This window comes from Papaver somniferum, unplaced genomic scaffold (genome assembly GCF_003573695.1).
Source record: "Papaver somniferum cultivar HN1 unplaced genomic scaffold, ASM357369v1 unplaced-scaffold_128, whole genome shotgun sequence".
In the NCBI taxonomy this organism is placed as follows: Eukaryota; Viridiplantae; Streptophyta; class Magnoliopsida; order Ranunculales; family Papaveraceae; genus Papaver; species Papaver somniferum.
Window position 1 is genome coordinate 476,476 of NW_020621936.1, and position 72,089 is coordinate 548,564.

At 36.4% G+C, this 72,089-nt stretch overlaps 4 protein-coding genes across 5 annotated transcripts; 1 reads left to right on the forward strand and 3 right to left on the reverse strand.

Moving 5' to 3' along the window:
* The first annotated feature begins 30,226 nt into the window (after window positions 1-30,226).
* On the forward strand, window positions 30,227-35,740 carry LOC113332133 (LRR receptor kinase BAK1). Its single transcript, XM_026578809.1, has 11 exons — window positions 30,227-30,688; window positions 31,222-31,354; window positions 31,483-31,554; window positions 32,291-32,434; window positions 32,832-32,903; window positions 33,005-33,076; window positions 33,169-33,278; window positions 33,417-33,551; window positions 33,634-33,975; window positions 34,449-34,843; window positions 35,207-35,740. The coding sequence occupies exons 1-11, from the start codon at window positions 30,592-30,594 to the stop codon at window positions 35,519-35,521; spliced, it is 1,887 nt and encodes a 628-aa protein (XP_026434594.1). The 5' UTR covers window positions 30,227-30,591; the 3' UTR covers window positions 35,522-35,740.
* Window positions 35,741-37,916: 2,176 nt separating this feature from the next.
* On the reverse strand, window positions 37,917-41,080 carry LOC113331975. The gene is made up of 7 exons (XM_026578623.1): window positions 40,990-41,080; window positions 40,727-40,835; window positions 40,362-40,494; window positions 39,993-40,096; window positions 39,492-39,663; window positions 39,276-39,416; window positions 37,917-39,193 (listed from the first exon to the last, which is right to left on the reverse strand). Exons 2-7 carry the CDS (start codon window positions 40,774-40,776, stop codon window positions 38,180-38,182), a joined length of 1,614 nt encoding a protein of 537 aa, XP_026434408.1. The 5' UTR covers window positions 40,777-40,835; window positions 40,990-41,080; the 3' UTR covers window positions 37,917-38,179.
* A 7,009-nt stretch (window positions 41,081-48,089) lies between these two features.
* Window positions 48,090-50,154, reverse strand: LOC113331800 (transcription termination factor MTERF4, chloroplastic-like). Of its 2 annotated transcripts, XM_026578441.1 has the most exons (2): window positions 48,359-50,154; window positions 48,090-48,257 (listed from the first exon to the last, which is right to left on the reverse strand). In XM_026578441.1, coding segments are annotated over exons 1-2 (1,698 nt in total). In that variant the 5' UTR covers window positions 50,056-50,154; the 3' UTR covers window positions 48,090-48,256. The 2 variants fall into 2 exon arrangements, with proteins under 2 accessions (XP_026434226.1, XP_026434225.1); XM_026578440.1 differs by lacking the exon at window positions 48,090-48,257 and having other exon boundaries at window positions 48,268-50,154.
* A 17,242-nt stretch (window positions 50,155-67,396) lies between these two features.
* LOC113332091 lies at window positions 67,397-68,089 on the reverse strand. Its single transcript, XM_026578763.1, has 2 exons — window positions 67,708-68,089; window positions 67,397-67,611 (listed from the first exon to the last, which is right to left on the reverse strand). Exons 1-2 carry the CDS (start codon window positions 68,087-68,089, stop codon window positions 67,397-67,399), a joined length of 597 nt encoding a protein of 198 aa, XP_026434548.1.
* Window positions 68,090-72,089: the final 4,000 nt, after the last annotated feature.

Genomic DNA, 72,089 nt, shown 5'->3' on the forward strand with positions numbered 1-72,089 from the left:
CTCAATAACTGGTAGAATTTGTCGGAAATCACCCCCTAACACCAGTGTTTTTTTCCCGAATAATAACTTCTTATCGTTATTCGCTTCCATCATTAAATCAGCAAGAGCTCTTTGAACTGCTTCAAGTGCATTCATGTGCATCATTGGTGCTTCATCCCATATAATCAAATCTAATTTTCACAATAACTCAGCTAGATCTGTTTTTTTTAAATAGATTGCAGCAAGATGTTTCATTCAGCTTCAATGGAATCTTGAACCTTGAATGAGCTGTACGACCACCTGGTAATAGCAGTGATGTTATTCCAGAAGAAGCAACTGCTAGAACAATTTTACCATGTGACCGAAGGGAAGAAATAAGGGTTCTCCAGAGGTATGTCTTACCTGTTCCACCACTTCCATAGAAAAAAACAGACGACCATCATTCTGTTCTACTGACCTTGAAATCTCGTTAAATGCCAATGCCTGTTTTGTGTTTAATCCGTTATTCAAATCCTCTGCCTCTGTCAGTAGAATATCTCTGTCATAGTTTAGTTCTTCATGAATAAGGGTGTTTTTAGGAATATCTAATTCAGACATGTCTGGGTATGGTATACCCGAAAATTCATCCTCCCTTAAAGTTCGATTATGTTTCCAGAAAATCTTCTCAATTTCCTATAGTGTATAGTTTTGCAAGACTTCATTGGCTAGTGTTCGTGCTGAATCTCCGTAAAACTTTATTTGTTCGTACTTGATGTCTTCTGCTAAAAGATCCCAATTATCATGCCATAGTTTTTTGGGTTCTGTTACTTTGCAATTCAGTAAGATTATAACAAACAATTCATGTAACCTCTTGCCTGTATGTGTTTCTGTTGCTTCCTGAATGGCTCTGTGCCATTCACCATCATCTTCCAACAATCCTAGTGCCAAACAGGAGGCTTTGAATGTAAGATGAATCGTTCCACCCACTGTTTTAATATCATTATAGTTTTTGCAACCTTTTTGCACATTCAATAAAATACGCAGGTAGTATTTCTCACCCGCTGTTGGATGCACATAGTAGATACGCCCAATCTTGAAGCCTCTTTGCCTTACTTTCCATGTTTCTTTCGCTTGGTCCCATCTCCAATGCTTAGGAAACTCTATGTATGTCCATTGTCTTGCATCTTCATGATCTCTATTAGCTTGCATCCATTGAATAAATTTTGATGCATCCGGATCTGCCTTGTCTAGAACATCTCTCAAATCATCGGTATCATTGTGGTACACTAACTGTTCCCCTTCGAGATGTAATGGCAACCTCTCCACACTTGGATTTCGGTAATGAATTTCAAAACCAAGTGTCCTCCATATACATTCACATCCTGATAGGTATAGGCCCTCGAGATATGTATTTACCTCGTCCTTACTTGTCTTTTGTGTTTCTTCCACAACACCATTGTTGTTTGGATTTTTGTCATTTGCATCCTGGTTGTCTGAATTTTTGTTACCAGGTGGAAATACTGCAACAATTGCAGTTATCATGTCCTTTCCTTTGTGGATGTACTTGAACAAATATTTAATAGTCATACCCCTACAGTTGCAGATTTCCACATTGATGTGTGCATCATATCTTATTATCAAGTCTAGATTGTATGGCACAACCCATCCTGCATCTAACTTGATTCCGTCCTTTTCCGGTCCCCAATCTGCCTGTCATCTCTTATAAATTACGAATCTCGTATCATCAACATATGTTTTGCTGCTATATTTCTTTGGGAATTTTTTTGTGCATTTTTTCCGCGCATACATGTAGAGTCAGGTTTTGCATGACCGCATGGACCGTGGAGCATATACTGGCATACTGCATCAAATGCACCCTTGTTTTCATTTTGGTTTGGAATTTCTGCAGATATAATTGAATCAATATGTGCTGCGGATCTTGGCTTATCCTCAGGTTTAAGCCACACCAATATATGAGCATGAGGTAACCTCGTTTTTTGAAATTCAACGGATAGAGAGATGTAATTTAAAACAAAATGTTATATGTCTCCAAATATATGTAGCTAACGTCATGTTATATATTATTTGGGAATTAAATTTCAGTTTAAATATACCTCCTGCATTCTCCGAAATGCCTGCTTCCAACCAAGTCTGACATCAACTGTTTCAGTTTGATGTGAAATACGCGACTGATCATGTCTGATCTCTCACTTGGATTTTGCCCATGGAACATTTTGATAGCTTCTGCAATTTCCGGCCAATTCGGATTACATGTGAATTTAATAAATAAGTCAGGGGGTCCCAACTCCCTGCATAAGGCTATTGCATCCTGGTAATGCTTAATCATATATCTTTGCCCACCTGTGAAAGATGATGGTAAGATTACTCGACCTGCGCTACCAGGTTTAGTGTCTCCAGCCCTTACGGCTTCTTTTATACCGTTGTATAAGTCACAACGTATTTCTTTTTGATGACCTTTAACCCACTGCAATCTGTTTTGCTCAATTGTAGCATAAGCACCAACCACATACTGCTGAAATAGTCGTCCTCCCCGGAGAAGTGTTTGACCTTCACCAGCTCTTTGTTGTAATCTGAATGCATAGTATTCCCTCATAGTTATGTTTTTTCTCTTCTTTTCATTACCTATTTCATCGTCTATTTCGTCGTCGTGAACAATTTTAATTTGCTTATCATATGGAATATCAATATGAAAACCATCTTCACCATAAGGAAATAATAGTGGATACTGCATGCCATATAACTTGGGTGCAACTGGATATATCTATCAGTAAACCATTTTTAGCTGTATGACTATGTCCTTTTTTCCATCTGAATCGGGATCATCAACTATAATTCCACTATTTCAGATGTAGTTGGAAGATTGTATTGCCTCGCATCCCTTTTTCGTGTACCAATAAGACGGAATTCAACATCGCTTAGTTCATCTGGTCTGTACCTATCCCTCCACATTCTGAATTTTTGGCTTAGTCAGTTGTGTGTGTCCAGCATTGTAACTAAGCCAGCAACAGTGTTTTCATTCAATTCCCTTGTGCTTTCTTTCCATATTCGTCTAGGCCATCATTGAAGATTTAACGCCTGACTTTCATCCTGTTATTCATTTTTTTTTTCTTATGGTAATAGCATTCATCCTATTTTGACTTCATTTTCAGTGTCTATAATGTACAGTTGTAAGAATGCAGGTGGCTTACCATCCATGGCAACAAAGACCCCATGAAGTGGATGATTAAGCCCATACATTGTAAACACCCATGGGGCTGAACCATTGTTCTGTTCTTTGGACACTTTGGCACCCTGTGAGGTAAATGCAAACATTGAATTATAGCCCTGATGTTCAGTCTGAAAGTTGATGCTTGCTGCCCACCATATACATATTGCATTAGTTTTTTCAGAAATTCAGGTGCCTCCTTAAGCAGTGGTAATTTGACAGCTCCTTTCCCACAACAATGGCAATTCTGGTGGTTGTTTCTTGTTGGCTTTTGTTGACTCTTTCCTCATCACATCATTGCTTGAAATGGGTATGTTTGCCGTTGGCCCTCCAATATAATGTTCTGGGATGGCATCACTGGTTAACATAGAGATAAGAAAGGATGGTAAGTATATACTGTTTTATTTGAGGTCAACGTATAGTTTGGATCCAATTGCATACACTTACATGATATGGGAATTCTTCCTCTGATTCATAATCGAGAGGTTGTTCCTCATTATTGTGCCTTCTTTTCCACCTAATCAATGTCAGAAATATCATCAATTGAAATTAATGAATTATACAGAACTGACAACATCAATTTATGTTAATATAGTATGAGACATGTCACATTCATGTAATTGCCGGCGAATGTTTTTGCTTGTTTCCTAGCTCTTTGACATATGTCCTGGAATGAGACTGTCATAAAACTGCATATGTTAGTAAACCACATGGGATATTAAATAATAAAACTGCAGATGAGCCTAAATCATGTAAGGTTTATACCTGTCCTCTTCTTTTAGAACCTTTTCTGCTTGCCTTGACTCCTTTTTTTCTCAGCCCTTATCCTGTTTGCCATGCATCTCTGGTCCATTGGTTTATGTGCAGTTTGTTTTTTTGCAGGTATTCTAGGTTTTAAAGCATGCTTGAGCTGATGTTTGCGAGAACTAATTATCCTCCTAAATCGTCTAGCAGTTGTGGGTTTTCTGGTCATGATTGTGTGTATGGTTTGTTGATTGCCTGATAGTCCTCAAATGGAGATAAAATGGCTTGTCTAGGAAAAGTGAAACGGAGCAATTATGTGAGAGGGTGACGGTCACCATTCAACGTGGAGCCTAAGAAGCTTAGGATTTTAAAGGAATAAGATATATGCAGAAAATCCCTAATTTCACCTAATTTACTAACTCGTTATAAAATTGAATTTGTTGTCTAATCCATTACGGGAGGGTTTGGTACATTGGTGGTAGAATTCACAACTCCATGGGATATATAATTTTACAAGATTATAAATATCGGGAATCATGGAAATTCCACGTGTGCTTGGCAGCTAAATGAAATTCCTAAAATTGGCAGATGTCACTGTACTACAGTGGTAAAGTCAGTAAGTGATAATACCAGTGACCTGAGTTCGAAACTCGTCAGCATCAAGTTCTTTACTGGTCAAAAATAAAAATCATAGAATTCTTAACATTTTCTTGTTTTAAATATCATGTACATGGGAGAAAGTATGAAATTTGCTGGAATTATGAATCCCCAGAAAAACGTGAATTCAAGGAATTTGAGCATCCAAACGTACTAAGGGAATCGTAATTCCACCAATTTAAGGAATTTGGGCATCCAAACGTACTAAGGGAATCGTAATTTCACCAAATTCCTTGGACCCATGAATTCTACATTTAGAATTCTGCAAACTCAATTAATTAATCCGCAACAAATTAAATTTTTTGCAAAATCAATAATTATTTCTATCCCAGCTTGTCAGCTAATTGAATTACAGTCTTGCTAAATATATACGGAAAGATATAAATTTAAATGTTCAATAAGAACTAACTAATATATGAATCGATAATCACCCCAACTTTTCACAATATCACGATGCTTCCTTAAGTTCCACATTTGTTGTCGTTTACTTTAGTTTATACTTTGTAAACAATTGGTTTCATATCCGACTTTTTGCTCAAAATTGAACTATTTAGAAAAATGTTATATATTTTATTATTATTTTAAAGATCTATAAGTATTTTTTTTTTCTAAAAAACAAAAATTTATATTAAAACGAAAAGGCTAAAGTCAAAAGAACAAATGTACAGACTCAAAAATTTAGAGCACTAGTATGATGTTACAGTCAACCACCAGACTGTCCCAGTTACATCCTACAACTGGAAAACTGTACCAAAATTACAACGATTTACAGATCCTGATTGAGATTGCAAACCCATTTTGAAAGACTGCCACAACTGCAAAGATAAATTAGGTATTTGGTCCTAAGAAAACTGAAAATTACATGTGTAAAACCAGCTCACAGTTGTGTAGAATTTGGTTGCAGTCAATAAACTTGAAAGTTTTTTTATCACAGATCCATAAGACCATCTTTTGCTTAGCTTGAAAAACCAGTTCATGCACAGATTTGGACCTCCCCAAAAAAGTCCACTGTTCCTCTCCTTCCATACTACCCAAATTAGAGCATAAGGAAAAATCCACCATAGTTTCATGCATGCAACTTCCAGTTAATATGTTCATGTTCCATGCTTCAAAAAAATCTAGGATCGTAGTTGGTAATGTCCATAAGAGATGAAACTCTTTAAGAAAATAATCCCATAACTGAAAAGTATAGCAACAATGTAGGAGAAGATGATCTGTAGTTTCAGTTTCCTCATTGCACATTACATGTCTAACACTTTCTAAGTTAACCCCTCGATGTGATAACATTTCTCTAGTAGGTAGGGAATTACGGAAAACAGCCATAAGATAAAACTAACCTTGATAGGAATGTCTTTTCTCCATAAATATTTTTCAAACATACAATCTGGCAAAGCACCAACCAATGCATCGTAGCATGCCTTTGTGCTGAATTTTTCTAACATCTCCACTTCATTTTCGCCCTCTATTAGAGATGGTACATTTCCAAGGTCCCTTCTAAGCCAATGCCACTCCATTTACTTGTTAATATTAAGTTGTTTCTTAAAATCCGCAAACCGACATCCTTGTCTAATCATGTCTGCAATCGGAGCATATTTATCTTTACTAGCTTTATAAGTAACATGAAACAAATCTTTCAAACAACCATTTGACAACCACTTGTCATGCCAGATGCTAATACCTTTTCCATTCCTTATTTTGAACCTGATAAACTATTGCAACTCTGGGATCATCCTAGTAGCATTCCTCCACAAACTTCGACATTGTGGAGTGTTATCCTCCGCAAGCATAACATTAACCTCCTTGGCCTTGAGTTTTTTTTTTCGCACGATTCTTCTCCATAATGGTTTATACGTATTTCTAAACCAAATACTTCACTAAATTAATAAAATATATTGGGTCTAAAGGCTATTTGTTTATAAAGTTTTTATTGGAGTTTCACTTTCTATTGACTAAGATTTAGATCAAACCTACTTTTCTAAATGATTGTGTTGTATGTAATAATATTTTTCATTTAATCGGTTTGTGTGAGTTTAAAACTTATTTTCTCTCTTCCCTGATCTGGCCAGTTTGATCTGAATTTTTCAGATCTGCAAGTCAGATCAAGGTATTTTTATTTAGGTTAGTTATGTTGTTAGTATTATTCTTTACCATTATGGTGATTTTCCTTCACCTCTATGTTGATTCTTTTCTTCACCTTTTCGTGATTATTTCTTCATCCTAGTGATGATTGAAAAGACGAGGGTACCCAAATATACCACAATCTTTTAAATATCAACTTATAAGTCATATACCGTGTGTGATTGTTTATGGATGAGGTCGAGACAATACGACAACAAGATATTTACTTGACAATAGTTATGGTAATAAAACCGATTGACTATTAGGACCAATGTCAAGTAATTCGGATTAACGCACAATAGTATTATTCACTTAATTATAATAAAACAGTTATAATGCAGAAGAACACACACAAGATTTTGTTAACGAGGAAACCACAAATGCATAAAAACCCCGGGACCCAGTCCAGTTTTGAATACTATCAGAATTAAGGCGCTATACAAAATCTAATACCATCTTTGTATAATTGAGACCAAGTAGACTACCCCCTAGATACTTAGTTTCCTCAGTATCCCTACGTCTTCGACCTTTTGGTCACGCACGTGAATCTCAAAATAGAAGTCACTATCTCAAGTTGATTTACCCAGTAAAGTCTTCATGTACTCAACATCCTTTAGATCGTATTCCAAACAGTAAGGAACAAATCTGTTTTGTAACCTCTTCAATTATCTTTACTATAAAAGATATGTTGAGTAGTAGACAAAGGCTCTTCGGTAAGATCAATCTGAATTAGTAACTTAGATCCAGATTCGAATATTGAAAATACCACCGAAAGATAATTGTCGATCAATACGACTTTATAATTTGAAAAATCTGATCTAAGTCGGAATCCAACCGATCAAGATGTGTGCACAAATTCACAAGATACGAAAACTAATAAGAAAATCTTCTTTGTCGTCAAATCTTCAATTGCCTTCTCAATAACCTGCACAATACAAACTTGAATCCTCTTGTGATTATCACAAGATGTCTTTAGATCTACGAATAGTTCTAAAGATCTCGTCGATACTTTGATCTAGTTTGAGTGGCCCTAATGTCAAGATAAGGCTCTCAAGAATAATCAAACTAGGTATAATCAAAGTTTCAACAACCGTTAGTCAATCAAATCAGTAATCGAAAACTACAATAATAATGCAATTATCTAGTTTTCCACCAACGGTATTCGTAGAGCTTCTTGATCCCACATAAATCTTTAAACGAGCGGTCGTAAGAGATTTCGCCTAATTAGGGTACTTTCCTCTCCAGATAGATGGATCCACCACAAACAACAAGAATGAAGTTTGCTTGGCTCTTAGGATGGTTTGCAAGAAATGCAAACTCAAGTATTTATACACCAAGGATGTTTGGGCAACAAGTAAATTCCAAAACTGAAAATATTGTCAAGATATTCTCATTAAAGTAACTAATTTCGGTTTTCCAAAATCCAACTAAATGTCAAACAATACCTGTTTTCGGTTTTTCTATTTCCAAATAGTAACGGAACAAATCTGTTTGGCAGACACAAAAATTGCACCGAATTTCGTTTACGCAAAAATAATTGATACCAAACGATAAAGTAGATACCAAATCAATTAGTCAATAGAATTGACACAATTTTTCTTAACCGGAAACAATTGAATCACAATACTCAATCCATACATCATAATGGAAAATATCAATTGTACCGACTTTTCTTAAGCAAAAGCAAAATATATACAATAAAATCAAGCTTTTCTTAAATAGGAAAAACGATTACCTAACAATAAGAATCGTTACCCTGATTTCTGCAACCACTTCTCCCCATAAAGATATATCATTTAAGCAAAAGTTCAATAAGAACTCTCCCCTGTTTTTTTCATCCTCTCTCAAGAACAAAAGAACAACAACAAGAGCAACTTTTACCAGAGAAGGTTGAATCGATTTTAACTAAGGCGTGCCAATGACAAAAGTTTAAACCTAAAACTCATATGTTATGCTAATCACAACTTATGTAAACATAAATTGATATCAACATCATTGTGACTTTTCACACATGAGTTTAATCGTATCGCCTTATGATCCTTTGATAAAGCATACCTAAAAATCCTAGAACTTAATCCCGCCAAATCAAAAAGCCACACAAACCATAAGGAATAACACAATATGAGATCGAATAATTGGGTTAATAAAAACCAAAACTAACATCTCATAAACCGAAAGCAATAACATAAAATATAACCATTCAAAGCAAGCTTATGCAATCAGAACTATCAAATAATGAAACAAAGATTATAAAATAAAATTTATCCATTCATAACAATTGATAGTTTATTCGAATAGACCTTACAGAAAAATATTGAAATATATCAACTGTTTGAATAGTTCCCAAATAAGAAATTAACCTAATTTCTTCCATGAGCAACTTATTAATCCTTCATATCAGTACTTGAAGAATATTGAAATAAATCAACTGTTTGAATAGTCTATTCCCAAATAAGAAATTAACCTAATTTCTCCGATGAACAACTTAATCCTTCATATCAGTACTTGAAGAATGTGGATTATTATTCTCAATCTTGAGTTTGTAGATTTCCTCAAGAAGATAACCTTGTTGCTTGACAAGAATCTCTTGCAGTTGAGAAGTTTTGGTGAAGGATGACTAGAGAATGAGGAGAATCCTTTACAAATTCCGAAAGATATTTCCAAAATATCATAATACCGAAAATATATTATTCCTACAAATATATATATTTTCAATTACTAGATTTTATTCCCATAATCAATACACATAAGTACCTTAATTTTGTTTCCTTACTCACAAATGGCACTCAAGGTGAAGAAGCAATCTAATACCGATCAGGTGGCATTAGTATGAGATTTTCTCTCATTATGGGATTTAGAATATACAAAATATTCTTGATCTAGTGAAGTATGATTTTTACATCTTCTCTTGTTACCTTGAGTCATCAAAGTTTTTGGAGATTGGTTAAGACAGTATTGATCTCTTTGTACGTTTTAACATTCCTAGACTTTCTAGTCTAACCTAAACGAAGTTGACTCTAGTAAATAAACAAGCGACTCTAGATGAGTTTTGATACTAAAATATGACAACCAAACTTGACATACCAATGCTTGGTGGGTTTAACCGAGCTATGCTCTAACATACTCACACGTGCTTTCCTTTTCTGATTTTTGTTGTGGAAAGTATTGAATTAAGATTGATTACAGGTACAACATTGTGGTTGATTTGGTGAAAGAAAGAACCATGCATGTATACTAACTTTAAAATATACTGGTTCTCGGTGGAACTTATCAACATTAGGATGTATGCGGTTTTCATTCTAATTAACCCTCTAAGAAAAGCAAGGAAATCACTTTATTTTATTACAACAGTTGAATTTGAAAGCGCAAGAGGTGATCGTTATCTTGTTCTTAAAGATTTGTTAGGATCCATAAATGGTGATTCATTAAGCATCAAGGGAGATCGTGGTCTTGATTCTTTAACCGAAGAATTCCTTAATTTATCGGTCATCAAAGTATGATTTCGACGACAATCGGAGCTTCACAATCATCAATCTGACCGATGTTGTGGTTTTACCAAATTCATCATCATCTACTCAAACGACGTCTTTTACTCGTAGTTATGGTTTACTCTGATTCTCAAGGAAGAACGTCAGGCAGTTATTCTTCCAATATCTTTAATATGATATCCTATAATGGCTTGTTTGAGCGGAATCGTGACAAGTCCTACTTTTTCTTCCACACTACCAAAACCTAAATTCAGAACTGTAAGCCCACAACTGCAGAAGCCCAATTTTAGAATTGTTGGCTCAAGTTATCGTACGGGAAAAGCTAAAGCTATAGCTTTTACTTTCGCAAAAATTGTTGTTCAACATACAATGTTCATTATTTATGGACATCTTCTCCAACCCCCTTCCGCAATACTCTTCTAATTGTTGAAGGTTTTACCTCTTATGGTCTTTGCTTTATGTTGTCATGTAGTTTGTTTTATTTTGGTTCGTCTGTTGTATTGTAATCTTGCAAAATTATGATAATATATGATTATTTTTATCAAAAATAAAAATAAAATTCGATCAAACCGATATTATCGATTTTTATCGTGTATCGGAAAAAACTTTTATGATTTCTAAAATATCGACGATACAAGGATTGAACGACAAAAATGCTCATATCGGCTGGTACAAACCAATATATCGGGTTCTCCGATATACTAATAATATCGGTAAGAATAATTTGGAAGAATAACTTGTTTAGATCTGAAATTTTTTAAACAAAACCCTTCCTCAAATAATCTTTCTTATGTACCCTTGAAAACTCATCCGAAATTTCCAACTATTTCATATTTTTAATGAGTTTTTTATCCTTGAAACAACTATGGTACTTTATTGCTTCTCTTTCTTCTGAAGATTTATCAAATGAGAATTCATTACTGTCGACGCTTTTATCTTCAACATCATCAATTCAGTTTAGTAGCAACGACATGGTCATCTGAAATAAGAGTAGTAAATATGGGATAAATAATAGAATGGGATTGAATTTATACTGTGAAGCTTTTAATCATGATAATTAATGCATCATATGTCACCAATTTTTTTTGATTGAAACATTTATAAAGATTTAATATTCTAGTCTTAATGATGCATCACCGATAAAAACGATATAATCTTTTGTACAGGTGTATCGGATACGGCTGATATGATAAACTCAAGTTTCATATTCTCTCAAACCATTAATTTACTGATAAATTTAACTATATTTGACTAAGATGGAAAATCCACTTATACTCCTATTAACACACTATCTCACATTTTGGACACCATTTTTTTTTATATAAAATCTAAACTGTAACGGATTTGAAGATTGTTGATGTTGTTTTTTCATGATCAACTTCATCGGTTGATTGGTTTTTTTTACCCCTAGTTTTTGTAATGACAAAGTTGATCATGAGCAACAACAACACTTACAACGTCAACAAGATATCTGAATACACTAGTGCAGATGGTATCTTTTTCGACCAAGCGTAAGATGGTCATTTTACAACCAAGGGAAAATAGTCATTTAGCAACTAAGGGGGAAAATTGTCATTTTTCCATGGTCAAAGTCATCTATCACGCCATGTTACGTAGTATCTGAATTTAAGGCAAAGCCCAAAATTCTAGCCACAAAGAGGTTCAAGACGAGGTTCGACTTCCGAACAAGAGAAGCTTGCTCAAAGCTGAAGAAGTCAGTCATCCAAGCGGATAGGCTCGGTCATCCTAAATATCTCTTATCACTCCAAGACGAGGATCATCAGATCAGAGAACCTCCATCGTTCCGCTCTGAGGGAAAAAGCCTCATTACTCTGGGGCTTGATTTCCTCCTTATGCCCGACCCTGGTCAGCTCTTCTACTTAACCTAAAGACTCTGAAACTTCACCCAAAATCTCTCTTCAAACTAAGACTTTCTAACTGAAAAGGAGAGGGTACCAAGTACACCTCCAACTTTTTCGTTCGGCAACCTGTATGGGCAAACCCCAATACAATTGCAAGTAGACCAACTTAATGATCCTTGAACAATATGTATACAGAATTTATATCTTTACCTCTTCATAATCATAAAGTAAAGACAACAAAGCCCGTGAATCTAATTGTATAGAAGAGTACTTGGACGATGTCAAAAATTAATATCCAAGATCAATCTAATCATATCCAAATAATAAGATCCGAATTCTGCCAAACATGAAACTTATTATCTATCTTTCAAGATTCGAATTCTACAAGAACGAGTCTCGTAATTAATCACAATTAAGATGGACTTATCTACTAGAATTTATTACGTACTACTTGTGTTATTCCTATTATAAATATTAAACAACATAATAACACAAGATACCAGAAGTTTTATTAACGAGAAAACTACAACTGCAGAAAAACCCCGGGACCTTGTCCGGATTTGAACACCGAACTGTATTAAGCCGCTGCAAACACTAGCCTACTACCAAACTTCATATTGGAATGTACTTGAGACCGAATTCACCTTCTAAGAAATTGAGCTTCAGTCGTGCTTCTTACGTCTTTAGAACCTCGCAAGGCTCTATGCAATTAATTCCCTTAGTTGCCTTCGCTTACGGCCTAAGAGTTGCTTCATCCTAAGTGAAGACTTTTGATACCAAACTCCCTATAATATATAAGCATATTTAATTTCCTTTAGATCAATATATCAAGGCTCGGAAATCTATTTACAATAGACAAAAGCTAGCAAACCTCACAAATCCGAAACACTTACACTCAGTTAACTGAGAATGCTGGATTATTAACCACATCTAAAGAACGATCTTAAACCGATCAATTAACAAGAGTTATATATATATATATATATATATATATATATATATATATATATATATATATATATATATATTGAGGAATCATAAATTCTAAGACGAAGAGAACTTTACGATTTCTATCTATCTCGTTCCTGAAAGAGATTACTAAAACCTGGATAATAGAAAGAACAAAATCAGGATACACGAACTATCAAGGTAAAGATAGTCAGGCTTGGGTTCACGAATCCCTAACTGAAGACTTTAAGTCCTAAACTTAATTATGTTTCTCACGGGAAACCTAGGTTCATAGAGGATGATTCTAGAAAAAAAACTAGTACACAAAAGTGTCAGGTATTGAATTTCCTGGCTGTTTGAATCTCTCTATTCATAGATTTTCAAGACTAGGGTTTCTTATAATTCAATCTAAGATAACTTGAGATTCAAGCAATTACTTTCTCTGTTTAGATGAAACTGCTGTTAGGAGTTCGTGCAAGCATGTGAGGAGTTTGTCTTGAAATCACATAAAAGAATATACAATATGGTTCAGAGTACTGGAACCGTGTACAATGATAGTTCATGGAAAATATGCCTCGAGAACTAATAAGCAATATCGTGTTCATTCACTTGGACTTGAATTATGATACACATACACAAGGTGTTTTAGTGATCAGAAATGTCTTAGAGGTATCTTTGAGAGTCATAGTGATTTCAAACGTATTTTAGAAAATAGTTTTAATGCACCTGCTTTAGTTCGTACTAGGTAGGTATGCCAAAGGGTACGCGTACCTATGAACCAGTTCGAATTCAGATGACAATGGAAAGCGTACTGGGTATGCGTACCCTAAGGCAATTCACGAACTTAGACCCTTGAGGTATGTGTACTAGGTACATGTACCTCACCCCTTTATAGGAACTCAGAACTAAGGGGTATGCCTACTGGGTACGCGTACCTACCCTTATTCCTAAACTCAGAAGACAGTGATATACTGGGTACGTGTACTTTCTTGTGTCCAGAATTTCAGCAGTTGTGAAAACTCTCTTTAATCGATTTGAAACTTTCTCAATCGCCATTGATGATGAACACCATTGCTTGGACAATTTCAAATGATTAACTTGAATCAAAAATAGTTCATGAGCAATAAATTGTTCTTTACTACGTTTTTCAAGTATATGAACAACTATTGCTTGAATTATGTTTCGATATATTTTACAAGACAAGCTTGACTCTAAATGTCTTCTTTGCAATATCTACTAGAAGTCATATGATATAGTCTCATATAGATGGAATGGTACTTGTGAGTAAATAGAATGGTTCAGTCTTCACATGCCTCTTTGTTGATGAATTTCTTCAAATGTCTTCGTGTAGTCTTTAATCCTCAATCCTCGAGGGTTATTCAGTGTTGTCTGCTACTCAACTACCAAACTCTAATCTTAGTCTGAGACTTGACTTTAGTAGGATATAAATCACGTTATAGTAACAATGAAAACAAATTTGAGATAGCAAAACTTGCGAGTTCGACCGAGCAGTGCTCTAACAATCTCACCCTTTGTTAATTTTAGTGACAAAAACTATCAATACATATGGATTCAAAATAAATTGATGTTTCATCTCAAAATCCATCATGCTTGATTTCCTTGGTTCTTCAACATCGTCTTGAATTCTTCGTTCTTCAAGCTCGTATATGGTTATGCACATGATCGTTTTAGGTTCGTTGTTGTAGAAGATTCGTAGCGATAAAAACTTATGAGAATACTCTAATCGAGGTTTTCTTGAATGAAAAATCACTCAACTCAATGGTTGTTATACCAAAAACATAGTATTGTTTCCTTCCTCAAAGTTCAATTGCACCACAACTTTGAAACAATACTACGGTGATATGTTATCCCCCTTAGTCAATGCATACTACTTTTGCACAATAGGTAAAACCTACAGACTATAATCCACCACCCTTTACATAATGCTTTGAAAAGCTGTATGTTGAATACTACTAAATAATTCTCCCCCCTTTTTGTCAACAAAATTGGCAAAGGCGAAAAACATGGATCATAATGAATTAAAACAATTAAGTTATCAAGACTAGAGAACACATACCATCTTTTATTTAGATGATTTTACAAAGTAAACTTAGCGTCTTCATCAAGGAGATATATAGGTACAAGCATCTCCTACAATTCCACAGCCGCACTCCCCACAAAGATACAAAAACTAAGCACAAGTTCAAATTGAACTCTCCCACATTTGATGTCATTCCCAGATGAACAACATGAGAGACCTTTCTTCTAATCACAAAAGAAGGATTTTATTTGGACATTAATAAATTTACTCGCCAGTTATGAACAAAGTAGATTTATATCCAATATTTTTCTCACTTCTCGCCAATTACAAACAAAGAAGTTAAAAATAGCAATCTTAATGTTAGAGGCGCCAAGATATATTATTTTTCATTGATAGAAACTATTCTTTAGGCCAGTTACGAACAAAGAGGACAATCTATGCGATATGACTCAACATAAGAACTATATCTTCCTTATCCATGTACGGACGTAGAGATTAAAGTTCTCGAACTTATTCCCTAGCAGTTATGCATTCAAGGTGGAAAGTCGATTACTAGAGAACATCTTTCGGAGTCCATGCAACATATTCACAAAGGTGTGATCGTGGAAAGATCAATATTACAATTCTTAAAATAGTTTACTCCTGTTTTAGCCAGTGACAAACACAATGAGTTAAGAGCTTAACCTATAAGAACATAAGAGATATCTGTTCCAATCACCAGAAATATGATAAAAAATAACAAATCTCACAAAATAAGTTGTACATATATATAATCACTAAAGATTAGGTATTGCGAGTCATCTTCAGGATAAAATTTAACTAAATAAACTTTAATCAATGCAAGATGATAGTATTTGGAAGGCTAGTGTAACCACATACAAACACTACTCCATAAACTAGTGTTCCTCCTTAAAGCAATAAGAATAAATTCCTACAAGGAGTTACCTAATAAAAATATCCCGAAGAATTACTTATACTAGAGTTATATGGGTATAGTCTTCAACATCCCCGTATGCTTCGATTTTCTCTTAAATGAGAATCAACTTGGATTCAAAGTTCTCGAACTTGTCTTCAATCCTTTTCAAGGAAGCTTACATATTTCCACTTAGTGTTTAAATTTGATTAAGCACTAAATTCATATCAAAAGAGAACTTATTAAGTTGAGAGATTGAAAAATCATTACAAGGTATAGAGACACACTTTTCTTGACTTGAATCATTATCATAAGATTCAAGACGAATTTGTTAGTACGAAATTGTACAATCCAGAAATTGTATTCTTTTCTAAAGTTCAAGCTTGAAGAAGAAGACGTGATTTAAGATACCTTCTATGCAAGTATTTTTGTGAAGGAAGAAGATGTGACTTCTCCTTTTATAAATAATTTTTAGATTGATGTTGTAAGGTATAATAAGTATCTATATAACCTTTTGAAGAAAGTAAGCTATCCAAATTGTTGAGGTCTGCTTGATATCTATTTTTCTCTTGAAGATTCCTAAAAGTACACATATTTCCATTAGCTTGATTAACGGGGAAACCGCAGCTGCATAAAAACCTTGGGACCTCGTTCATATTTTAACATCAAACTGTATTAAGCATCTACATACAGTAGCCTACTATTAGGCTTCAGACTGGAATGTAGTTGAAACTAAATCCACCCTCCAACCAATTCGGTTATATTCACGCTCCTTACATCTCATGTACCTCGCAAGGCTCGGATTCCCTTAGCTGACGTCCTTTACAGCCTAAGAGTTTCTTCAACTTCAGTGAATACTTTTGATTCCAATCTGCCTCTAACTGGTAAGCCTATTTGATTTCCCTTTAAAGCAAAGATCAAGGTCTTGGAAATCTGTTTGCAATAGACAAAGCTAGCAAACCTCACAATATGGAACACTTACACTCACATAGATGAGAAGCCTGGATCTTTTACCACCTCCCAAGAACAATCTTCAAAATGTCACTTACAATCAGTTTCCAGATATCTATCTTGAGGAATCACAGAGTCTGGGACGAAGCGAACTTTGTGATTTCTATCCATCTCGCCTGAAAGAGATTATAAAAATCTCGATAATATAAAGCAAGATTAGGATACACGAACTATCAAGGTACGGATAGTCGGATCTGGCTTCACGAATCCACAAAGCAAAGTCTTTTAGTTATAAACCTAATTATGTTTCTCAGAGGAAACCTAGGTTCATAAAGGACGCTGGCTATCAACTAAGACACAAAATGTCAGGGATTAAATTTCCCGGTTGAAATAGCATCTCTATTTATAGTTTTCAAGACTAAAGGTTACTTATAATTCAAGATAAGATAACTCGGGAATCAAGCAAACACTTTTGGTCTTGAAAATACATAGAAGAATACACATTATGGTCCAGCTACGAAATCGTGTATAATAATTGTTCGGTTTGGCAAATATGCCTTGTGAATAATAAACAATATGATGTTCATTAAGACACTTGAGAATTTAATCATGATTTAGAAACATAAGTGTTTAACTGATCAAAAAAGTATTAGAAGTGTTTAAGAGAGTCATGGAAATGTTAAACATATTTAAAAAATAAGTCTTTGAGAATCTGCTAAATACTACTGGGAAAGTTGGCGAAACGGTTCGTCAACTGTAAGGCTAATTCACGAGTCACGGTGCTACGGTTCGTGAACCGGGTTTGTCAACCCCACTCGGCTCGAGAACTCAGATGTACACTATTTACGAACTCGCTTCCCCAACCGTACTTGGTTTGTGAACTCAGATGCACACGGTTCGTGAATTGGGTTCGTCAACCTTAAGCCTTTTATACCAACACTAAAAATTCAGATCATCGCGGTTCGTGAACTGCTCCAAACTGAACTTGTGATTCTTCCTTGTATTTCTGAAATTAAATATATATGGTTTGCAACTGGTTTGCTAACCCATCCTGAGAAGAAATATCTGAAGTTCATGAATTTCTCTTTTATGATGTTTGAAACATTCTCAAATGACAAACATTCACTTATCTGGCGACTTTTCAATTGAACCACAAATTAATTCTCAACAATAAATTGTTTCGAACTAATATTGTTAAGGACCTTTGAACATCTATGTTAGAATTATATTTTGAGACTTTTGATGAGACAAGCTTGACTCGATTTTTTTTTTTTTGTAAATCTAGTAGAAGTCATACGACATAGTTTCAACAGATAGAATAATAAGATAGTGAGTAAAATAGAATGGTTTAGTCTTGACATACCTGATACATAAGTTCTTCAAATGTCTTCGTCGATCTTCAGTCTTCGAGGGTGATGTCTGATACTCAACTACCAAGTTCTAACCAAGTCCGAAACTTGACTTAGTATACTAGAAACCAATAAACAATTTTGATCATCTAACATTAACAACAAGCTTGAGATAACAAAACTTGTGGGTTCGACCGAGCATTGATCTAACAATTTCTACTTGTGTATATGTTGTTCGACTATTTCACTTATCTCATAGCTTTCTATAAGCAACAGTTCAATCAATAAATCAATCAAAATCAATCAATCATAAATATTAATAATAAAAGCGGGGGTCTAACAACCACACCCAATATTTCGTTTGGCAATCTGTATGGACTAAACCTCAATAATATTCCGAGAGTAAGAACTCAATCAAAGAATAATAATAAAGAGTTTATCTCTTTTTCTCAAATCAATCATCAAATCAAACAGATAGAAATCTATGAGCCTGATTGATGTGAGAAATACTTGGACGGTATCAAATACCAATATCCAAGATCAATCAAAATTCTATCCAACAAACAAGGTCGAATTTATCAATAATGATTGATTAACGCACAACCTGTGATATTTCAATTATAAAGATAAACAATATAATGCGGAAAATAAATAACACAGACACCAGAAATTTTGTTAACGAGGAAACCACAAATGCAGAAAAACCCCGGGACCTAGTCCAGAATAGACACACACTGATTATAAGATGTTACACCAATTTCCTACTACCTATTCGGACTAGATGTAATACCTGCTTCAGCTGTATTCAAGCACTTATAAAACTCCTAGAAGAACACCGATTCTCTTTAGGAATTCTTCTCGTATAACTTCTAGTAGAACACAAATTCTCTTTAGAATTTATTCCCGAAAATCTTCTGGCAGAACAAAGTTATCTTCAGAAGATACAACAACACGGTTGATACTTTTCGATCTTTTGTTTTCACAAAATACTGAATCGGTTTCCCTTTAGATGTAAATCAAGGTTTTAGAAATCTTGTGTTTGTTTCGAGAAAAACAATTACTAGGTATAAGTAATATCAAAACAAACTTGTAGATTAGGGATTATCATACTCCTCAAAAATGGAAGAGAAACCTAATTATTCTACAACACGAACAAATAGAATAAATCTAGATATATCTTGTTTAAAACTTCTTAAGGATTTTTACGAGATACCTTAATCAAAGTTTTCTTTTTAGTCTCCGATTTAGACTAACAAGTATTGGTATACGATCGGAAACTGAAATCTACCAAAACCTAGGGTTTATGATTAACAACTCTTGAATAGTTTTATATTGGAAGAGAAAACCTTAGAATAGACAAGAGGTGAAAAACCTAAATTACAAGTTGTATAATCAATCACGAAGATTAAATCCAACTCGGATTTGTGATCCCCAATACAAAGACTTTTATCTCACTCTTGTTCACGAACAACAGAAGACATGGAAAACAACCTTGTGAAGCTTACACCAATTTTCCAAAGGGGATAAAAAACGTGTAGCACTCACGAACCCTTTATTTACAGTGAACAATAGCTTAGAAGCTAAGCAAAGCTATTTTCCTTTTTCAAGACTCTCCTAATTTTGGGAGTCTTTCCTAAGTTACAACTCTTGCCAAAATAATTAAATAAATAATTAATTTAGCAAATATTGTATTTATGTGAGTAAATCATAATTTATCTTAGGAAGGAATCACAAACACTTTAATATGGTAATCAAATATGTTTGGAGTAATAGCTATCTTTCCTAGATAAGGAAACATCAAAAATTTGACCAAAATGGCTTCTAGTCGCGTAATTGGGCTCAAGTCCGTGAACCGTTACAAACCGTTCATGGATTGTTTCCTACTAACGAACTGTAACAATTACATCAACACTTATAATTGTTACTTTAATAAATCACTCATAACTTCATCGTTATAACTCGGAATTGAGTGATTCTTGGCTCGTTGAATTCATAAGCTTATTCACTGTAACATGAGATCCTTTCTAGGGATAAATGTTATTGTCGCCAAAGTCGTGAATCAAATAACCTCAAGTATATATACATAAATGTACATTTACCGTCATATAATTTTTTCCATAGAGTGAGCATTTATTTCGATAGATTAGAAAGGTAGAATTGAACAAGAATACAAACGAAATCAATTACCACATACCTTTGTTGATGAAGTCCTCGTTGATGTCTTCTTGTAGTCTTCAAACTTCATCCTTCAAGGATAGCTTCGATTCTAGTTCTTAGACTTAATCTATTCTGAAACTATCTTTAGTATACTAAATCAGGAATGCATTTTGGCAACTAAAATTGACAACTAACTTGACATACCAACGCTAGTGGGTTCAACCGATTAATGCTCTAACAATAATGATAAAGACAAATGATGACACGTGAAGAACTCAAAATAAAATTATATACTCATTTAACATGATGTTTAAAATATTGAGTTTATCCTGAATCACATAGGAGTTTAAATACTTTCACTCCTTTCTTATCTTTTCCTCTTAAAAACCCCGATAAAACGTCTCTTAGGAATACCCGTAAAAATCATAATTTGGCCCACTTCAAAACAAAGTTTTCTCCTTATAAAAAGTATTTTCGCAACTTTTTATACGTGGGATCGGTCCTGAAATGGGAACGATCCTTTGATAACTTTTTTGCATATAATTTTCTCATGCAATATCGGAATGACGTCATTCTTTTTCCGATGCCCGTTGTCTCTTCATTCTCAATAACATGGAGCTGAATACTCTTGAATTTGGTCGGATCCAGCTTGGGCGTTAGTCCATGTTCACTTCTACATCCACTTTAACATTCTTTTCGTAACTTTTGAATGATTCTACCTAAACAAGATAAACAAAAGAAAACAAGAATACAAGGTAATATGCATGAAATATAGCAAATACAAGCATGGAACTGATAACAAGAGTATAGTAAATTATGCACTTATCAATGGAAAATAGTTTATTATTACCTGGCAAAGTAAGGCTATTTCGACTAAAAGTGTATTAGAGTTTAAATAACAATAGGAAAACCTTTTAATTACCCAACATTTAAGTGCATGTGAGTCTAATCTAATCAACCCCTGCTTTTGTTTTTCACACGGAAAATTAAAACCCTCTATCTGCAATAGATATCTGGCAATTCCTATGCAAATCTAATGATTTCTCTGTTCTTGGTCCCTGAAACACCTTTAAGACAATTAATAACAATTAAAAAGGATTTAAGTAAGGCATTAGGAAGGTGTCTTGACTAAATTTGACCAAAGAAAAATATTACAAAACATTGCATAATCCTATCAGAGCTATATTATCTTTCTTTTTAGGTCTTCTTAGTGCAAGTTGTACGTGCTGGTGATGCGTCCTTTGGTAATGCACTCTTCGTGGTCTTTTTTTAATCTTTCTGCTAAGCTTCTCTTCATCCTAGTCGATCCTAGTAATGTCCATTTCATGTCTGTTATTGCTTTGTTGTTTCTGATCCTAGGTAGTTACATTTCCCAAAATCTAATATAGTCAAAACTTCTCTAATATGTACCATTCTTAGTACATGATATCTTTGTTTATTTTTGAATTTTATTAGGTTGTCGAGAATGGATTAGCTATACAATTAGATACATTTCTTTTAGTTTTTGGCAACATTCACGGGCCTATTTTAGCTCTGCTTCTCTTTTCCTTTATATCTCTAAACTTCCTTCATTTTATTGTTTGTATCTTTTCTATCTCCGGTATCCCTTCTTCTTCTTTTGCTGCTTACAATGGGAGATCATTTTAACCTTTATACCTTAGTGGTTTATCATTAGCTCAGCGCTATGCCAACCATAGTAACTCAGGCTTACTACTAACACCTCATGAGTTTATTAGAGATTATGGTATTAAACAACACAATATCCTTGCTAGAATCTTCTCTACTGAATCTTAAAGACATGGGTATTTAGGGGAGCCCTTAGTAATTTCTTGGGAGTAAGTTTAGGCTTTCAGATAAGGAAAGCTGATCCAAATCTCTAAATCATTACTTTTCGTTCTAAAGAGGATTTTTGTTGGATCTCTCTAAATGGACCATGGTATCCATTTGGTAATGTACTGGAAGCTACAACTGCATATCAAGGAATGTGCATATCTACTTACAAAGTCAAAGAAATCCCATTATGGCCTCAGTATCAAATGCAAAATGTGAGCATAAAAGTAGAGAGATGTTTGGTTTGATAACAAGTAAATTAGGTCAGGTTTCAAGAGTTTGTTCTGGTTCAGAAATCTCAGCTCCTGATTGTTTACCTGGGTTTTAGTTTGGATTAATATAGAAAAAACACTCTTGATATGCTTTTAGTTAAAGTAGGAAACTATCCAACAACAAAAATTTACTTCAACTACCTCAACCTACCGTCCAAAGTTTGCTCTCACTGCCTGAGATTTGGTCATAAGGTCAATAGTTGTGATATTATGCAAGATAGGCCTTTGGAGGATATATATGACATATCAGTTGATTCCCCAGGTCCAAGTGATGATATTTTCTGGTTAAATGATGTGAGAATGCAAATTTGGAACCCAAAAGATGATTTTGACTGCCATGGAAAGTCGGTTCGAGTATAATCTTTCCTTCGCCAACCAGGAGTTCGTCAAACTTTTAACGATATTTTTAGAACCTATGTCTATGAAGAAAACTCATTTCACATTAACTTTCAATCCTACTAAGTCATGGGACCAGTGATTATTGATGAAGACATGCCTCTAGCATCATCTTCTGTTTTAGGGAAGAGAAGAGAACTTTCGCTTTTAACTAACCTGAAAACTACATCCCCTTAGCTGAGTCTGACTCAGAATTGCTCTGATCCATTAACTCAGAAACTTTTAGAATCATTGATTCGACAAGAGTTTCAGAATCAGATCTAAGAAGTAGTTCTGGACTTCTTCAAGATATTCCAAACCCGGTTCTGCCGGTTCCAATTGTTCCTTCTCCTTTATCTGGTGGGAGACTTTCAATCTCATCCTATGAGAATGTTAGGGATTCCTTTGAGTCCCCTGCATCAAACTTTTATGCTTCATCTATTCACACTCCTTTATCTCCGTCAATTTCTGCAAATCATAACTGCATTGGATCATATTTTAAAACCCCAATTACACAGCCAAAATCAACTTTCAAAATCTCAATTTCAGATTTTCTTTCATCATCATCTTCGGATAATCTTTGCTCCATTCCTTATGCGGATGGGAATTTGAATTTACTAAAAATTGATCAATATGGGTCTAATTTGCAAGAACAATCATTTCGTGATAATGCCTATCTTCCCATCCCGTTTCCACTTCTCACCCCTTCAAAGCAACAGGAGGAGACACAAGTACCTATCTCAATTTACTCTTTTTTAATTTATATTTCTCAATTACTTGTTAAGCAATTTTATTTAATGATCTCATTCTCTCCTTTATTTTCTCTGACAAGACTCTCTGAACTTAATTGAGTTTATATCTAGCTCTTCTTCCTTTGATTGATTTAGAAACTAGGGTAACCCTAACATAAACATTTTTAGAATTAGAAAATTATAAGAACCCTATTTCACTTTTTTAATAAGCTTAGTGACTAATTTGCATCAAATTTAATCTTGCCGAACCTGTTTTGCTTTGTTTTGATTTATTTTGTTATATGTGAATTTCTTATTTAGGTTAATCTCTTTTCCTGTTGTTTTAGATCTTTTTAGCAGACTATAATAGGTAATATGAAAATCTTAGCTTGGAATGTCCAGGGTTGTAGAAACCCTCTAACCCAGAACCATCTAAAAAACCTTATATGCCAGGAAAAGCCTGAGATTTTATTCCTTTCAAAAACTAAAAACCAAAGGCACTTTGTAAAAGCTCTAGTATTTTCATTCCCCAATTATCACATGGTTGACCCCACATGGACAACATGGGGGCTTGTTATTGCCTGGATTAATGTATTTCATTTTGATATAGTTCAATGGAACTCTAACATGATTAATATAATTGTAAACTCTGATTTTGATACAAAACAATGGGCTCTAACTTGCTTCTATGGTAGTCCTTATCCTTCTAATAGATACATAGCCTGGGATTTCCTAGTGGAGATAAGTGTGCAAATCATCTTGAGAAATATCCTATGGATAGTTTTAAGAGATTTTAATATGATTTTTAATCAATCTGAAAAGTTAGGAGGCCTGCCTTTCAACAAGTCTAATTATGATTATTACTACAAAATTCTTGAGAGAGCTGGATTATATGATCTAGGTTTTTCTGGCTATGACTATACTTGGGATAATCACAGAGAAGGTAGTCAAAATATTCAGAAAAAGGTTGGATAAAGCAGTCATAAATGTAGATTGAAACTCTCAATTTCCTAATGCTTCTTTGAGCCATCTTGTAGCTATAGGTTATGACCATTGTCCAATTCTTCTTTCTATGAAAAATAAATTTTCTAAACTAGAACGGGTTTTCAGATTCTACGACACTTGGTTAAAAGAGAGTTCTTGTACTCCAGTAATAAAAGAAACCTTGAAAGATCCAAATGAAGAAGACATCTCTCAAAGTCTAGTAACAAACTTGAAATCTCTAGGAACTAACTTATTGGATTGGAAAAGGAACATCTTTGGATAACCATCTAAGAAAATTAACAAGCTTCTAAAAGAAATTGAAAGATTAAAAGCAAGTATATATACATAGTATCAACAAAAGAGATTAAAGGAAAAGTTATTAGAATTACAACATCTCTATGATACTCAAGAAGCTATAATAAAGCATTAATCTATGGATAACATGATAGAACTAGGGGAAAGAAATACAAAATACTTTCATACAATTATCTTGAGAAGGCGAAAACGGAACAACATAGAAAGCATGCTAAATGAACACAATGTAGCTACTAGAGACAAAACTGAGATTAGTAAAATTCTAATCGATTACTTTCAATCTTTATTTACTGAAACCTCGAGAGAACAACCTACAGATGATCAGCTTTTTAAAAACATCCTCCCAGTTTTATCTCCTCGAGATAATTCTAATAATCTGGCTCCTCCCTCTAGGGAGAAAATTTTCTTAGTTTTAAAAAATATGAAACCTAATAAATCTTCCGGTCCAGATGGCTTCCCAACTAATTTCTTTTTGCATAATTGGGAAATAGTTGACTCTCAAGTTACTTCTACTGTCCGGAATTTCTTTTTACACAAGAAAATGCATCGTGAAATAAATAGGACTCACATTTTCTTAATTCCAAAAATAAAACAACCTAAGAACCCCAATCAATTTACGCCAATATGTCTCTGTAATACTGTATATAAAGCAATAACCAAGATTATAGCAAATATAATTAAACCACTTTTAGAAAAAATAATCTATCTCTTTCAATCCGCCTTTCTTTCATCCAGACAGATTCCTGATAACATTATAGTAGCCCATGAAATTATTCATTCATTCAAAAAGAAAAAAGCAATATCTGGTGGTTTATGAATAAAAATTGACATGTCTAACTTTCGATAGGGTAAACTAGAATTTTCTTCTTTCGGCCTTGAATTCTTTTGGTTTTAATTAGGATGTATGTGTGCTAATAGAACAATGTATTTCTACAACTACCATCTCTGTCCTTTTAAATGGCTCACTGGTGAATATTTTAATCCTTCAAGGGGTTACGTCAAGGAGATCCCTTTTCCCCATAGTTATTCATAATATGTATGGAAGTTTATTCTAGACTTCTTCTTCATCAGGAAAGCAAATATTTTTTTACATGGAGTCAAGATAACCCCTAGGAGTGAACCAATCTCACAGTTTTTCTGCAAATGACTGTCTCCTTTTCGTGAAAGATGATCTAGTAGAATGTAGAAACTTACTAGATACAATTGCTATTTTTATTAAGGCCTCAGGCCAACTTACCAATTTTGAGAAGTCAAGGCTCTTTTTTAGTAGAAAAGTAAAACCAAAAAATCAGAGAATGATGTCTAAGCTCCTGAAAATAAAACACATAATTTTTAGGAGCTCTTCTATTTATGGATAAAACCAAAATTAAAACCTTTGCCCCCATTCTTGAAAGGATGGAATCTAAATCCAAAGGATGGAAAGGTTTGTTTTTTCCACAACCCAATAGATTTGTCTTAAATAGAGTTGTCTTGTCTAGTATTCCCTCTTACCATATGGGATGCTTTATTTTGCCTAAAAAAATAACTAATAAAATTAATGCAATACAAAGAGATTTTTAAAGGGGAAAAGAAACTGGAAGAAAAGGCTTTTATCCTAAAGCCTGGACAAATCTTTGTAAGCCTATCCAGAAGGGAGGTTTAGGCTTTAAGGATGCTCGTAAATTTAATCTTGCAATGCATGCCAAATTGGCTTGGAGGATAGTTAAAGAACCAAATTATCTTTGAATAAAAACTATGGGTTCTAAATATTTTAGAACTACATCGCCAATTAAGACAAAAGCTAAAACTAATGGCTCTTGGACTTGGAACTGTATTAGTCAAGGACTAGAACTTATCCATAAATATAATATATGAGAAGTAGGAAATGGACAAGATATCAATATTTGGAATGATAAATGGATATCTGGACCGGGTGAAACTCTAGAGAACTTAAGAGACACACACAATAACCATTTAACTTTAGACTCAGACTTAATAGACTCTGAAACTAGTTCTTGGAATCTCTCTATTCTTAACTCCATATTCCATGTTAATGTTGCTTCCAAAATTAGTAAAATTTATCTTTTCAAAGATAAGAATCACTCTCTTAAGAAAGATCAATTTAGACGGGCCTTAACTAGTTCAGGAGAATACACAGTTAAATCCACTTATAATAAATTGCATGAAACTGGTATTGAAATTGTTAGTTCTCTGCCTGATTCCTTTTTGGATAGCTTTGTGGAAACTAGATATCTCTCAAATAATTTTTTTCTTCTTCTGGAAATGCTTGCAAAATGCCTTGTCTACTAACTCCAAAATCTGTGGAAAAGTGAAAGATGTTGAGCCTCATTGCACTATGTGTGGAATTGAAATAGAAACTACTGAACATCTCTTATTCCAGTGCCCTTATGCCAAGGAAGTATGGAATTTAGCTCCTAATCCTATCTCTCTGAATATAGATAGTTCAAGTAAGATTTTAGACCTTTGTAAGGATTGGATGAAAATCCCTAGAAATGAAATTTCTTTGGAATTAATGCTTACTAAGATGTGGTTTATCTGGAAGGAGAGATGCAACATGGTTTTTGAAGATAAATCTAAAACAACTAGGAATTTGGCTCTAGAAATACAAGGACATATTGCTTTCTAGTCCAAAAGAGTTAGTAAACCTGACAAAACTAAGAAAAGGCAGAAGAAAACACCACAACCTGTATGGAGGGCACCCTAGAAGGACACTTTCAAAATTTACATTGATGCTGCCTGGATCTCTGACATATTACCTTCAAGTTATGCTATAATTTTAAGAAATAATGCAGGAAATGCAGGAGGAGGAAGAGCAGGACAATCAACAAGCTCAAACCTAAAGAAGCAGAGGCTATAGGAGTGCTGCAAGCAGCTGTTTGGGCACATGAGAAAGGAGAGAAATTCAGTATAGAGGGAGAATGTGAAAGCCTTTTCAACTATCTTCATGGAAATAACCCAGATATTTTTTGCGTGCCAAAACTTGTCTAGATGAGGCAGAAAGACACTTTAACAAAGTTTGTAAGAAATTAAAAATCAACTCTATCTTGGGAAACTATCCCTCCTTCATGTATTCAACATCATCTATCAGTAGATAAATCTAATATCCAGGGATCTCCCCAAGGATCGGTATTAGATGGCTCTACTTCATTTGTAATGCAAGCTCCATGCGAGTCTTAATTTGTTTTATGGTGGGTTTGGATGTAGAATTTTAAAGATGGGATTTATGGGTCCAGGGGATTTGGTGGAATTACGTTTCCCTCGCTACATTTGGTTGCCCAAATCCCTGGAATTACGTTTCCGACGGGATTCACTTTTCCAGCAAATCCTCCATATGGAGTCCGACCCCTCCCCCTAAGATTTGCTGGGAAACTTATGAGGGGATTTATGGACCCACTTTTTTTTACTCCAAATCCCACATATATAAAATTTAAGATTCTTAGGGCAATGTCAAACAATACATGGACTTTAACACAAGAAAATTTTATGAATCATAGGAATCTCAACTGAGTTACCAAACATACGGGGAATTTACATGAATCACCATTAATGAAATGCCTAATATAAAAAAAATAAAAAAAAAATATCCTCACGTGATTCTTCATATTCAAAACCAAACCAGATACCACTATTTTTTTTTCTTCTCTCTCTTCCTCTGCGCAACCGACTTGAAAAAAAAAACACCTTCGTTTGTCTTCAAATCTTGCTTGATTTGATTCGGTTGGATCAAATCGAGTAAGATCTTTGTAATTATTGTACATCTTGTTCTTTTGGGGTGTTTCTCTTTGGTTTTTGGGGTCTATTGGTCCAAATCATCTGACTGTTTCAAGTGGATTGAGAGGTGCTGGTGCTGTGAATTAGTTTTTGTTGCGGTGGTTCTTGGGTTTACAAACTTATTCCAGCCTTTCATTTGGAGAAGATCTTGATTTCTTGGTTTGATTATTTGATTTGGTGCTCTTCAAGTTTATACTCATCGGTTGGTGTGATTGCATCTGGTGGTGGTGATGCTTGATTTCGAAGTTGGGGCTTTGTATTCTGTTGTTTGTTGGTGGTGTTCTTTTCTGTTTGTGGTTGTTGGGTGTGGTCAAGTTGTCGTTTTCTGTGGTGGAATTGGCGGAAAGTGATGCTCCTCCGTTCTACAAGTGAGGAAGATGGTGGCTAGGGTTCCTGCTTGCTGGGTCGGGTTAAGATTTTTCCTGGATCAGTTCTTATAATACGGGTCGGGTCGGACTAGTCTGGGTTGGATTATCTACCACTGATCTTTGTTGACTTTTCTGGTTCAAACTTTCTATTGTTGTTGCTCTTTTCCATAGGACTGCTCGGTGGATTTGGACAAGTCATCATTAGGCGAGCTTTTTATTTGGTGTGTCGGCTTTTTAGTTTCTGTTGGCTTCCTTTGTGCTGGCTTTCGTTCTAGTGTTTCTTTTTTTTTGACGATTGAACCTTGTTAGTGATACCTTTCGAGACTGGTGTTTGATGTACTGTGCGATCTTTTGTATCGGGTTTCCGTGTGGATTTCAATTACCCTTATAGGTATGCCATGAGGATTTCCAATTGTTGTTCGCTAAAGCTTTATCAATATGTTGGTCATTAGTATGGTGTCATTTGTCATGTACGTCGTTGTCGGGGTATTTACTTGCTCTTTAGAGCGTTTTATCAATGAATCCGCTCTTTGATAAAAAAAAAAAAATCCAAACCAGATGTTCTTACAAAAACCCATTTTAATAACTAATAAGTACCGGTTACACCCTACTGATCAGTGTTCAAACCAACTTATAATTTTCGATACCTAAACACCAAATTTTGTTTTTTTAAGGAGAAGAGCCTCTGCTCTACAGTTAGTATATATAAACAAATGTCTTAAAAAAGAAAAACCGAAGCTATTACACCATAAAGTGATGGATAACACAGTTTTAATGTTTCATTACTTGACAGCAACAGAAAGAAATATAAAGAGCCAAAGAAAAAAAAACATGTGAATTCCGTAACAGTACGTAAAAACGGACATATTATTCCTACTTAAATTCTGTCGGAAAATAGTAATCTAAAATTCTAACGTTCTCTTTTTTTCATAAGAAATAATATTCCACGTTGGAATTTAATAACATGGACCCCACTTTGACTGAAAACGGGGTTTCTGGGTTAGGTCCCTTTCCACGAGTAGAAGTATTTAGCTTTGACTAGGGTTCGGTCAGCCCGGGCAGACATTTTACGGGCAGCTGTAAACCCACTGCACGCCAGCCTCGCTATTCACAAACATCACTTAATCAACCCCTTCTTCATCACCAACAAATAAGATAATAAATAATAATAATAAACAGAGGAATTTTCTTCTTTTTTTTTTCGGGGGATTTTTTCTCTTTCTTTTTCAGAAGAAGAAAGGAAGAAGAAAAGTGTAAAAATCGAACTGTATTGATGTAAATTTGGGGTTCTGAGTAGATCAGCTTTTTGAGTACTGATTCTATTGATGTTTTCTTTTTGAAAAATGGTGAAGATTTTGTGAAAAGTAAACTATAAAGTTAGGGTTTTACTGTGGAGTTTGTTTTCTTTTAGTGGATCTGAACAGCAAGAAGAAGAAGAAGATTGGACAGTTTGCTGATGATGAAGTAGCTGGAGTGTTGGACTTTTTTGTTTTTGTTTTTGTTTTGTTTTGTAAAGAGGAGAAATTTTGATTCATGAGAGTCATGGAGAGAAGAGAGATCATAACATCAGTATTAGTATGGTTGATCTTAGTTTTTCATCCATTATCCACGATTCATGCAAATATGGAAGGTTAGTCATCAATTTTTTGCCTCATTTTTGGATCTTCCTTTATTTGGCGTTGAATTGAAAAAATCTTGATAAATTTTCTCTTAAGATTTTCGAAATTTAGGGGAGGAGCTAAGTAAAATAAATGATTTTTCTTATCACTTAGATTATTTTGTGAGCCTAGAAATTAGGGTTCCAGATAAGAACTGGATTAACTCGACTTTAATTGACTTGAGAAATTTGCTTATAACTTCACAGTTAGCAATCAAAGTTGTTATAGTTACTGCTAACAAATTAAGCTAAATGAAGTTTTGGATATTAGGATTTGTTTGAGGGTGTCACCTATACAGTTGACTTCCCCGGGAGTTGATGAAATTTCTGATATTAGGTGGTGGTGCTGGTGATTTGAGCACCTTATGATAATATCTGTTGTAATCTGATCAGTTTTATCACTTAATTATAGATTTTACCCTCAATACATCTTTAATGAGATGCGGGTTGGTGTTATCCATTTCTGGAGAGGGAACCTGATGCTTGTTATTAATTTTGGTTTGCAGGTGATGCTTTGCATGCGTTACGTCAAAATTTAGATGATCCTAATAATGTCCTCCAGAGTTGGGATCCCACCCTTGTTAATCCTTGCACTTGGTTTCATGTTACCTGCAATACCGACAATAGTGTTATTAGAGTGTAAGTGAATATTCTTGCTAGTCATGTGTGCTTATGGTTCATTACTTAAATGTGCATGTTATTGCACTGCTGTTGTAATTGCTCGCCTTATAACAATGTTATTTGTCAACACGTCTTTTTACTTTCAGTGATCTTGGAAACGCAGCACTGTCAGGAACGCTGGTATCCCAACTCGGACAGCTTAAGAATTTACAATACTTGTAAGTTTTGTAGTTTTAGTTTTGTGAAGTTGAACTGTTTTACTTGTTTCCTGGTCAAGGCGAGTTCTCTTGACTTTTTTGTACAAGCTGGTATTCCTGTGTCAGATGCAATGCTAGGCAAGATTTACATTGTGTACAGGCACACTTGGGGATCCTGAATTTTTTTATTATGCTCTATTGTTGATGTGGAATTCTGGTTATGAACACCTAATAGACTGGAACAGTTCGTGACTACTGTATATATGGAACCATTGTCGATTCAGGAATTTTAGGTAAAGACACATAAATATATGTGTCAATCAATCGTCTCTGAAATATGACAGGAGAATTGCAAATAATGGTGAGGTACCCATGTTTTGTACCCAAGTTTTTCTGTAAGGAACATTGCTAGTTTTTTCTCCTAGGTAATAGGTAGTAGTTTCTGTGGGGCCTTTCTGCACTTACAATTCTATGGAATTTTCAGGAAGAATGTAATACCTGGCTGTTCAATTGGTTTACAGATGGCTAATATGCATTCTGAAATCCTTTATTGTGGCTTGCTTTGACAACTTTCCTGTTAATTGACTGCATCGCTTGTCATTTTCCCCTCAGCTGGATGAATTTGTCGTCTGATCAATAACTGTTTTTTGCGTCTCCAGGAAAGAGAGTGTATATTCAATTGTTTGTAAATAGTAATGTTGAGACTCTCACGTTATGACACCAATTTAATGATTTTTTTATTCTTACAATTTTTCAGGGAACTCTACAGCAATAACATAAGTGGGCAAATCCCTAGTGATCTTGGGAACCTTACAAGTTTAGTGAGCTTGGATCTTTACTTGAATGCTTTAAGTGGTTCCATTCCAGACACATTGGGAAAGCTGTCAAAGCTCCGTTTCCTGTATGATTACTTGTCCTTTCATCTCAATTCGATAAATCTGGCCCACTCTATGTACTCAATTAACATGTATATGTATTCATGGATAGTTTTCATATATTAGAACCAAATGTTGCTAGAATGAATAACCAAAAGTTTGACATGTGCGACGACTTCCTTCTAGGCCGATCAAGTATATTAGTTTGTTTTTTATCTTGACACAAGTATATTGTAAGAGAGAAAAAGTTCTTCCCTTATAATCTAGGCATGTTGATGCATCTAACAAATCTCTAGTTGTTTTTTCTGCTTGATTGTATTCAACATCACTGTAACACATGCACATGCCCACTAAGTTAATACTTGAATCTAGTTGTAGTATGTTTTGGAAATTAACAGCGTGCCTGTATGTTTGCAAGGATAGTCGGCTAAACAATAACACCTTGACGGGTAGCATTCCTATGTCCTTGACAAATGTTACCACTCTCCAAGTTCTGTAAGTATCAAAATGTTGCGATCTATTATAGTTCGTTACATAGTTTCTAAAATGAATTTGTTGGTTCGAATTGGGATTAACATGTACAATGCGGCATGCAGTGACTTGTCGAACAATCGTCTATCAGGACCTGTTCCAGACAATGGTTCTTTCTCACTTTTCACTCCCATCAGGTATGTTTCTCGTAAGCGTGTTATGAATGGTCATTGTTTTGGTTGTTTGACTTAGATAACACATCATACTAACTATTATTCTTGCTTTGCAGTTTTGCTAATAACTTGAATCTATGTGGACCTGTTACTGGAAAACCTTGCCCAGGATCTCCTCCATTTTCGCCTCCGCCGCCGTTTATAGCACCACCAACTCCAAGTCCTGGTGAGTTTGCTTTATGTTTGCTTTCCTAGTCTTATATCCTCACTGAAGTTAATATTGTATGTATTATCTTAGCTGTTCTTACCTCCAGTTTTAAGATTTCTGCTAAACTAGTTTTATGTTCATTGTTTTGAATGGCAGGAAGTAGTGCCACTAGCACTGGAGCGATTGCAGGAGGAGTGGCTGCTGGCGCTGCTTTATTGTTTGCTGCCCCTGCCATTGGGTTTGCATGGTGGCGTAGGAGGAAACCACAGGAACATTTCTTTGATGTCCCGGGTAAGTGTTTTAATATTCGATGGCATGATTATGTCGGAGTGTGAGATCCTCGAAGCTTATATCTTGTTCCTCTCTTTTGCAGCTGAAGAGGACCCCGAAGTACACCTTGGGCAGCTCAAAAGATTTTCTTTGCGAGAGCTTCAGGTTGCTACTGATAGCTTTAGCAATAAAAACATTCTGGGTAGAGGTGGGTTTGGTAAGGTTTACAAGGGACGTCTAGCGGATGGTACACTAGTTGCGGTAAAGCGACTGAAAGAAGAGCGCACGCCAGGTGGAGAACTGCAGTTTCAGACAGAGGTAGAGATGATTAGTATGGCTGTTCATCGTAACCTTCTACGTTTACGTGGTTTTTGCATGACGCCGACCGAGCGTTTACTTGTGTATCCATACATGGCCAATGGAAGTGTTGCATCATGTTTAAGAGGTATTGTTAGCTCGCTTCTAACATTTCATGCGCTTTTGATTGACTTCACAAGTGTTTGAATAGTGGATTGGGACCATGGTTGACCTAGAATTGGGTCTTTGCTAACGTGAAAGGGATAACTAACTTAAGCTTGGCTATTTTTGCCTCTTATGTTCATTTGAAGTTTTAATTCATGAAACGGTAACTTGAAATTTTATATTTCTGTTTGATTTTTCATCTCATTGAATTGAGAATTCTACGTATCTCGGTGCACTTGTAGTGAACTTCCCTTTCCACGTAACCTTTCAATTAATATATAGAACCAGATGGACATAATTTTTTAAGCAAGGGGTCTGAAAAATAAAGTATGATGTTACCCTAGCTTGGTTCATTAGTAGGTTGAAATTTTTCTGTGGGATGTTAATATCCTAGCTCTGACTAACTAGTTCATTTTTTATGGGATTACTCATGGATGAATTGTTGCATGCTTGCAGAAAGACCACCAAATGATCCTCCACTTAAGTGGGAGACAAGGAAACTTATTGCGTTGGGATCCGCTAGAGGGCTTTCTTATTTGCACGATCATTGTGACCCAAAGATTATCCACCGTGACGTGAAAGCTGCAAACATTTTGTTGGACGAGGACTTTGAGGCAGTTGTTGGGGACTTTGGCCTGGCAAAACTCATGGATTACAAAGATACCCATGTGACCACCGCCGTGCGTGGAACAATTGGGCATATAGCTCCCGAATACCTTTCCACGGGGAAGTCGTCAGAAAAAACTGATGTATTTGGGTATGGTATCATGCTTCTAGAGCTTATCACAGGGCAGCGAGCTTTTGATCTTGCGCGGCTTGCAAATGACGATGATGTTATGTTGCTTGATTGGGTATGCATCTAATTTGCTTATTTCTTTGGTTCTTTCATTTATTACTTGTGTTTTTCGTTGCATTTCTTTTAGTTATATTAGAGTCCGGTTCATCAGTTCTCTTTTTTCGTGAACCAAGCAAGTCTTAGGATTCAGTGTGTACTTAGCTGTATACAAGGTTTTGTGGTTCGCGTTACCTTTTCTTGCAGCCATCCTTAATTTTAGCAGTAGGAGCTCTACATCCATAAATTGGAAACCTTGTTTAGTCTAACCAATGAAACAAGCAAGAGGAACCTGGCCTACTATAGAAGCTTACCCAGGAATCTTAAACTACGTGTTTCATTAAATGACAACTGAGTATACCCTCTTTTTTTTCGACATCAGGTTAAGGGACTTTTGAAAGAGAAGAAGTTGGAAATGCTAGTAGATCCTGATCTTTCAAACAACTACATCGATGAGGAAGTGGAGCAATTAATACAGGTTGCTTTGCTCTGCACGCAAGGATCACCAATGGAAAGACCAAAGATGTCAGAAGTGGTGAGAATGCTTGAAGGTGATGGCTTGGCAGAAAGATGGGAAGAATGGCAAAAGGTGGAAGTAGTCCGCCAGGAGGTCGAGCATGCTCCCCACCGACACCATGAATGGGTTCCTGATTCTATTGACAACCTTCACGCAGTTGAATTGTCCGGCCCTAGATAAGTTAAAACTTGCCATGGCCATAGTAAAAAGAAGGAATTGAATCATTTACGTCCCCCTATATTATTATTTTTTTTCCTTTTCATCCCCTTTTTTGTAAGCCTGTATCCAAAAGTGCATTTACCCCTTTTGTGCATATGATGAATTAGTTGTGCGAATTGAATCAATTTGTAACCTTCAGCTAAAGCTGTGTTTCTTGGCTGACTAGGGTTTCTTAAATGATCCAGTGTGCTTGCAGTTCATAAAAACATACCTAATCTTAGATGAAAGCCTAGGCAAGCCAACAACCATAAGCAGAGGTGCCTTGGTCCAATTTTTTCCTTTTCTTATTGTAAAAGCAAAAAATATAAAATAAAAAAGATTCGTGTTCTTAATATAAAATAGTTGTTGGATGGTAGGATTTACCCACCATGGTTTCTTCACGTTAACAACATTGTAAGGCCTATTCCTATGGACATGTCAAAACATAGTATTTGGCATATATGCACCCATTATGGGTATGTCAAACTGCCAAACTGTTATGCCAGGACTGGCCATATAGGCATACGAGACAGAGTTTCCATCGAGCGACAGAAACTCAATCGCTCGATGGTCATTCCATCACTGTCGCTCGATGATTAGAAAATCGTTAAACAGATCTTCATCCAACGGTTAATATTTTCCCTCTTTATAAATACCTAATTTTAATCTCATTTCAACTCACACCAGAATTTCTTAATCTCTCAAGAATTTCTCAATCTCCAATTTTTTCATCACTAATCCAATTCCTTAGAGAGCATGGCTGATAATATGAATCTGGCTGAGTGCATGGCAAACCAATGTACTATCCAAAATCGAAGAGCTGCTGATCGTGCAATCGTGGAAACTAGGAGAAGTCAAATTAGGAGACGTCAAATGAGGCGAAACCTAAAATTCAAAAATGCGTAAGATGAGTTTACAATGGAGCCAGTATTTCATCACCAACTATTGTGGGAAAGGATTTATGTTAGATTTCAAGAACAAACAATGAACCTACACGATCGTAGTCTTTCAGATTTGATTAACCGCTTCAGTATAATTAGGCAGGAAATTAGTTGTTATGTTGCTATACTTCAACGAGAAGGTCCAACCTTGAGAAATGGTGAAACCTTGATGGAATTTCAGGATAGGTGTCGTATGGAATATCGTCGCATCTACGGGAAAATTTTTCATTTTGAAAGTTGTTTCGAGATTTTAAGATTTTCGCCCAACTATTTTAAGATTTTAAGATGTTGTAATTTCTCAATTGTCCACTTTTATTATTTGTTTAAGTTTTAATTAATTTGCTATTTTGTTTAAGTTTTAATATTTGTAATAGTTTTAATATTTAAGAATATAATTAATATTAATTTTCAACAATATTCGTCAAATTTTCAAATTTATTTAAACTTCACAAAATTTAAAACTTCAATATAAATAGTCATTTTACAAGACATAAAACTAACCAATAATTGGAAAGACTCTAAAAATAAAAATTTGGGACAATGTTCTTCATCTTGTTCATCTTCTTCATTTCACTAAACTTCCAAACAATGCGCTCATGAACGGAGTCACCTCTGTTTATCTTCTTCTTTGGCTTCAAATTGTTTTGCCTTGATTTTCCTTGCCTTGAACTTGAACTTTCTTTGCCTTCATCTTGTTCATCTTCTTCCTCTTAGTTGCGGTTTTGACTTGGTTGATATCCAAAACTTGGAGACTTCTTTGCTTCTTACTTATTTCTTTAAATCTATCACATATCTTCTCAACGGCACCTTCAAGTATTACTCCAGAAAAATCAAGTTGTGTTGCCGAATCAAGTTCGGTTAATTGTGCCATTTGGAGAAAATAGAAGAAATAAATTAGATTGAGAAAAAGAGAATAGATTAAGAAATAGAGAAATTTTTTTGTGTAAAAAATTTGGGGTAAATTTGAGTTTGAAAGTTACACTTTTATAGCGATAAAGAACTAGTCATTGGTGCTAGAGACAAAATCGCTGGCGAAAATGTCATTATCGTTGGCGATAAAGACTCTGTCACTGGCGATATACTCAAAATCGCTCGCTAGGATGTCTATCGCTTATTGATTCTCCCATAGTGGCTCGCTAGGATGTCTATCGCTTATTGATTCTCCCATAGTGGCACCAATGGTTTGGCATGCCACCTGGCATGCCAAACACCATTTTTTTGGCATGTCCATAGGAATAGACCTAAGAGTACCTTGAGCTTCCACATTCAAAACACGCATGTCGCATCATTCTGTCACTGAGTTTTTAACTGTCTGTACTCCGTAGGTTGTAAATGTCCCCGGATAATGCAAGCATCAGCTGCCACTTCTTGTGTGAAAATCGGAATTACCATCTTTGACTAGCACTTAATCCAGTTTAAAGAACACATGATTGCAATTGAGAAGAAACAATTGATACTTTATAACTAGAACACATGAAAAGGGAACCCTCAACCTTTTAAAGTCCCAATACCAATATTAGGCAAGTTTAGATTTTGAAAATCCTAACCGGTAAGGGGAACCAAGTCGCCCGAAAAACATGAGCAAATTACACTTTTAGAACATCTGGAGTTTGTATTACTTACAAAAGATACATATAAAGTTTACTTGAAACAAGAAAATACCCGAACGAAAAGAAAACAGTGGCCTGGAATAACCGAGTTAGGCATTACCATGAGTAGGAGAATTATCTGCTGCATGATTCCCAGATCCAGGGTTTGAAGAATGTGAGCTGAATAAGTTTGGGTATGAATAATATGGATCCTCATCCAGAGAAGTCAACCTTTTAGGCTGGTGATGAGTTGAAGATTCATGTTGGAGGACATTGTCATCGCTACGAGGTGATTCAAAACCCAACTTAGGAGAGTCATAAGCTGGAGGGTTTGGTGAATCTGATCTTCCACTGAATTTGTCATCTGGAAGTGGGTGATCAAAGGAGTAAGACCTGATATCTGTATTGTCAAAGGAATTCTGATGATCAAAATATGGAGTCTCCATATTAGCTGATTGATCTGGCATGTTGGTGTAGGATATCCGTTCACTGCTTTCGGGGGATTTATCATCCCTTTTTTTGATGAGCTCCGAGATTCTGATTTGTGCAAGGCTAGCTGCTGATCTAGCTGCTGTTGCTGCACGTTCAGCAGAATCTGCAGCGGCCTGTGCAGCAGCTAATACATCCTGCAAATCCATGTTTACTTCACTTCTGATCTCACTTTTTGTTCTTGAGAGAGAAGCAACCGGTTCACAGTTCCTTGCAGGAAAAGAAGCAGAAGACAGTGATGGGGAAGAAGTGAATGGTAGAAATTGTTTTTCTTCTCTTCTATCTGTATTGGTGGGAAGCTCTTGCGGAGAAGCAACCAAATTCTCTGGTATGACTGTCTCAGGTTCCACATATGGTTCATGAATAGTATCGTCACTAAATCCAGACGATATAGGATGCTCATTTTCAAATCCCAGATCCAAAGCAGTCTGACCAGGTAGTGGTAACATCTGTAGGGTAGGAGGGCTTGGCCGTAATGATACTTTTGGTACTTCAGGGAAATCTAATGAATCTAATTCTGCATCTGAATCAGATTGTTCATTGGAAACTTCAACAGGGGTAGAGTGCAAAGGTTCATCGTGCTTCTCTTTAGGGAGAGGTAACTGAGACCCACTAACAAACTGGGTTGGCCCATTCTAGCAGATAAAAGATAAAGGAATTAGCACCAAGGAGTGCAACACTTTTATTAAACATTTAAGAGTCTGAAGAGTCTCTTACCAGTAGATCCTCATGTGATTTGAAGTATTCTGTTTCAGAAGCAGCCGGATCCCATTCTAAATTGTGTTCTTCTGCAATTTCTTTTAATAACTTCAACTTTTTTTCAGCTGGAGGGGCACGGACAGACAGAAGTTCGATAACCTGCAAGAAACATTAGATAAATCCTTAAAAGATGATTCAGACTAGAATATGCACCAAAAGGTAAGATTAAGCTACCTGGCGATTAACACCACAATCTGGCATCAATTCTGCAGCAGCGGTAATGAATTCTTTTCCATATTTGGAAGCAAATAACATTTGAACTTGCAGAAGTTCTGGTAAGTCCGCACATCTTGGAGCAGCAAAGCAGATAGTGGAAATTGCTTCTTTCAAGTCCAAAGGACATTCTCTAAAAAATTGTAACAATCATAAGTACGGCAATATGCAGTAAATTTAAAGTTTGCAGCCCAATGTGGTGCAAGGTCCGCAGAGATGGCAATTCCCAATGGAGCAAATGATATATATAACTCATCCAATTTTTGGAAGCATAATGAATTTTGGAGGATATATGTATTGACTACAACGGAAACTTCGAAATTACTGCACAGAAAAAAAAAATTCAATTCTGCTATTTATATACTTTTATACTCATGTCAATCAGAAAGGCAAGCAAATGTCACTAACCAGAAATAAACAAGCGAAAAAAACCCAACAAAAGCGTTTGAGTTGGTAATTTACCTCTGTGTTTCAATAATTGGAAGACGCACTGCAACAAGTTCAGAAAACAGCTCAAGAATCTCTTGTGCAGCCATCATGTTCTCTTCCCGAATGATATGCTCGACCTAAAGAGGAATAAAGAACATAACATACATGAGAACTCAATCAACATCTAAATTTGGTTATCAACTACGCGTCTGAAATCCAGTAAGCTCCAAACTCCAACTTCTTCCAAATAATTTTACATTAAATGTTAAGAATCACCAAAAATCAGAATATAATATCATTAAGAAACATCCCAAGTCAAAACCTCGACAATCAGCTATGCCATAAGAGTCCCTCACAAATACTCAAAATTCTATGTATCACCAAAATAAGCACTCTAATTACCCGTATACGAGCTGTCGCCTCTTGCCCATTCTCGAGTAGCTTAGCAATGTCTTTTCTCATTTGCTTTAACTGAATTTCCCTACGATTCCTTAGTAGCTTTACTCGTGGAATCGTCAGCTTAAGTAAAGTTTTACTGAAAAATTAAAATCAAGTCTATTTAAGCTCACAACCCAAATTGATTATAGCAAAATTAAACAAATTTCAGATTTTTTGTCTCCATTTATCATCAACCCTAAACTGATTAATCTGGGAACTCGATCATGCATAAATCATACCTAGAACATCAAACAGGTGTGTCTCCATACAAAAAAACATTGAAGAAAGTTAACAAAGGAAACGATGGAAAAATGTTTTATACGTATTACCATTTAGCTCCATTGAATCTCTTGCTGAAAAAAGAATCAAGCATCGACATAGTTGTTACTTATGACTTGGTAATCAGAAAAACCCTAGCTTTGCAACCCACCAAAGGATCTGAAAATTGGAAAAAAAAAATCCTGAACTTTATTAATAAAACCGTCGGAAGTACTTATAGAAAGGGGATTAGGTTGAATTCGAATCAAATAAAAATTCTACTACTAGTATTTAGTTAGATTATTAAATAAAGAGATGACGCAGGATGGGATACCTGTAGTACCCACTGTCTGTCTCCTCCACCGCGTAGATTTGCTGCCTTCCTTAATTACGAAGTATCTCTTTTTTCTTCCGCTATATTGTGGACTAGGGAAAGTACATATTGGTATAAGACAAACAGTTGGGGGTTAACTATCAGAGTCGGACCGTGGTAAAAGTAAGTATTTATACCGAAAAAAAAACTAGTTGGTCTTTGCATTGCATCATCAGATTAACTAGAAGAACCACAATTTTGGGCATACCAAAATCTTTCAAGGCATACTGAATGAAGATAAAAAAAGGTTGTTGAATAGCAAAATCAGATGATCCCTTAACCCAATTTTTTTAATGACAAATCTGCCCTTTACGTATTAATGTTAATAATCTTGATTAGTGATTAAATATTTTGTTTAGAGATTAAGATAATTTTCAGAATTATAAGAGTTGTTTAGATGAAAAATATGAGGAAAAAAAAAATCAAAGTTTTGGTTTGGTTAAGAAGGAGAGAAAGAGAAGGAGAAAGTGAGAAAATTATAATTCTTGATTCAATGGAGGATGAGGAGGGTCATATATCATCTAAAAAACCTAGGAAAATACACATCAACTACACCAATGATTCACAAATGGCTGATTTCTTAGATTATGAATCATGGTTCGGTGAAACAGGTTGAGGTTCGGCTCACATCTATGAGCCGAATCTACCAATTGATGAACGGTTCGGCTTACTGAATCTGTTTACTGCATGCGCCGAACCTATAATTTCCAATTCCCACCCTTTTGCTAGACACTAGTTCGGCTTATATGAAAGTTTCATAGTAAGCCGAACAACATCCTGAATAGCCCGGAATAGAATCATTACTAATTCGGCTTACATATCCAAATTCGTATGTGCCGAACATAATTTTTTAATTTCTGGGTTGAAATATTGTTACTGGTTCGGCACATATGGAGAATATCGTATCAGCCGAAACCTCTTATGTTCAAGGTTCGGCACATAATATGATTATCGTCTGAGCCGAACATGAATTTGTTAATTTTTGGGTTAAAATATTGTTCACGGTTCGGCACATATTGAGGATATCGTATAAGCCGAAACCTGTAAATGTTCATAGTTCGGCACATAATGTGATTATCGAATGCGCCGAACCTGAAGGACAAATGATTCGGCGTGTAACTAACATTAGAGGATAAGCCGAACTCTGTAAATTCGGCACATAACTGTTAAGTTATTCATTAAAACATGAAATTGACGGTGCCATAACCCAATCCCAGCACCATTAAAAACAAAGTTCAGCACCTTAAAGCAAAGGTGTTTGCAACACCATAAAAGTGTACTTAAAACTTAAGAAAAAGTGTACCATAAAAGTGTACATAAAAGGGCATTTAACCACGACCCCTCTTCTTAGTTCCACGACCACCTCTTCTTCCACCTTGGTCTTCATCTTCCGACGCATCATTACCGGGTTGGACGGTAGCACCAACTTGGCTTGTACCTTCACCAACTTGTCGAGACCTCTTAGTGGTAGGCCTTTGTTCGGGTTCCTCGGGTCCTTGTCCTTTGTTGATGATTGCATCCCACTTGTCGATGAGGTATTTTTGTTCTTCCACGGTCATTGTTGTTTTGCAACCAAGTTTGGCCTTCATTTTCTTCAACATCTCCCTACCCGCGACAACCTATTTTTCATTTGAGAACAACTTATAACCATGAGGTTGAAGACATTTTTACCATAACTAATATATGAAAACAGTATAAAGTGAAGTCATTCTTACCATAACCTTGAAAGCCTTGACTACATCTTCGGAAGTAGACTTGTTGGTGATCTTGATTGGCCTCGCCTTCCCCTTATCAGATATCTTTTGCCTTTTCTTATTGATAATGAAGGGATGAGAAATTTGGTTATACCAATCCATATAGCCCGGATCCTCTTCACATGGATCATCAAGTAAAGGTGTTAACTTGGACGCATCTAATGTGTGATTGTCTAAATTATTCCAAAACTCAACGGTGGGATCAGGATCATACTTTGGTTCCCAAGATGAAGTGGTGCTTTTAGTTCCCTTACCACTCTTTGGTAACAACCTGAATTTCTCGTCAAACAAAGGAACCTTTTGGACACATCCTAATTGACGTAGTACTCGCCTAGGATCGTATATAACATAACCACCGGGATACCACAATGGCCCATGATACATACCTACCGGCATATCCTCATCTTCAACAACTTCATCTTCTTCATCTTCATTCTCATATGGTTGAAAAGCGACATCATCAACACCAAGACAGTCTAACGTCTCTCTCAAACTTGCAACCAACTTCTTTTTGTTCCTTTTCTTGGAGTCCTCGTACGCGTACCGTGCTACAGTTGGCTCAGTATCAACATAATCGACATCTTTCTCAAATACTTTGGCCAAGTTCAAAATTGGGAAATGGTCATATATCCACACCTGCATCGAAAGAACCACATTAAAAAATCAAACGAATTGAACTGATAGAAACAAGTTTTACTTGGAAACATCAAAGTAAGACTAAAGTTTGCAAACTCAGATAACTGTTCGGCTTATATGGATCAAGTATTATAAGCCAAACCAAGTAAGAAAAAACTTCGGCTTAAAAGGTTTTATGGTTATAAGCCGAACCATACTCTGAACTCCCAAGAGTTACCTGGAGCAAAGTGAAGTTCCCTCCGATGTTTGTACTTGTCAACCTAGACGCGGTGGCAAGTTGGTCCAGCAGGTAAACGAGCGTAGCCGTTCCCCAAGCAAACTTGTTACAAGTTTCAAGATTCTTTACCAATTGGAGATAATTAGCATTTACCTTGTTTCCGGTAGTGTCGGGAAAGATGTCTCTACCAAGAGTATAAAGCAAGTAGGCAGTTCCGGTTTGCTTCACTTTGACGGGATCCATTATCAACAAACCTTGTGTGACTCTTTCCTTTGTGTTCTCGAACTCCCTTTTCAAGTTAGTCAACTTGATCTTCTTATTCTTCTTATTTCTTCCACCTGGTATGAAAACGGTATCGACATCTTTAACTGATCGACAAAACTCCAACTCAGTTTTCATTGAACCCCAACCAAGGCATTCCAGGTACAAATTGTATAGCTCATCCCAACTCATGTCATAAAAACCAGCATTCACACTTACACCCCTTGCTTTAAGACCTGTAATCTTACTAGCCTCATCAGGAGTGATTGACATCGCTCCAAAAGGTAATTGAAATGTGTAAGTTTCTGGACAAAAGCGCTCGGTAAATGCAGAGGCCGACACACTATCATATTCCTTATGTCCATAATTGATAGCAGGCCATAAAGCACTGGCTTGTACGTAAGCAATCACCTCAGGAACCTCTTCATCAAGACTCCATTCCGCTGCCCTCTGGTGTCTCAATACTCGGACTGCACGGTTGTGATCAGGAGTCTCATAAATTCTCTTCGCCCAAGAATCGGCATAACCAATCAACACATTTCCTCCATCTTCCGGAAGACCATGAGGCAAACCATCTGATCGAGGTGTAATTACGTCATCTTCATCAGGAATGTGTAAACCAGTGATCCGTCGATCATCATCGTTCTTCTCTTTCTCGGGTTCTGCCACCTTCTTACCTTTCTTGTCTTTCTTGGGTTTTCCTTGGGGTTGTGTTTCTTGATGAACTTCTTGATTATCATAAACTTCTTCATCTTCAGCTATTCCTTCTTCTTGTCTTTCAATTCTTACTTGTCTTTCAATTCTTACTTCTTCTAAAGTTCCTCCTCTACCTCCCGCTCCCAATTTTTTCTTACCTCCTCGTCTAGGATCGGGAGTTTTAGAAGTAGAAGGTGTTACCTCCATCTTATTCCTCTTTGTAGATGCATTGGTCCTGACACAAGTATGAAAGTTATAAGACTAATTCGAACAACAAAGAGATTTGGAAAGCCAAAAACTTGTAAGAAAATAAGAAGGCTCGGCTTACCCGAAATAACACATATGAGCCGAATCATGTCTTGAAATTTTTATTAGCTTACACAGAGAGTGGATCGGCTCATACCACAAAACAATTATAAGCCGATCCCATATATTCGGCTCACAACCGATACCGTCGAATAAGCCGAATCTATGATTATGAACTCAAACATGTATTCGGCGCAACATGATATAATATAAATAAGCTGATCCTACACACTTGTAAAATTTATGAAATTTTAACAATAATATTCGGCGCAATACTAATACTATCGAATAAGCCGAATCTAGACTTATGAATCGAAACATTTATTCGGCACAAAACTAATACAACCATACAAGCTGATCCTAAGCACATGCAAAAATTCTGAAATTCAAACAACAATTATTCGGCACAAAACTAATACTACCATACAAGCCGATCCTACGCACATGCAAAATTATTAGCCGATCCTATATATTCGGCTCACAACCGATACCGTCGAATAAGCCGAATCTATGATTATGAACTCAAACATGTATTCGGCGCAACATGATATCATATAAATAAGCCGATCCTACACACTAGTAAAATTTATGAAATTTTAACAATGATATTCGGCGCAACCCTAATACTATCGAATAAGCCGAATCTAGACTTATGAATTCAAACATTTAGTCGGCACAAAACTAGTACTACCATATGAGCCGATCCTATACACATGCAAAAATTCTGAAATTCAAACAACAATTATTCGGCACAAAACTAATACTACCATACAAGCCGATCCTACGCACATGCAAAATTTCTGAAATTCACAAAACATATTCGGCACAAAACTAACACCATCGAATAAGCCGATCCTAAATATAAGTCTCTGTGTCACCAAGTTCGGCTCAAAACGGATTTCAGATATACGCCGAGCCGTTCAAATGCACTTTCAGGGTTCAGTTTCAAGAACAGCTCGGCGCACATCTAAGATTTGTTTTGCGCCGAACCATACCCTGTAACCGCCGCAGAAACATGATTTTGACGAAGTAAATCAATCAAACCAATCAAAAACATCAAATACGAGATGGATTTGTAAAACTAACCTTCTTATTCTCATTTGTGGAGTTGGTTCTTCTTCAATCTCTTCTTCCGGTTGATTTTGTGGCTGATTTTGAGTTTCTTCTTCACTCTCTAAATCTTCTTCTTCTTCAATGGGTTGTTCAATCGCTCGATTAGAACGAGATACTGGCTTACGGCGAACCATTATATAGATGAGTTTAATCGTCGACTAAATTTTCACGAATCGACGATTAAATTTCCGCGATGATACGATGAAAAAAAAAGGAAGAAGAAGGGTTCGGCTGTTGTGGAGGAGGAAGAAGAAGGGGTTAGGGATATGAAACTGATTTTGGTTTATTGATTATAGGTTTTTGTATTAGGGATAGGGATAGATTAGTAGTAATTTAGAGAATTTAAGGGCATATAGGTAATTGAACCACCCCATAGGGTACCCCTTATAAGGTCACCAAGTTAGGACTAGTCCTTTGTATGCCTTGAAAGTTTTAGGCATGTCGAAAATTAGTGTTCAACTAGAAACATAGAAGGATTTGTAATCCACACTAGATATACATCCGATGCTGTAGATTTCCTAGCCTTCACGGTAGTGATGTGTGATGGTAATATCCTGAAGAAGCATACCAAAACACTACTGCCTCAGTCCCCAAGAGCATTTCCAACAACGGTGTTAAAAATCATACTCTCAATCAAATTACGTGAAAATTTTATTTAGACCCTTATTTAGGAGGCTTCGCATATATAGTATTTAAAGTCATACTCTCAACCAGACTAGTTGCCTGCAAAATTGTTTTTTCAATAAGTGAACCACCACCATCTGCGAATTTGTTTGTTCCGGAAGTAATCCTTCGTAAAAATATTGAATGATTAATGTTGGAGATATATTGTGATGTGAACAGCTTGCCAACAACCTCTTATATCTCTCTGAACGGATGCTGCCTTGAAGCAGGAAAGTACTTCTCCATAAATAGCGTTTTCATCTCGTTGAAACACTCCAAGGAAGGTAATAACCATTCTTCTGCTAAGTCTATCAACGAAAACGAGAAGGCTTGTAGCATAGCCTTATCACCGTCTTTTGTTCCTTGCCTAAGACTTGTCATGGTATTCTGAAATTGTTGAAGATGTCAGTTTTGATTCTCCCTTGCGAACAGTAGATGATGAATTAGATTCGACTTCATCTCCGATTGGAAAATATTGGAATGGCACTAGGGATAGCTATGCTGATACCGGTGAAACTAAAAAATTTGGTCCCAGGATCTAAAGGGAGCAATGAGAAGGGGTCTCGCAGAATACATGCTTGGCATCAACTGCAAATTTGTTTCCCCGAATTGCCATCAACTCTTATAATGGTCAAAAAAGTCTCTGCGGTTTCTATTATTTGTTTGCAGGAATCCTGCAGGAGACCAACATGAGCGATTGAATAATCTCCAAGCAAAAATGATTAAGGTGTATGGGAATAAATGCTTCATAAAAACTCATCCGATTTCAGAATGAAATCATGAAAATGATAAACTACCACTCAGTCAGTTGTTCTATCATGTGACAGATGGGTAAAATGCTGCAATTGACTGAATGTAAAGCAAAGTCTATCACTACAAGCTTGTATATTGTCTATGCTGCCATCTTATATTTGGGTCTATTGACAATGTAAAACTAGCACAGTATCAGAGAGCCAATACTTCAGAAGAAAATACTAGTCAAAACTTTACTTGAGCCAAAAAATTCACGATATGTATGAAAATCCCATTCATGTAAAAGGTAAAACTGATCTTCCAGGGAGTCTAACAGTGTTAGGTACACTAATCTGCTGTCCAGCATCCACATTGTACAACCCTGATAAACTACTTATAACCACACGAGGAAAAATGGATCTTACCCCTTCACTCATGGCATCCTTCTGTTGAGTAGAACTTTTAAGACAGTACCCCAGTTGGCAATTTATGACTTGTGACTTTCCATGGATATCACTTATCACAAGCCTCCAAATCTCGTCATGTTTCGTCGCATCAATTTATTAAGAAATAAAGAAACTAATATTTGGTCGCTGTAACAAGAGTACTGCATTTACATAGCTTCGCAGCGTCGATATGTATCGGCAATGGCTCTCGTGTTTGACACTGCTCGACACCACTTCCTGCACTATAGTCTCCCTTATCCTCTAAGGTTACACAAAACAGAATGAAATTTAAAGACAATGAAAGGGACTAATTTGCTCCGGGCTTGAAGATGCTGAAGGGCCCGATTGGTTAAAGACGAGCAATAATTTGTGTTTGAAAAGAAGATAGACAAAATTGCATAAAGTCTGCAAGATAGAAAATTTTCATTTCCATTAATTAAAGGATACTGGAACAACTGTTTATCGCGAAAAAAAGAAAAAAGAGAGAAAAGAATGAACAATCTTACTACAAGGAAACAGTACGTCTATAGAGAACTTCACCGTCACTCTCATCTTCATCCTCGTCAGAGACAAGTTCACCCCCTGGTAAATCCAACTTCCCTCCCATAAAAAATGAAGGCCCTTCACTTTCTACCTCAATATAATCAGCTTGTAACCTCTCTTCAAATCTCTGATCGCTACAGTTAAGAAACCATGCCAAACTACATCTAATCCCTTTATTCGCTAACCTCTGATATCTAGGTTTTATTCTTGAATCCAAGCTATATGTGAAGTATTCAGGGAACTCTATAACCTCTTCGAACGCTCGCTTCATTTCACACTTGAGGAAGTGAAAACTGTTCTTCATGGACTCAACTTGAAGAGCAACCAACTGTGGACACTTGATAACCATTCTTGCCACATCTTCTGCAAATATTCCCCTTGCACGAAGGAACTCAATGGGTCTCAAAATTACAGTCTGGTTAAGACTAACTATCTGTGGCATCTTCTCAATGACCCTTGCAAAACCTTCCGGATCAATCTTAAGCTTCAGATTGAAAAAATTTTGCTGCGAAGACAATTTAGCCTTCAAAGGAAGCCCCAGAATCTGCGGGTATTGAGCAATAACTGATGCAAGCATCTCTCTTCGTATGCCAAAACTAACTAAACAATCCACATTCGGTTTGATAGTCTCTTCAAGATCATACCCAAGAACATTCGGTCGTTTTTCAAGCATCCTAGCCATAATCTTTTTCGGAATGCCAAACGATACCAAGTAATCAACAGTCGGCTTAATCCTAGTACCAACTCTCATTCCTAAAAGACAAGGAAATTGAGTTACCATTGGTCCAATATCTCTAGGATTCACACCAATACTAACCAAATAACCAACAGAAGTACTCATTGTTCCTTCAAGCTTAAATCCTAAAATCTCAGGATATTTCATCAATACATAACCAATATCTTGTCTCTCAATATCTATACCACGAAGAAATTTAATCACTGGAACAAGCTCAACAACGACACTAGCATGAAGAACTTGAGGATAACTCTTAATAAACTCTCCCAATTTCGGTCTAGAAATTCCAACTTTTTCTAAATAACCTAAAACAGGTATAATATTTTTTCTAACACTACAACCTAACATTAATGGATACTCATTTATATCATCAATAGTTAATCCAATCTTTTGAAGGAATTCAACTCGTTCTTTCATCACTTCAATTGTTGATGGTAATTCTAAATCTTCTAATTCATCAGGTATTATACCTAAACCTTTTAGATAATCACAAATAATAACTCTAGATACCAGCTTTTCTTTTCTTCCTTGTACTACACCCCATGTTACTGTTGGCATTTCATATTCAGGAAACTTGTTACTTGACTGCGTAGAAAAACATAAACGACTACTTCTTGATAAAACCCTAGAACTTGAAAGTTTATGACATAAATTTTCTAGGGGTTTTGAAGAATGAATTGGTTCTGAAACATGAGTAATCAAAGAAGTTACATAAAGACTTCGATACAATTGCAGACTTGATGAAGACTTTTTTCTAAAGATTAAGCTCATTTTATCAACGCACCTGAACTTGGAGAAGAAATGATTGCCGCTGCTGCTTCTCCACCAAGGTGATTGCGAAATGGGAGTTTTACAAACAGCTATACTGCCATCAAAAACAAAAACAAAAAAGCATAGATTATAATTGACTGTGTCACTTAACATCAACAATTGGATCTGTCGTGCAATGGTAGCGTGTCTGACTCCAGATCAGAAGGTTGCCTGTTCGATTGACGTCAGGTTCACTTTTTTACTCTAGCTTAGTTCTTTTTCTTTTCCTTAAAGCATTATGTCTACAATATCCTTCCCCAGATAACGATTTTATAGATCCCACTATAGCAGCGATTTTATTTTCTACACGACGCCGGTAGCTTTCGGTTACAAGAGGCTTATATGATTACCATGCATAAATTTTGATATAAGTACCATCACAGTATATAACGAATTTAAACATGAAATCGTGATACAACGGTACAAGAAACAAAGAACTAAGCTAAACAAAGAACCAAGCTACAAACAATTGAAAATAATTGATGGGGTCGGACATGTGTTCGAACTTTAAAGTTTTAATAAGTCAATTCAATTAACAATTAAAAGCATAAATCTCATTGTCATTTATTTACATCTAACAATCGAGTTTCATTAAGACGGATGTTTCTATATTCAGATCCATGATGTTTCTATATCTCTGGATCGAGATCGTTTGGGATTTTTTTTAGGAAGGAGATAATCAGTAGTATACGATGGTTTTCTTTTGGAGGTAAGGGCCAAGAACAGTTAGGTTATCAGGCCCCTTCCCATGGGTGTGGAAAACATTCATGTTTGCCATTTAAGCACCCACTATGGAGGGGGCAAACTGGCCTGGCTAAGTGGCAAATTTGCCACTTAGCCAGGCCAGGTCAAGTTTCCACCGACTCGACCGCTCGGTGTAGTTTACACCGCCAGGTCTTCAATACATCGCTACCGGTTTTTGGAAGACCGACCAGTTTAGTTTGCACCGGTTAGTATATAATCTGATCCAACGGCCATAATCCCCCCCTATAAATACCACATTCCTCTACCATTTTAACTCACACCTTCTCTTCTCTACTCTTCACATTTGTTAATCTAAAACAAATTTCATCATCTAACTATTTCATTCACTTGTATTGTATATTTATTTAATATGTCTCAATCTAATACTCAATCTAAACAACAAATGAAGAAGATTAGGGGTCCGAAATTTACCGTAGCCGGAGGTGAAAGCATTTGCAGAAACTATGTGTTCTTTACACAAGATAGTATCGATGGTTCCAGTCAACAATCTACCAAGTTGTGGGATAACATATTTGGTAACTTTCGAAACGAAACTATGAACATCAACGACCGTGATGCAAATGGATTGTCCGGTCGCTTTGTTACAATCAACGCCCAAGTTTCCTTGTATGTCGATGCTCTAATGCAAGCTGCTCGTGGTCGAGAGAGCGGTCTTGTCGATGTTAATGTCGAAAGAAAGTGCCGAACTGATTGGCACCATAAACATGGGATAAATTTTTCTTATGAAAGTTGTTATCATATTTTGAAAGTGTTGCCTAAATATAATCCAGAAGTGTTAGCAAACATGCAGAATGTACCTGCAAGTTCACCATACACTTCTTCACCTTCAACGCCATCTTCACAACCATCTCAATCATCTCACCCCCCTTCAGATAATCCATTTTCTTCACCAGAAACCACCATAAACAACAATTCGAACTTGAATGTCAATACTGCAATTAAGAGAAAATTATTATGAATAAATCATGCAAGAGCAGCGAGAAAAGCTACCCAAGAAGGAGAAGCAAGTGAACGGGGTAGTAGTGCTATGGAAGCTTTGATAGAGCATCAGAAGGTCGTCCAAAAACAAAGAGTTGTAGATCGCAAGTTCTTGACTAAGGAGATGAAAAAACATCGACTAACTCAAGAAAAATTTGTTTCAGACTATGACAAGAATAAGATTCTAAATGCAAACACCGAAAAAATGAATTCCAGACAATTTATGGCATGGGAGATGGAGATGGACAGGTTAACAGAGGAATTGGAAGAAAAAAAGAAACAAGAGAAACATGGAAAAACAATTTGGGGTTCAAGTTGAAGATGAGGATGATGAAGACGACGATGAAGTAGTGCCACTTAATTAATTAATGTATCAGCTTTAATTTTAATGAATATGTAGCTTTAATTTTAATGAATTTGTAGTAGTAGTTTGGTTATGGTGAATGAAATTGGTCTGCTTTTTTCATTACATTAAAACTTAAACTAATTTTATTGTGCATATAAAAAAAACTAATTCTATTGCATTACATTGAAACGTGACAACATCCATGAAAACATTATTAATCCTAACATCCCATACGAGTTATTAAAAACTCCTTAAGAATTGGTAATACGCTTCATATTTGAAATCTTTTCGTTTCCATCTTCGCCACTCGTCTCGAGTTCGTATTAGCAATTCAGCATCGGTCTCACCTCTAAGACGGTATCGAGTGACAATCCTTTTCATAGCTATAAAATCCACAAGCTCTTTTTTGATGTCCATGAATCGGCAAAACAAAGCAGCACGATCCCGGTTATGAGGATTACATGTCTCTGTGCAGAAGGCATCACGAATTTTACCCAAATAACTCAAACTAGGTAAACCATCCATCCGTCGTTCTTCACCTCTCTTCGGGTAGTGTATTACATAGTTTCTACAAAGAGATAAATCTTCATCTTCAGTAAATCTATGACCATCCATAATTTAACCAGAAAGTAGAGAAGTTTTTGTAGAGAAGTGATGTGTGAATTTGAAACGGATGAAGTGAAGGATTTATAAGGAATGCTAGCGGTTGAGTCTAGACCGCTAGCGATTAAGTCTAGACCGCTACTTTTAATGATCGTTAAAAAATTTAAACTTAAAAAACAACTACAAAAAAAAATTGTGGAACAACAAATGGAACTTAAACAATTTTAAAAAAATAAACTTAAAAAACAAATGAAACAAACACTACTCAATCCGTCCCCCACCTCTTCCAAACTCAGCCCACAAATTCGCTCTGAGATCTTCCCTCGACCTGTTATACAGAGTTCTGTTCTCAATATGACTGGTCATTTGTACATAGTTCCTTACAGGTAATCCTCTAACTGGTATAATCTCGGGCCATAAGTCTTCATCTTGATGGTTAGTCCAATTCTTATTATGACGAGTCTCCTGGATAACCATGTTATGCATAATGATGCATGTCAGCATAGTCTTATGCATTTCACGAGCACTTAAACCACGATAAGGCCCACAAACGATTGCGAACTTCGCTTCAGAATTCCAAAAGCCCATTCCACATACTTTCTCAGATTCATTTGTTTTGTATTGAAATACGAGTATGAACGGCTGATAGACACATTTTTGTGTCTAAATTGTCTCGATTCTATATATTGATAGTGCTCATTTTTGTACTTATTATGGTGTTTTATGTGTGTGTAGGTATTTTTGGCCAATAAACATTTTTGGAAAAATCTGCTCGAAAAGTTGTGCGGGGCACCCCCGGAGGACACTTGCTATTCGGACTCTCAATTTGGATAAGGGGCAACCTAATTACTAAGGGGCACCCATTTCCAAGCAGCTGCTAAAGGGAGACCATCACAAGATAGGGGGAGGTCACTTTTTTCTCAAATTCGAATGAAATTTTGGCGGGAAAAATATCCAGCAAAGAACAAATTAGGGTTGAAGAATTGAAGCTGTTCTAGAGAGATTCAATCGCTGGAATTTGTTAGGATGGACGTGATTAAGCATAACAGGCTTGGTATGGGCGCTAGAATGGATTGAAATGGGCTAGAAATCGATTTGGAGCAAAACAGAGGTGGAGTTATACACGGGTCTGTGTAGGAATTATTTTAGGAATTTCAGGGAGACTAAAGGCGTGATATTGTTTCCTAAGATGAGATTCTATCTAAGGAAGAGTTTCAGATGATTTGGAAGTCTTAGATACGCGTAAGGAAGTTAGCAGAGAAGATTATTGCCGTGGCTTGCACGAAAAGAAAAGGAGGAATTTAATCGCTATTTTTTTAGTTTTCTGAGGAGTATAAAAGGTGTGTTCGAGTCCCAGGGAAGGGGACGAAGTCGTTGGACCAGTCGCAGAGGAGTTTGTAACACCAAAGAGCTGAAGAGATCGAGTTGCAGGAAAACCCGCGTTTCTGCTGCTGTTGCTGAAGAACAAACGTTGCAAATAAGAACAACGTCTCAAATTTGTAATGCTGCTACAGTGACTTCTTTGTAACAGTCGTCCATCGTTTTGCAACGCCACTACACCGTTGCAAACAATCAGTTTTATAGTTTTTCATTCTTTTAATCAACTTTTGGGCTATGAACAAATATTTTGAGCAAGTGATTAATATGAGGAGCTAAACCCCATTGCTGAGGCGACGGAGGAAGCCATTTTTCCAATTATTATGTGGTAAATTCTATTTAATTTAATTTTTATAATTTTTTTATGATTATTTGCACAAAATTGAAATCGAATATATGATTCTGATTAAGTGGTTGTGGTCTCAATTGATGGGTCATGCTTAGGTTAAGTCTTTTGATGGTCCATGCTTTCGATTTACAACTATTATTTTGAGAATCTACTTGTCTAGGAAAAAATATTAGAATCACTTTAAACGTAAAGAGTTGCATAAATATTGACTAGATTAAGTCACATAAAAATTGGAGATTGGTGGAATCATGAGTCTCAGTGATTTTTATAATCTTGATAAAAATTCCTTTTTAAGTTTTTTATTTTAATTTGAGTCTAAAATCGAGTCACAACAGTCTGAGTTGAGCGAACTTTACTACCACTTAAAAACTACATCAATTTTTGGCGCCGCCGACGCGGACTTGTATTTAGATTTGTTTTAGGTTTCTTTTTATTTTTATTATTTTCTGTTCTTTTTTACGCGTTTTGATATTTTTCGATTCTTTTCAGATTTGGAGCGAAGCTACAAGGGAAGAAAAAGTGTTATAAAAGGAAAGCATCGCCAAAGAAGGAAATAAAAGAGGAATCCAAAAGGAGTGAAGAAGAAGATTTTGTATATAGTTATTTTGTTTTATTTTTAGAAACTGTAAATAGGGTTTTATTTTTTGTAATTTTTCTTTTTATTTTTGGACACTTTTTGGACTTTATTTTTGGAATGGGACATTATTATTTTTAAACCCTACGGAAGGGTTGGTTTAAATAAAAACTGTGTGCAGAGAAGGACGGTGATTACGATATCGCCTCGGCCCCTTGGGTTCGTACATGACATAGGAGTCGTGGCCCAAGTCGACTTCAGCGGTTCTTCGCCCGTCTGGTACGGGAGGTAAGTTTTTCGAAACACCCGTGAATCCCCTGTCAGCGGGTTTACTGTATTCCTTCGTTTGCATATATGTTGAGGACTTGAAAACGGCTGCTTTAATTTCCTAGTAAAGGGCAAGGACTGGCCATACAAGATAAGGGTTCGGATTTCATCACCGTTCTCTTCTTGCCCGCCTTAGGAAAACAAAACCAAACGCGAACCTAAGCATAAAATTTTGACTAGAACGAGACCTATAGGGTAACGAGCTTAATAGGAAAGTCGTTCGAAAAATATTGGTTACTCTTTTGAGCATACTTCGAAGTTCATGATGGTTTCTGTGAGTTGAATGCGTGACTGCGCCGCTTTGTAATCGGTGAGGCCTTGGGTATCAAAGCTCCACTGAGCTTCCCTCGCCTCGATTCAACTTACTTTGACTCGGACTGATTCCAGAGGGGTTTGCTCAGATTGTAACGAGTTCTTTTTCGAAAGAATAAAAGCTGGTCTAGAAACAATCTAAGTGGAACCATCATGCTTTTTGTTTGCTAGAAAATTAGGTTTGATTTGGTTGAGTCAGCCTTGTTTTGTGATTGCATAGAATCCCAAATATCCCGATAGAGCCAAAAATGGCAACTTTAAAAGCTTTGTTGAATCCTACTAGGACTACTCGTCCCTCCTGTATCAGGTTAGCTGAAACTGAAGCAAATTATGAACTTAGGCCTGGGACCCTACAGATGCTCCCAATCTTTTTAGGGAAAGAAAATGAAAACCCATACTTCCATGTTAGGGACTTTGAGGAAATTTGTAGTACCCTAAAAATTAGAAAACTTGATGATGATGCTTTGAAACTCAGGTTATTCCCCTTTTCCTTAAAAGATAAAGCCAAGTCGTGGCTGTATAGTTTGGCTTCCGAATCAATCGAAACATATGAACAACTTACATCTGCCTTTTTGAACAAGTTTTTCCCTAGGCACAAAACATCGTCTATTAGGACGCAAATCTGCACATTTTCTCAACAGGAGGGAGAGTCTTTGTATAGGTATTTGGAAAGGTTCAATGACTTATTAGCCCAATGTCCTCATCATGGTTTAGAAAAGGTTAGGCTAGTTCAAATCCTTTATGAGGGTTTAGATTATTCAACAACAACCATGGTTGAGTCTCTATGCACTGGTGGTTTTGAAAACCAAATTGTTGATGCGGCGATGGAATTTTTGAATGAAATCGCCGAAAAGACCCAGCAATGGGAATATAGTAGGGAACCCAAGAAAACAATTCTTCCAGGTAGAGGAAACGTTAATAGGGTAGAAGGAGGCTATGAATCAGATGCCAAAATTGCTGCTATAGCAAAAAGGTTAGAAGCCTTATAATTGGGTCATACTAGTGGTAGAATAGAGCCTTTTTGGGAAGGCCAGAATAATGAAGAGCAAGTCAATGCTCTCTGTAATAACACTAGGTTTGATAACCGTCAGAAGTTTGACCCATATTCAGAAATCTATAGTTCTGGTTGGAGAAACCATCCGAACCTTTCATGGTCTAAGGGCCAGAGTCTAGGTCAGTTTAGTAATTCTAATGCTCCCCAAGATTTTGGTTACACTAAGAATTCATCAGGCCCAGAAACTAAAATGACTAGCTTAGAGGAATCTATTAAGATGTTAGCAAAAACTCAGGATATGTTAGCACAGAGCCAAATTAGTTTTCAGCAGGAAACCAAGCAGAACTTTCAAACTAATGCTCAGAGCCTTGCTAGGCTAGAACTTCAAGTCGGCCAAATAGCTAAGACCTTAAGTGAGAGAGATAACGGAAGGCTCCATAGTCAGACTACCCCAACCCTAGAGGAGTTCATGAAGTAGGTGCAAAACCATTTAATCAAGTGAATTCTGTCACAACCCTAAGGAGTGGTAAAATGGTAGACAATAGGGTAGCCAAGCCTAATAGTGGACATACTGTAGATCCACCTTCTAGTTCCCAAGATGAGCCCCAGAAGGAGCCACTAACTGAAGAAACCAATAAAATTTCTAGTGATGCCAATGTGGTTCCCGACAGGTCTCATTTTGTACCCAAAGCCCCATATCCACAGTTGTTAGCTCCAACAAAGAGAGAGTCGACTTTCAACGAAATATTAGAGATATTTAAGCAGGTAAACATTAACATCCCTTTATTAGAAGCAATTGGGCAAATGCCTGCTTATGCCAAGTTCCTTAAGGGCCTTTGTACACGAAAGTGTAAGCTTAATGTCCATAAGAAAGCCTTTTTAGCTGGTCAGGTAAGTTCAATCCTTCTGAACCAAACATCCCCTAAGTATAAAGATCCTGGATGCCCCACCATATCTTTTGTGATCGGTAATTATTCAGTAGATAAGGCATTGCTTGACTTAGGAGCTAGTGTGAACTTACTCCCTTATCATGTATACAACCAGCTAGGTCTTGGAAAGTTTAAACCGACTAAAATGACATTGCAATTAGCTGATAGGTCTGTCAAAGTACCTCGTGGTGTCATAGAGGATGTTCTGATTGAGGTTGATAAATTTATTTATCCAGTGGATTTCGTTGTTCTAGATACTCAGCCTGTTCAGGATCCTAGTGCTCAAATACCAGTGATTTTAGGTCACCCATTTTTATCCACAGCTAACGCTGTCATCAACTGTAGGACCGGACTTATGAACATCTCCTTTGGTAATATGACCACTGAACTAAATTTCTTTAATGTTAATAGACAACCTTCTGACGATTTAGAGGAAGTGAATATGATTAGCACTTTAGTTCAGGATCTAACTCAGGATAATTGGGACGACACTTTATTTGGTGATTCCTTAGATGAACTTGATGAGGAAATTCTCTTAAGTCAGTTAGGTGACCAAACTAATGAACTAGAAGAAGCTCTTGAGTACTTTAAAGACTCTACGGACCCTGAGATTCAAGCCATAGTGCTAGGCCTTACGGAGAGTAGTGTTGACCCTAAGTTTGGGGGTAATGAACTAGAAGAAGCTCTTGAGTATTTTAAAGACTCTGAGGATCCAGAAATTCAAGCAATAGTTAGAGGTTTGTCCGAGAATACTGACTACCCTAAGTTTGGGGGTAGTAATGGTCAATTATCCCCATTAGAAGTCCCTAACTTGGGATTCGAGCCTAGTGTACCTGAGGTATTACTTGAGTCACTTCCGACTCCGCAACCGGATCCTCCTGATATTTTCCAGGAGGAAATTCTAAAAACTTGTTGTTCGAATGAGTCAATTTGTCAAGACACTCGTATGAAGCCCAAATGGGCACAACAGAAAAACCCAGTTGTCTTGCAGGAAACCTTGGATGAGGATGTGCTATGTCTGTTCATTTTTTTGATTTGGTGCAGTTGTCTGATAATTGTGGCAATTTTATTTGCTTTTGTTGACCCACAGTTGTTTCGACTATTGATATATGATTTGAAAGGTGCATTTTGTGGTATTTGACGTATGGTTGAAGACTTTAAATTTAGCACTTCTTGGGAGGTAACCCAATCTCTTGCAACACGGTAATATCTTTCCTTATCTCTTTGCTTCAAATGGTAACAGTTTCTCCTTGTTCATGCTTTTAATTTTATCTTTAGAACATTGAGGACAATGTTAGATTTAAGTTTGGGGGTACGGTAGAAACTTTTTAGTTGCAGTATGAATAAATAAACTCCAGAACCTAGAAATTTATGCCTATTGAGGATTGCACTAACTAATCTAAGTGGATGGAAGCATTTTGATCGTAGGAGTTGAGGAACCAATCTGATTAGATGGAAACATCTAAGAAGAGTCTATTCATAAAAGCACAGATCTCAGGTGTTAGAAATAACATGATAAGTTTCACCATATCTCGTTGAGTCCTTTTCACTTCTATTTTTATTTCATTTTGTTTTTAAACCATGTTTCTCTAAGTGATAGGTGGGGCCCACGATTCAAGTTGTTACCAATGCTAGGGTGAATTAGAGTGATTGAGTTACAAAGAGGAAAAAAAAATCAGTGAATAAAGTTGACCACTGGTTCCCTTGTATATGCCAGTTGTGTTGAACTAGAATTAGGATTATCGATCATTGGTTCCCTTGTATATGCCTGTGTGTTGATATTAGTCAGACCAGTATCTCAATCCATTAGGATAGGTTCATTTTGGCGGAGGCCTTCAGACAGATATGGGAAACGCCGTTCACTTAGTAAACATCAAAACCATATATGTTTTTCTATATCCATCTTCTTGATCTATCCATGTGATTAGTTTTGACTCCGGATATTGATGTCCATAGTGCAACTATCTGAGTAGAGCTCTGTCACTTTATATGAATTTTTAGTATGCTTGAGTGCAAACTCGTGTACATCAATTGGAATTTCGCATCAGGGTACTTCCTCCTGTAGTCAATAAGTATGCCAACCAAGGAGATTCTTTAGTGCCTTCCAAGGTTCTGCGTAGATAACTAGGGTCTGGAGTAAAGGTTTTGTGGGTATACCTCTTGTAAGCCCTCCGGAGACAACACTCCGCCACTAGGGACACTTAGGGGTTTAAAGGCTTATTGCATACGCTAAATGCAATCGACGATTCCTGCGTTAGTGAGTTAGGATTTTATTTTATTTTATTTTGCTCGAGGACTAGCAAATAATAGGTTTGGGGGTATTTGATAGACACATTTTTGTGTCTAAATTGTCTCGATTCTATATATTGATAGTGCTCATTTTTGTACTTATTATGGTGTTTTATGTGTGTGTAGGTATTTTTTGCCAATAAACATTTTTGGAAAAATCTGCTCGAAAAGTTGTGCGGGGCACCCCCGGAGGACACTTGTGATGAGTGCCAAATAATGTATATATTTATCCCTTTTTGTTGGCAATTTAACTCATCTTTTATGCATTAATTCTACATTTTACCCCATATTCTGTATTTTCATTGTTTTCAAGAATAAATATTTTTATTAATTAATTTTGCATTTTTAGGTAATAAATAAAGTTCGGATGAGTCGCGGAGCGAAAAGAGCAGAAAAGTAGTGAAAAGCCGGGAGAAATTACGCAAGGAAGCCGCGAAGAATGGTGCGCACAACCTCATTTTCTACACACAAAAGCGCCTCCGTTCTCAGCCATCAGATCATTTCTCAGAAGCATCCGACGGTCGCTCCCTCATAGAGCATCGAAATCTGATGTCTCTGCCGAGCACCACAGAGCTGAAATTCCAAGCCTTCAGATTAGATGGTAGTTGAATCCAACGGTCGCTCCCTTGCTGTTCATCGAAGATTGATATCTCCGCCTAACACTACAACACCTAACTCCATCTGGCATCGTTGATTTTGTTGTATTATATAATCTAGCGGTCGCTACAAGCTTCACTTCACATCACCGTCCGATTGATCTTTCATCTCCCAATCCCACGGCTCAGCGTCGCAGATCATCAAGACTCGATGCATTCGCCTTACACCCTAGTACCCGAGCCCATCCACCTAACCCAAACACAGTCGAGCCATACCCTCTCCACCATCTTCTCCACAGCGACGCTGTCGCCATCACCACCACCATGTCCGTCTCCATCACCACCACCTCACCCCAAATCACTCCACTATTTTCTCCCCAAATCACTCTACCTATACCCATCATCACTATCACGTTTACATCAACTAATCTCCTCAATTTCTCATCTCTGCCGACTGAAACCCTAGGTGAGAAATTGAAGATATAAGTTGATGTTAGAGCAGCAATTGGAGCGGGAGATGACTCAGGAAGAGAAATAGAAGGATGGGTCGACGAGATGGAGCGAGAATTTCATCAACAGTAGGTAATTGGCAAAACCTAATTTTACTGACTTTGGGGAAAATTGGGGGAAAACCTAATTTTGTGTAATGGGTATAAATTGGTGTTGGGGGAAGCATTAGAAAGACACTATTTACCTCTCTGGACTAGCCAGTAGAGAATTGAACAAAATTTTGTTGAATTTCAAATTTCAATACTTATCAGTAGAATATTGCTTATGTGTTTTGTTATCTCAAATGATGCTACTTGTGCTTGAATTTTTACATATGTTGAATGTGATTGTTTTAAACATGGTTAGCATGAGCTAATCACTTTCAGGCCAAGGCTCAGTGAAGCCTTGTGCACTGTCAAGTGTGATTGAGCTAGGATAATTCTTCCCTGCTGTGTTGTGAATGTGTATTTGAGAGAGGCCAATGCTCATAGAGCCTGTGATTGGCTGTACTGTCAAAAGACAGCCAATGCTAGGGGTAGACTAGTGAGCAAGTTGGTGTTCTCTCATTTCTAGTGTATGCTTAGGATTGAATATAACCTAGACCATGTCACTTGATTAGGACACAAGGTGGATCATATGCTTTGGCTTGCCCACCACTTCTCTTTTAATCAATCTTAATTTCAGTCACTTTTTCAAGTTCTGTGTTTTTGCATTTCAGCTTTATTTTCATGCCTTTTATGTTCCTGCATCTTGTAGCTACTGTGCACTGAAGGCAGTGCACAATCTTGCCTCTTGCCCTTGGCTGCCAAGCCTTGGTAGTTTGTTGCTTTTTCTTAACTGCTCCTTTGTTGCCTTACCCTGCATTTTTGGTTCTTGCTTATCTTTCCTTGCTTTGGTTCTTAACCTGCTTCTCTTTTGCCTTACTTTATGTTCTTGTTTCTCTGCCTGCAACCTTGCCTGCCCTTAGCTTATTACACATCTTAGTTAGGAAAACTTCTCATATGCTCCTCTCCCTGTGGACAAACCCCTACTCACTCTTTTATTACAAATATTGACCTTGTATACTTGCAAGCATATTGTGTGCATCTTAGAATTCACACCAAGTTTTTGGCGCCGCTGCCGGGGATTGGTGCTGTGTTTTATCTGTGTTTTTCTTAGCTATTTTTGTATTTTATTTCATAGCATTTGCATCTGCATCTGCTTCATTTCATTTGCTGTTGGACCTGCTGATTCTGAACCTGTTTTTCCTCTGCTGGGACGCCACCAAGGAAAAGAACCAAAGCCCAACTGGGTTTTTGCAACAATATCAGAGCAGCTGGGCTGTGCTAGAAAGGTAAGCCTAAACCCATTCATTGAGAGAACCCAACCTGTGGGCTTCCAAATTTATTTAATTGTGGGCTTGTAATAATTAACCCAATTTTTTGGGCTTTTTATTTTTCTATTTTGGGTTTGTAATAATTTATTTGTGGGCTTGTATTTATTTTTTTTGTGGGCTTGTTTAAATTCTTTCATTGGACTTGTATTTTGAACTCTGGGTTTAAACCCAGCTGAGCTTGTAAGCATCAATTGGACTTGTATTCCACTCGAAAGTGGACCTCGAAACCAAAGTTTTAAAACAAACGTCGGGCCTTAACCAACTGGGCCAAATTAAACTTTCAAAATTAAAACTTAGTGTTTCGTGGGCCGCAGCCTTCCATCCATTTCATTAGAGGCTTGCACAGTGGGCTTGCTCCCATACAAAAACCAAATTTTATTTTATTTAAAAAAAAAAAAAAAAAAAAAAAACCTTTTGTTCCTTTTGTATATATTTTGCTAATCCAATTTGATCTCGGCTAAAATATGTTGGATTTTTGCCTTGAATAACGGAGTTTTAATTCTGCTTTCGCCGAAATCGGGTATTCTCTCTCCTTTTACTCTACTCAGCATGTCCCTTTCCATATGTTGCATTTTAATTCTTTCCATATTTTGAAACATTGAGGACAATGTTTAGTTTAGGTTTGGGGGTATAGAGTAGATACCATGATAATTTGCCATAATTGAAAACGAACTCCTTCTTCTTTTTGAAAAAATTGAAAAATTCCAAAAAAATTGAAAAATCAAAATTCAAAAAAATTAAAAAATGAAAAATCATAAAAAATGGAGCTCATTTACCTTGAAATGTTGACTCTTGTGCAAATATGTATTTTTATTAGGAGTCTTAGTCTAGATATTTAGGCACCCTGATTCTAGCACAATTCACATTGTGATAAGAAATTTGCACGCGCACGATCTACCAATACATGTATGGCCTCGATCTTCAAGGTGTTTGATAAGAAGTTACGATTGCCAATCACTTTAGAATACTGAACGAAACTTGACTAGCTTGTTCTTTGGTTGGTTGGGATAGAAGGTGGAGGTTACATTAAGAAAGACAACCATCGAATTTAACTGGGTGCATCAAAAAGGGCTACCTCTTGCAAAGTGTCATGTAATCTTTTGTTTCCTTTTGTATATGTATCAAAAGTGTTTCCTTGTTCAAAAAAAAAAAAAAAAAAAAAAAAAAAAAAAAAAAAAAAAAAAAAAAAAAAAAAAAAAAAAAAAAAAAAAAAAAAAAAAAAAAAAAAAAAAAAAAAAAAAAAAAAAAAAAAAAAAAAAAAAAAAAAAATCAAGTATTTATCAATTCCATCATCTCTTGTTCCAAAAATAAAAGAGAATAGTAAATGTAAATAAGAGTCATGTAATTTGTCATCTTTTGTTGTTTCTTTGTAATAAGCAAGGAGGGTGTATGCCATTGATGTACAACGCGAGAAATTGTGAAATACCTCCAACTCATTCACAATTCTCGTAAAGTCCGGACAGCTAGCTAGATTTCGACCTCAATTCTTAGCCTGAGAAACTATCTCTTGGTGATTAGTAGTCATGACTTCAGATCTTTCTTTACACATGTGTAGATACACTTTACACTCTTATCACATGTCTTTTTTTGTTATCAGTGCTAGGATTGTGCCTTCGATAGCTAGATTGACATCTCCATTTTGCTGTGAGCTTAACTGTTTTGCACATGTCACGTTTGATGGAATATGAGCTTATATTTTGTCCTTAGGTTTTGTAGGCACACCTCTGGTAAACCTTCACGAGACTTCAACTCGTCCACTAGGGACACTTAGTGGTTTAAAAGGCTTAGTGCATACGCTAAATGCATTCGAGAGACCAGCGACAATGGTATAGTTAGGATTTCCTTAGTTTTGTTTTACTTGAGGACAAGTAAAATTCAGGTTTGGGGGTATTTGATGAGTGCCAAATAATGTATATATTTATCCCTTTTTGTTGGCAATTTAACTCATCTTTTATGCATTAATTCTACATTTTACCCCATATTCTGTATTTTCATTGTTTTCAAGAATAAATATTTTTATTAATTAATTTTGCATTTTTAGGTAATAAATAAAGTTCGGATGAGTCGCGGAGCGAAAAGAGCAGAAAAGTAGTGAAAAGCCGGGAGAAATTACGCAAGGAAGCCGCGAAGAATGGTGCGCACAACCTCATTTTCTACACACAAAAGCGCCTCCGTTCTCAGCCATCAGATCATTTCTCAGAAGCATCCGACGGTCGCTCCCTCATAGAGCATCGAAATCTGATGTCTCTGCCGAGCACCACATAGCTGAAATTCCAAGCCTTCAGATTAGATGGTAGTTGAATCCAACGGTCGCTCCCTTGCTGTGCATCGAAGATTGATATCTCCGCCTAACACTACAACACCTAACTCCATCTGGCATCGTTGATTTTGTTGTATTATATAATCTAGCGGTCGCTACAAGCTTCACTTCACATCACCGTCCGATTGATCTTTCATCTCCCAATCCCACGGCTCAGCGTCGCAGATCATCAAGACTCGATGCATTCGCCTTACACCCTAGTACCCGAGCCCATCCACCTAACCCAAACACAGTCGAGCCATACCCTCTCCACCATCTTCTCCACAGCGACGCTGTCGCCATCACCACCACCATGTCCGTCTCCATCACCACCACCTCACCCCAAATCACTCCACTATTTTCTCCCCAAATCACTCTACCTATACCCATCATCACTATCACGTTTACATCAACTAATCTCCTCAATTTCTCATCTCTGCCGACTGAAACCCTAGGTGAGAAATTGAAGATATAAGTTGATGTTAGAGCAGCAATTGGAGCGGGAGATGACTCAGGAAGAAAAATAGAAGGATGGGTCGACGAGATGGAGCGAGAATTTCATCAACAGTAGGTAATTGGCAAAACCTAATTTTACTGACTTTGGGGAAAATTGGGGGAAAACCTAATTTTGTGTAATGGGTATAAATTGGTGTTGGGGGAAGCATTAGAGAGAGACCATTTTTACCTCTCTGGACTAGCCAGTAGAGAATTGAACAAAATTTTGTTGAATTTCAAATTTCAATACTTATCAGTAGAATATTGCTTATGTGTTTTGTTATCTCAAATGATGCTACTTGTGCTTGAATTTTTACATATGTTGAATGTGATTGTTTTAAACATGGTTAGCATGAGCTAATCACTTTCAGGCCAAGGCTCAGTGAAGCCTTGTGCACTGTCAAGTGTGATTGAGCTAGGATAATTCTTCCCTGCTGTGTTGTGAATGTGTATTTGAGAGAGGCCAATGCTTATAGAGCCTGTGATTGGCTGTACTGTCAAAAGACAGCCAATGCTAGGGGTAGCCTAGCAAGCAAGTTGGTGTTCTCTCATTTCTAGTTGTATGCTTAGGAAAGAACTTAACCTAGACCATGTTACTTGATTAGGATACAAGGTGGATCATATGCTTTGGCTTGCCCACCACTTCTCTTTTAATCAATCTTAATTTCAGTCACTTTTTCAAGTTCTGTGTTTTTGCATTTCAGCTTTATTTTCATGCCTTTTATGTTCCTGCATCTTGTAGCTACTGTGCACTGAAGGCAGTGCACAATCTTGCCTCTTGCCCTTGGCTGCCAAGCCTTGGTAGTTTGTTGCTTTTTCTTAACTGCTCCTTTGTTGCCTTACCCTGCATTTTTGGTTCTTGCTTATCTTTCCTTGCTTTGGTTCTTAACCTGCTTCTCTTTTGCCTTACTTTATGTTCTTGTTTCTCTGCCTGCAACCTTGCCTGCCCTTAGCTTATTACACATCTTAGTTAGGAAAACTTCTCATATGCTCCTCTCCCTGTGGACAAACCCCTACTCACCATTTTATTATAAATCTTGACCTTGTATACTTGCAAGTGTTTTGTGTGCATCTTAGAATTCACACCAACTTGCTATTCGGATTCTCAATTTGGATAAGGGGCGACCTAATTACTAAGGGGCATCCATTTCCAGGCAGCTGCTAAAGGGAGACCAACACAGAATAGGGGGAGGTCACTTTCTTCTCAAATTCGAATGAAATTTTGGCGGGAAAAATATCCAGCAAAGAAAAAAATTAGGGTTGAAGAATTGAAGTTGTTCTAGAGAGATTCAATCGCTGGAATTTGTTGGGATGGACGTGATTAAGCATAACAGGCTTGGTAGAATGGATTGAATTGGGCTAGAAATCGATTTGGAACAAAACAGAGGTGGAGTTATACACGGGTCTCTGCAGGAATTATTTTAGGAATTTCAGGGAGACTAAAGGCGTGATATTGTTTCCTAAGATGAGATTCTATCTAAGGAAGAGTTTCGGATGATTTGGAAGTCTTAGAAACGCGTAAGGAAGTTGGTAGAGAAGATTATTGTCGTGGCTTGCACGAAAAGAAAAAGAGGAATTTAATCGCTATTTTTTAGGTTTCTGAGGAGTATAAAAGGTGTGTTCGAGTCCCCAGGGAAGGGGACGAAGTCGTTGGAGCAGTCGCAGAGGAGTTTGTAACACCAAAGAGCTGAAGAGATCGAGTTGCAGGAAAACCCGCGTTTCTGCTACTGTTGCTGAAGAACAAACGTTGCAAATAAGAAAAACGTCTCAAATTTGTAATGCTGCTACAGTGACTTCTTTGTAACAGTCGTCCATCGTTTTGCAACGCCACTACACCGTTGCAAACAATCAGTTTTATAGTTTTTCATTCTTTTAATCAACTTTTGGGCTATGAACAAATATTTTGAGCAAGTGATTAATATGAGGAGCTAAACCCCATTGCTGAGGCGACGGAGAAAGCCATTTTTCCAATTATTATGTGGTAAATTCTATTTAATTTAATTTTTGTAATTATTTTATGATTATTTGCACCGAACTGAAATCGAATATATGATTCTGATTAAGTGGTTGTGTTCTCAATTGATGGGTCATGCTTAGGTTAAGTCTTTTGATGGTCCATGCTTTCGATTTACAACTATTGTTTTGAGAATCTACTTGTCAAGGCAAAAATATTAGAATCACTTTAAACGTAAAGAGTTGCATAAATATTGACTAGATTAAATCACATAAAAATTGGAGATTGGTGGAATCCTGAGTCTCAGTGCTTTTTATAATCTTGATAACAATTTCTTTTTAAGTTTTCTATTTTAATTTGAGTCTAAAATCGAGTCTACACAAGTCTGAGTTGAACGAACTTTACTACCACTTAAAAACTACACGACCCATTTCACCGGTAGGTGGATGACGGTAACATTGAACTAAAGTTGACCATTTTGTATAAATTCCATCTGCAAGATAACAACCATGAGTGTTGTGATTCCCGTTGATATTGAAATTTACTTGAGGAGAAATTCCATACTTTAAATCTTCAAACAAAGGCGATTTGTGTAAAACATTTATATCGTTTTGAGATCCTGGGAGACCAGAAAAAGCGTGTCATATCCAACAATCATAAGAAGCAGCAGCCTCAAGGATCACTGTTGGTTTTGCGTAGTGACCCTTATACTGACCGGCCCAATAGGTAGGGCATCCAGTCCATACCCAATGCATGCATTCAAGACTACCCAGAATTTCAGGAAATCCCCTTTCCTGATTCTGCTTTAATATTTCTCTAACATCTGCATCAGTTGGTTTTCGTAAATAGGTAGGACCAACATGATTAATCATTGTTTCGAAAATCAACACAAGATACTTGTATGCAGTTGTTTTGCCAATGCGAAGGTACTCATCATTAGAATCTGGAGGTCTTCCGTATCCTAAAATCCTCAAAACCGAAGTAAACTTTTGTTCAGGGCTATGACCCCTAATATTCAGTGCATCATACTGATAATTAAATTGAGGTTCTACCTGACAAAGCTCACCAATAATCTTTAACACCAAATGTCTAGGCATGCGGAATCGACCTTGGAAATTTTTAACAGAGAACACACAGTCAGGAAGAAAATAATCGTGCATTAGCTTTTCATGACATTCATCCCGATCCCGGTACGTATATCTTCTTGTGAAGACTTCTCTTGGATCTGTGTCTCTAGGTATTTGCCCCGATGAATGTAGCTGCGTCAAGTTGTTGGTTAGTTCTTTATCTTCATCTAATTCATCATCAATTTGATTCAACGCCTGAACGAATACTCATTGTTGTTCTTCAAATCGATCCATATGAATACGCACTTCTTCGTCAGAAGAATCCATATCCATTCAGTTGAAGAAAAAAAAATAAGACAGATGATTAAGGTAGAAAATAGTGAGTAAGGATATAGTTAATGAGAAAATTAGGTGTGATTAAATTGAATTAAATGGTGTGAATTTATAGGGAAACGTGGGGGGAGGTGGGATAAATAGCCGTTATTTCACTGTTCAATAAACGACGATTCCACCGCTAGCGGTCTCTTTAAAACCGGCTGGTCTTTTCCCAACCGTTCGGTGGAGACTCAACCGCTTATGTTTTCTCCCATAGTAGCGCCAGCTGGCATGGAAAATGGTTCCTTTATCCAATTTCCATAGGAACCAACCTCAAGGGTATGATAGGTGTTACGAAATACTTACATATTTTAAATGCATTTAATTTTGATCGTACATTGACTAAACTTTGGCCAAAATGTTTCCCTCTACATATCCATTCTTTTTCTCCTAATAACAGGACTCCATATTATATGGGGTTGCTCCTCGCACCAAAAAGCATAAATAAACACATACCAAAACAACATTTCCCACCCATCCAACATATAGAGTCTCAACTTTCAAAGATCTGCCTCAAGGATGTTGACATATGACCCCACCTCATATGATAACGAGCTGCTTTATGGAAATAACATATCCATGTTATGCAACCAATGCGTTTCACGACCACAATCAAACTTCACTAATTCCAAGATACCAATCATTTCCTTATTGACATCTTGGAAGGCTCTCAAATTCCTTTCTAGATTCCAATAATAGCGGCGGGGAGCACTTTCAACACAATTACCATCCTATTCAAGTTAGATCTACTAGGCCAGCTAGAGATGGGAGTTGTGATATCAACATGAGTCTCCCATTTTATGTTCAATCCTTAAGAAAAAGACACCAAATACACAAGGCCACGTTGTAATGGAAAAGAAGATGCTTAGCCATTTACCTTCCTCTCTGGTGATGACCATAAAATGCAAAGGAACAGTATCAACATACAAAAATATATAGTTGTTACAATCATGGGTATGCACAATTTCCTTCGACGAAATATACAAGGCCGAACTAAGCAGATGCTCATAAACTATTTTCACAAATACGTTTGACATTGCTACAACTCTCACTAAACACTTTTAAGACAACTTTGTTCACTAAATCTCCATGTGTTTGTGAATCATGGTTTAAGTATTGAGTTTCTAGTGTACGCGATTCCAGAAACCTAGACCATTGTGTATATTCTTCTATTTAATTTCAAGACGAACTTCTCACATGCTTACATGAATTTCTAATAAGAGTTTCATCTAAAATGAGAAAGTGTTTGCTTGAATTTGAAGTTATCTTAGCTTGAATGCAAATCTACCTAGAGCCTTGAAAATTTATAAATAAAAAGACTCATGCTACATGATTTATTAATTGCTGCCACTTTTGTATCCTAGTTTCTTGCTAGAGCCTAGAGTCGTCCAACAAAAAAATCTAGGTTCCCTCTGAAAAACATAATTAGGTTACGACATAAAGACTTCACTTAGGGATTCGAGAAGCCTGGTCCGACTATCTTTTACCTGATAGTTTGTGTATCCTGATTTTGTTCTTATTGATCTTCGAGGTTCTTGTTATCTCGGATTAGGAGCGAGATAGATAGAAATCATAAAGTTCTGTTCATCTTAGATTTTGCGATTCCTCAATATATATATATAATTTTCTTTGATTTGTTTGGATTGTTCTTAAGAGATGTCCAGTAATAAAGGATTCTTAGCTAACTGAGGGTAAGTGTTCCATATTCGTGAGGTTTTTTAAGGAACCGCAAGTTCGTCAACGCTATTTGGTCGGTCAACATATGATTTAGCCGCTAATGACTTGATTAATTAAATATGAATTTTATAGTAGTAGATCTCAAAAACTGGAGATGAAACTAGTAGCATTGAACTTATGCGAAATAGACTATTTGAACATGTTATTTGGATATTGGGCGAAGAATAAATCATTGAGTCAAGAAAAAACTCAGACTCATCTTTTTCTCTCTTATGTTTCCTTGTTCATTTTCTTCTCTGACGATTGAGAGAGAGATTTGTACATTGAGTTACCAAACTTAAGTGACGAGGTAAAACAGATTAAGAAACATGTGATGTTATTATGAATCGTTGTTGTGAATTGTGAACAAAAATTCGTAATTTTGTTCTCGGGTTTATGAGAGATGATCTTGTGATTGAGATTGATAGGAGGGGAAAAAGACCAAGTTATGGTTGATGATGGTGGTGTTAATTCGAATGATTAAATCAACCTCGAAAGAAAAGATGGTATTTACACGTTCAAGATGATGATGATGAACGGTACTATAGACTCATAGATGAAAAATCTTGGAGTAGACGTGGTTTGTTATCAAATCAGGTGGCAACTCTTATAATTTTCCATTAATCATTGAGTTTTTCTTTATATGCGAGCATGGCGCGTTTTACTATATGTGTGCATTTTGGTTTTGATGTTTCTTCATATGTTGAAGTGTGTTTATTATGGATTATGTGGTTTTCCCACAAGGAGTGTCTGTGATTCCCCACGACTCCTGCTAAGTTGAGTAAGACAGATGGTCTTCCGTCGGCAATATTACTTAGTAGGGTGGATGATCATTCATTTCGATATTACTTAGTAGGGAGGACGCTCTTCCATATCGATATTATATATTAACTATTAGTAGTAGGGCAGACTCTCTTCCGTTTCGATATTACTTGGATGCTCATCCGTCGATAATATCATATATATACTATTTATTTTGGGGAAATCACTCGTTTGTATATTAAACTTGATTATCTAACTTCCTGATCTTGATGGTAATACTATAAATAATGGCGGACACTTCATGTGGATGATGTTGTTATTATTGATTAGGGTTGTTCTTGTGTCATCTTCTCCAATGAGTTTAACGAGATACACTTACTTCTTGATGCATAATTTGTTGAATGCTTTAATTCATTATAATTCTTTAAATTACTTAGTCTTAGTCAATTTCATTTTGTTGAAAATATTCTAAAGAAATTTAATCACGATAAGGATAAACCTGTTTCTACTCTTTTATGATTTCACTTGTATTTTGAACTTTGAAGCATGTTAGTGATTACTTAAGAGTTATATATATTTCCACTAAGCACCCCTTTGGAATGATGTGCTCACTCGTTCTCACTTCAGTTTTTTCAGTTGCCAAAAAAGATGGTGTATGTGAATATATTCGTTTTCGTAGTTTAAAGCTTTGGCGAATTTAAGACATTTATGTATCGTTTATATATGTTTTTCTATGTGTATCTGTAAACAACACGTTGAGAGATTCTCATTTATAAAGTACCAGCGTGTTTGGGTTTATTTTAGTTTACTTATGTAATTATGATTCTTATAATTGATCAATCTAGATTTGGTACTTCAATTAGGTTGTAATCTGGGTTTAATATTTAGAGCTTCACAGGTTTTCTGGACTTTTTTTTTTATTGCAAACAGATTTTCAAACCTAGATTGAAAGATCAAAGGGGAAATTAAATAGGCGTATCTGTTAGAGGCATATTGGTACCAAAGTCTCCACTTTGGTTAAAACAACTCTTAGGCTGTAAAGGACGCAAGCTAAGGGAATCAATTGCGTAAAGCCTTGCAAGGTTCAAGAGACATAAGGAGCACGACTGCAGTTGAATTGCTTGGAAGGTTAATTCGGTCTCAACAACATTCTAGTCAGAAATATGTTAGTAGGCTA

What these genes read in the sequence shown, in the direction of transcription:
- LOC113332091 (XM_026578763.1), bottom strand. Translation starts at nt 68,089, where the DNA reads ATGCCTAGACATTTGGTGTTAAAGATTATTGGTGAGCTTTGTCAGGTA. An exon ending in ATGCCCTACCTATTGGGCCG is followed by an intron (nt 67,612 to 67,707) that starts GTCAGTATAAGG and finishes CTGGTCTCCCAG; the next exon opens with GATCTCAAAACGATATAAAT.
- LOC113331975 (XM_026578623.1), bottom strand. Translation starts at nt 40,776, where the DNA reads ATGTCGATGCTTGATTCTTTTTTCAGCAAGAGATTCAATGGAGCTAAA. An exon ending in CCAATTATTGAAACACAGAG is followed by an intron (nt 39,664 to 39,992) that starts GTAAATTACCAA and finishes ACAATTTTTTAG; the next exon opens with AGAATGTCCTTTGGACTTGA. An exon ending in AATCACATGAGGATCTACTG is followed by an intron (nt 39,194 to 39,275) that starts GTAAGAGACTCT and finishes TTTATCTGCTAG; the next exon opens with AATGGGCCAACCCAGTTTGT.
- LOC113331800 (XM_026578441.1), bottom strand. Translation starts at nt 50,055, where the DNA reads ATGTTAAGTGACACAGTCAATTATAATCTATGCTTTTTTGTTTTTGTT.
- LOC113332133 (XM_026578809.1), top strand. Translation starts at nt 30,592, where the DNA reads ATGAGAGTCATGGAGAGAAGAGAGATCATAACATCAGTATTAGTATGG. An exon ending in GATTCATGCAAATATGGAAG is followed by an intron (nt 30,689 to 31,221) that starts GTTAGTCATCAA and finishes TTTGGTTTGCAG; the next exon opens with GTGATGCTTTGCATGCGTTA. An exon ending in ATGTTATGTTGCTTGATTGG is followed by an intron (nt 34,844 to 35,206) that starts GTATGCATCTAA and finishes TTTCGACATCAG; the next exon opens with GTTAAGGGACTTTTGAAAGA.